General features: G+C 36.2%; 4 protein-coding genes and 1 long non-coding RNA gene across 5 annotated transcripts in view; 3 read left to right on the forward strand and 2 right to left on the reverse strand.

The window, feature by feature from the left end:
• Positions 1-3,321: 3,321 nt before the first annotated feature.
• LOC126825495 (ectonucleotide pyrophosphatase/phosphodiesterase family member 5-like) lies at positions 3,322-8,109 on the reverse strand. Its single transcript, XM_056101978.1, is given in 8 exon segments — positions 3,322-3,555; positions 4,245-4,493; positions 5,318-5,487; positions 5,490-5,544; positions 5,914-6,167; positions 6,757-6,870; positions 6,873-6,944; positions 8,085-8,109. Coding segments are annotated over 8 exon segments (1,173 nt in total).
• Positions 8,110-14,498: 6,389 nt separating this feature from the next.
• LOC126825496 (uncharacterized) lies at positions 14,499-26,121 on the forward strand. The gene is made up of 5 exons (XM_050555128.2): positions 14,499-14,559; positions 22,014-22,113; positions 23,427-23,711; positions 24,764-25,120; positions 25,363-26,121. Exons 2-5 carry the CDS (start codon positions 22,086-22,088, stop codon positions 25,689-25,691), a joined length of 999 nt encoding a protein of 332 aa, XP_050411085.1. The 5' UTR covers positions 14,499-14,559; positions 22,014-22,085; the 3' UTR covers positions 25,692-26,121.
• Positions 26,122-30,746: 4,625 nt separating this feature from the next.
• LOC126825521 (caspase-3) lies at positions 30,747-48,071 on the forward strand. Its single transcript, XM_050555169.2, has 12 exons — positions 30,747-30,805; positions 33,545-33,580; positions 33,796-34,074; positions 37,492-37,533; positions 39,935-39,999; positions 41,533-41,715; positions 42,565-42,781; positions 43,788-43,865; positions 44,427-44,536; positions 45,914-45,970; positions 46,867-46,896; positions 47,081-48,071. The coding sequence occupies exons 2-12, from the start codon at positions 33,559-33,561 to the stop codon at positions 47,165-47,167; spliced, it is 1,170 nt and encodes a 389-aa protein (XP_050411126.1). The 5' UTR covers positions 30,747-30,805; positions 33,545-33,558; the 3' UTR covers positions 47,168-48,071.
• Positions 48,072-62,977: 14,906 nt separating this feature from the next.
• Positions 62,978-64,952, reverse strand: LOC126825550 (uncharacterized). The gene is made up of 3 exons (XR_007682052.2): positions 64,803-64,952; positions 63,770-63,991; positions 62,978-63,179 (listed from the first exon to the last, which is right to left on the reverse strand). It is a non-coding gene; the product is annotated as an uncharacterized LOC126825550 (long non-coding RNA).
• Positions 64,953-70,583: 5,631 nt separating this feature from the next.
• The window catches only part of LOC126824539 (uncharacterized), a 3,935-nt gene continuing 2,429 nt past the window's right edge, over positions 70,584-72,089 (forward strand). The window contains exons 1-2 of the mRNA XM_050553771.1: positions 70,584-70,650; positions 71,769-71,851. The gene's annotated coding sequence lies outside the window, so the exon portion shown is untranslated. The remainder of the gene's footprint in view (positions 70,651-71,768; positions 71,852-72,089) is intronic.

A 72,089-nucleotide genomic window follows, 5' to 3' on the forward strand; every position in this document is an offset into this window, starting at 1 on the left:
CTTGTCACGTACAACCGGGAAATCGAAACCACGCCATTTGACTCAAGAAACAAGTATGGAAAGGAATGTCCTGTTCTCTTAAATATAGCAACGATAAAATAGCCGCATTACTCACGACATTTTTGTTTTTCAGATCTTTGCAAACGGGTACTACTCACGGTATATCTTTTTTCTTCAGGTGTTTGTAAAGCAGTAGAGCGTGGTCGGATGAGAGAGCCACATTATAGTGAGATATGGATCCCTAACTACGAAAATCTGGTGAGAGATTTTAAAAACCACCTGGGCGACGTCATGGGAAAACTCTTCCAAGGATTCATAATAAGCGATGACGACATAACTATAATTAACAGCATTAATATTAAAGTAGATGCGGCCAGAAAGTTAGTAGAAATTCTTGCCGACCGTGGCGAGAATGTCTTGCGAAGAATTATAAAAGCTTTGAAACCTGACTATGACATTGCAAAGAGTCTAGACCAACAGCTTAAAGAACTTACGGACAATGTCACGATGGAGTAATAAAATAAAGCAATAGGTGTGTTATACTTGTTATTCCCAGGACGATGCCAATCGATTAGGAACATTTTCTCTCAATACTTTAAAAGCCTCGTTCTGGATATAACAGACACAAAAACAGCCACAATCGTATCCAAGTTAGAATAACTATCAGTTACTGGTGATACGTAATGTAATAATACCGGACTTCCTTGTAGTGTTTCCTTCGTGGTCGTAAATTAAACTGCAGGTTAGTTCGTTTCTACAACTTTATTATCAGAACAGCTTGGCTTCGATGTTCCTCGTTCTCTATAAGGTATAAATGATGGGTGCTCGAACACTCTGGGCGAGCTCTGATCAGTGTCGTTCAACACCCTCTTTTATAACGCCATAATTCCTTTACGTCATAGACTGACCTTGGCGTTAATTTCCTTCCCAAATATGGAATAAACATTCCAATATTCCGAAGATTGGGAGGAGGATATTACCTTATTTGGTCTACCAACCACATGTCATAAACAGATAGGATTTGATGAATATTTGACAATGGAGGGGACAAAACCAGTGTTTTACCCAATTATCACTGTGTTTATATCCAAACACATCACTGAATTACTTGGGTACGTGGAATTTGACTCTAGAGAAAGTGTGAATCTAATAATTTAATTAAAGATAAAATATGGTCGCAAAGACCATAGTACTACAGTAACTTATCTCGGGAAGGACACCACAGTCTACAGGTTCTGTTTACGTTTAGATCAACTCCTTTGATATCAGCAACAGATCATTTTTAATTCCAGCACCAGTCAACGAAGAGTCCATGTCCGATAGCAGTGTTGAAGACCTCATGGAGTGTATTAATCCTGATGCCCAAACGACGTACCAAGTTCTAGACCAAGGCACCAACCGCGGCAAACATAAGCTCTTCCCCGGTAACGGTTTTTCCTTTACAATTAAACGATAGAAGGACGACAATTCCTGGTGATGGTGTAGCGTCAGAGGCAAAACAAACCGGTGTTTCAATTCAAATATTTGTGATGAATTTAGCCTCAAATCTAATCTGAACTAAAGGTTTGCAGCTATATAAGTAGAAATACTGTTATGGAAGAACTTATGTGCTCAGCCCCCGCCCATCCCGTATCACAGACAGGGGGGGGGGGGGGCACCGGAGTTGTCTTGTACATGTACATATTTAATCTGTGTAAGTGTAGTAAATGTGAAAATAAGACAAAAAGACTGTTCAAGAAACCGTATTTGATGTGTATACATGCAGGGATAGCGATGATGATGACGACTAACTTTGATGACATTTAAGGTGAAGAGTAACTGCATAATTTTGATTTTCGATGATTGTTTTACTTCAATAAATAACTATTTTTTGTCTTATATCTATATTTGTTAGCAAATCACACAATTATACATACCGATTCAGTTTAAATGTGTGTAATTTGGCCGTAAATATCTGAAGGTTTATAGCCACGTGTAGTAAAATACTAGGGTCTAATTGAAAGGGTATGTGGGTGTGGGTTTATATTTTAGTGGAAAAATCACGTGGTTTCAATGCCATTTACAAAAATACGGACAGATGCTGGTCTCAATTATTTCATAACAATATTGCTCAACCAATGTCAGACTAGGCGCTCCGACCATAATTTCTGGGTAAACACCCGCTCACTAACCCACGCAGGCCACAGGACCACATTTACGATATAAATATTGGGATTGTGTGCTCACATGGTCTTGTGCGTCACACAGCATCAGCAGGCAACACGCACCTGAAATACTGTTATCAATTGCAGACATTTGACAGAAAGTGAGACAACTCTCTATTACCGTTAATGGATTTTCAAAGTTCTGTATGTTCCCTTGTCCATTATGTTTTCTGCATTTTGGTTTAAATCAAATATCATAATTTTTGCCGAGGATGAAGGCAATGGTTGTTTTTGCCAATATTTAATTTTATGTCAACTTCACTATTATTAGTATAAATATAGCATTTACTTGATCACAGTTTTCATCTGGTCCTAAATCGAGTTATTACAAACATTTTGGTTCGAACTGTCTGGATTGTTGTTTCTGGTGTTACAAGCTTTCCCGAAATGTATAGTTTGTTTTGTAGGGAGGACATTGTAGCGGAATTGTGATTCTAAGCAAGCTGGAAATTTGACTGCAGGCCTATTTGTTTATAATTAATCTATTTTACAAGTTAGTTAATATCAATGACCACGTGGGTAACAACACAGTGAAAATGGTTCCTAGGGATGGCGCTGTGATCCAGATCTTACCGGAAGATGGACAGGAAGACGTGGGTTACCAGTCCATCAAATATAAGGAGGATGAGATGCACGTGACTGTTTATAAGGAGGAGGATATACCGGAACACTGCCACTATAAAAACAACCGTCGTGTGATGCCAATTGTGGCTGTAGCTGACGATGGTTGGCCGGTTATAGATGTAAGTATACAGTTTATAGCAATATCATAATATATTGACGACTCTACTGGGTGCAGAAAGGGGGGGGGGCAGAGCAGGTGTGGTGTGGTTTAACCTTCGCTTGACACTAATCAAGTTATTTCAGGACTCTAATGGGTAGATCGATTAGGGCCTACCCTCGTTCCAATCCTGGGAATCAAAGATAAACCACATTCATTCATAATTATAGCTCATGATGCATATTACTACAGACTGAATTTTGTGATATTGATTTTGTCACAAAGTTCACGTTGCTATAAGAAATTCGTTAAGTAAAACAAAGCTGTATTTATTTGAACATATTGTATGACATAATTACCAAAATACATGTTCTATAATTTTCTACAGTTTATTTATTAACATGTCTTCAGCATGTCTTCGGTGTTGCTAAGACTACCATTGTTAGGGGCAGCATCCACGCCTAGCAACTTACAAATTAAAGGGTATATGTCAACACTCTCAATAGACTCTTGACTGTAGTTCGCTTTAAAGTTGGGTCCATGTGCCAGAAAGATTGGCTTCATCGACATCAATCGATTGTCATAACCATGAGCACCACCCGGGTTTGATCGATGATACTTTTGTGGATTCTGTAATTATACAATGAATCAATTAATCAAGAGAATAGTATTCATATCTGGTATAAAGTAAAAATTATTAAACTAAAAAATTATGCTTGTTACGAATTAACTTGAAACAACCGCCTTGAAAATATAATTTGTCAATCCGAAGTGCTTCTGTACAGTTTGGACCTCGAGTTAGCTAAACAGACAATTAAATCCTCGGCAGTAGGAACCGAATTTCAAGTGTGAAGAAGGTTTATCTCAGATTCCCCAGGGAACGAGGGTCGGCCCGAATCGATCTACCCATTACAGTCCTGAAATAACTAGATTAGTGTGAAGCGAAGGTTAAACCACACCACGCCTGCTCTGACTCCCCTTTCCTACCCACAGCAGAGACGTCAATATATTTTATTAAAATACAGATGTGGCGTCATCCTTTGATGTTGGCGTACCATTATTTCAAATAATCGTAAGAACAACTTGCCAATCGTACATTATTTATACTAGTAAATTACTCGACTCACGTGACGCATTTCATTGCAAAAGCATGTGCAGAGTGTCTGTATTTTAAGTTGTTTAATGGTCTCGAGCTTAAGACATTGCGTAATATATTGTTAAAACACTCGGGCCTATGGCCCTCTTGTTGTTACAATATATTACTTAATGTTTCGCTCTCGACCATTAAACTATACATATTGCTTTAAACTGTATCTTACATCTACAATCAGCCAACCCTCGTCAGCTACAGCAATAATTGGCATCACACGACGGTTGTTTTTATAGTGGTAGTGTTCCGGTATATCCTCCTTCTTATAAACAGTCGCGTGCATCTCATACTCCATATATTTGATGGACTGGTAAACCACGTCTTCCTGTCCATCTTCCGGTAAGATCTGCATCACAGCGCCAGCTCTAGGGACCATTTTTACTGTGTTGTTAGGAACGTAGTCATTGATATTAACCAACTTGTAAAATAGATTAATTATAAACAAATAATCACACAAAATTGAATTAAAACAAAATCTTTCTGAGTAAATGTCGTGGGACAAACAAAATAATCTTCAATACACTGTCACGCCGGCGTGGAGGGTAATAACGGTATAAAAAAATTAACGTATTGTTGGGGTGTAGCTGAGGCCACCAATCACCAATGACACCACTATTATTCACAACTTTCTCAGAGGCGAAGGGGAGAACCCCGCCCCCTTTCACAAAACGTATTTTTTTCTGGCGAACCGACGAATCTGATATTTCTAAGCATTGAGAAAGGGGTGTTCTTATATTGTACACGCGGTAATAAAAGCACGATTCCTGAATTACGACTCATAGTTAAATATTAAGGGACTGATTTTACTGAGGAATTGGGAAATCGGATAAAAAATTAATGCTTCGCTCGACTGAGATTCATCATTGAATTATCAAAAACTCGAAACTGATTAGGATTAGATTTCACCTTATGCCGCATAGGCCAAGACCGTAGATTCTTGCTGGTTATAACAACATGTCAGTTAAAAATGAAATAAGATGAAATGGGGTTTAACGTTCAACATTTCTACACAGACTGGGCTAAAGTCTAATGCATGAGGGGAAAGTGACACAACAGCTTTCTCTTATATCGAACTCCAACTAGCAAGGATTCGTGTCAGCTAAATATTGTCAACTTGGCTAATTAACAAAAAAGGAGGAAAAGAAAGTATTACTATAAATAGACCAACTCCATTTATGTATGATAAAATCAGGTGAAATAATTACTAGTCTGAATCCTTATAACTTTATGGTATTTACCTACCTTGTTATCGACATCCACTGACGTCATTCCATGATCACTTGTAACGATGACGTTAAGGGAATCCCATAAATTATTGTCACGTAACTTCTGTATCATATATCCTAGGAGTTGGTCCATGTACTTGACTTTATCTTTTAATTCTTGAGAATCCGGCCCATGTTTATGGCCTGTTCGTGGAAATAAAGTGTGGCAAAATGAACCCCTTTATTAGCAAACCAATCGACGACCTAAATGTAATAAGCAAAATATAAAACATAATCCGTACACATACTCATGTAACTCACATTTTACATCATCTGGAAGATCTCATTTTGACCGGAAATGTGGGTTATTAGGCCTTAATACACCGATAAAGGCGTACAGTATCATATTTTTACGAGGCACCAATAAGGGAGTATAGTTTAATATTTTTATTAAGCACATATAAAGGAGTATAGAACATTATTTGTATTAAGCACCGTTAAGGGAGTATAGAATATTTTTATTAAGCACCGATAAAGGAGTACAGTATAACATTTTTATGAAGCACCAATAAGGGAGTATATAATAATATTTTTATTAAGCAACAATAAATGAGTAGAGTATTATGGTATTACCGTGTCGATTCGTGTTTTAAAAGGAATCGAGCCATTATATGGTAACCAGATTGCAGGCCTCACACCTTTAATCTCAACTTCACTTCCAGGCCAAAAATGCGTTGCTGACTTCTTATTGTGTTTCGTCGCGGTTATCCAGATGGGTTCCCCAGCTTCCCACCATTTTGAATCGTGAGTTCCCTTTCCGAACGACTCATTAAATACTGGATCATACATTTGGTTACCGACGATACCATGGCTTTCCTCGTACAGACCTGGAAAATTCAGATTAAACGATTTTATTTAAAAGAAAAAAAATACAAATGATTTGCTACTGCGAACTGCCCAAATTACAAGTGGTGTCTGTTGTTCTCTACAGCGTACACCTAACCACGTGTACGACACCCACCTGCTTATGCGAAGCGACAGTTTGTCGCCCAACTGGAACAACTATCAGCCCGTCCGGACAAATGATAACCGGAAACTGAACTTTTGACATTAAACCCCACCCCACTCCATTCTCTTCACAAACAAACCCGTTACTGTGATACATACAGTTTCACAATTTTGCTAGTTGCTACGCTGTTTATCACATAAGGACTCTCAAAACTACGGGGATCCACGATGGCTCAGTGAGTAAGAAGATGTTCACTCACAAGGCGTTGGCTCGTTAACCTGGCGGTTCCGTGTGTTCCATCCCTTGTCAGTCGTGAAGGACGGAGTGCCTGGCAAGGGACAGGTTATAGTCGTTCGGATAGGACGTAAAACCGACCTCCTGTGTACACATAAACGAACCCATAATATTAGGCCCGTCTTCACAAGCCCAGTCGCATCAGAACAGTAAACCCCATTTCACAAACCTACCAGTTGCCATGCTGTAATGGCTTGGAAATGTTTCAGTTACGAATACATTGTTCATATAACGCACTTTCACTCCTTTGTCAGCCAGAGAATCAAAATTGGGTGTATCTATTTCTCCAGGTAATCCCATCGAAATCCATCCATAGAGACTAGCAAAACTTTGTCTACATAGTTCTTTGGACACGCAGTCGCTGGAGAAAAGCGAACTAAGGACACTAACACAAGCAACCAATTCATTACAGAGCCCTGTAAATGAAATAAAATGGGATTTAAGTTCATACGTTTCTGCACCAAACGGCCTAATCAGGTATGCTATCAGGGAACCCTTTACTGGACTGCGGCATTTCTGTCTATATTCCATCGGGTGACCACGGTTTTCCTTCACATCAGTTCATTTAGATCTCCATATCTTACCCCAGTCCACGCCAGAAGACCAATATTATATAATGTTCAGCTGTGAGTTGAAGATACCAAAAACTATCTCTCTTATAAATCATGTCACCCACGCCATACTAAAAATAATATACCCTTTTCTTTAGCTAGACAAATATGCACCGTTGTGATAGATGAAGACCTCCGGATTGTCAAATAAGGTGCACTAAAAAGAAATTTATAGAAGTTGGATAAATAAGGCTTTAGCAATATTCAAACATTGAGGGCTACTAAAGCAAAAGACAGTTCGGGTAATATATGTACCTTTGTCGCTACCCATAACACCCCAACATCCCAACCCCTGACATCAAACGACAAACTCAGAACTAAATTTGACAATGTTCAATTCATTAAATCACCTAATCTGAATTCATCTATCACTGGGACTGTTTTATGTACATGCATCTAAATGCCCGGATCTTCGATGAAAATGTTACGACCATATTACGCCAAATAACAAATATAATTTCCATAACTTTAATTTTAGTGTCAATGACAATATGAATGGTGACGCAAAAAATCTTAAAATGTTTATATTGGAGACGGACACACATCAACCTTGATAGAGTATGCAACCATCGACGGGTTTGTAATATTGAAAATGAGTCCTTAGCATGCTAGTTCCTTAACACAACTTCACAGGCCTTGGCGGAATTCGATTTTCCAGTGTTGATGACGTGACAATTCAAACGAAAACTCTACCCAAACTAGGTCATATCGGAAATAACATATGGTTCATTTTATTTCAATAATTTGCTTGAGCGTAGAGGTCAGTACCATTGGAAAGAAACCGGGGGGGGGGGGGGGCACGAGGTTGGAGAGGCGACTATAGTCCTTGTAACATCCAAGCGGGAATTCAATGGCAGGCCTTATAATCTAAAGCCCCCACTCCCACCTACCGGTAAACAGATATTCAATAAACATATTAACCTGCTGCCCCGTGTTCATTAAAATAAACAAGATGTGTAAACCACAGAAGCCTTCGGGATCAACTTTCACTTTGATGTAAATGAAGCTGTTTCTCACAGCAGCTGGGGTGAAACTGCGATATACAGTTATTGCTGCTTATCAATCGACTGGTTCATTAGGTTTTGTCACAGACTCTTGTGTGGAAATATTGTTGTTTTTGTTTGGATTATTAGGGTGTCAAGCTGCGTAGTGAGTACATTGGTTCTGCTCAGCGATAAATGAGTATCTCCCCAGCGTTTTTGGCTTATAGACTAGCTAATAATTGTCCGAGTAAAACACCATTAACGACAATATATGATACACAGTGAATAAATTAAATAGGGGTTAACGTCCTAGATTTCTGTACCAACTAGGCTAATGAATACTGCCACAGTAACTTCTTCGAAAGCAAAATTTGATAAGGGTTACCTTCAACGGTGGTATAACTCTGGTACGGAATGTTGCGGAACGCTAAATATCACTCACAATGCTGGCCCCAAAATCCCCCCAAAAATCCGTTCAAAACTATAGCCTCCATCAAGTTCACAAGGGGGAGAATATCGATAGGGTTCATCCTCTCATGACTTTTAACAAAGTATAAGTGAATTCGGCAACAACTGTAGCCCCTGTAGCCCCTATAGGGTTCATCAACTCATGACCCAAATGTATCCCATCAGATTTGAAAAGAGTCCGTCCAAAACTTTAACCTCTAATTGCAATCAAAAGATTTACGGCTAAGGGGGGTGGGTGGGGGGTAAACCTGGAAGGGAAGGTAGCGGAACGCTAACTATTGATAGCGATCGTCCTCGCACGACTACAATGTTTCACACCAAATATAAAACAGATCATCAAAAAGTGTAGCCTCTATCGCGTTCACAAGCCAATAATGGATGACTACGTTTGGGACTGTGATCGTATAAAAATGGATATTTTCAAAAGACATAGAACTATTTCATTTTTTTAATATTATAATTTAATTTTGTTATCCGCTATAAATGTTCAGTATTGATATATAAGATCAAAAGTAACTCAATATTTCGTTTCTAAATTTTGCCATTTCCGAGAAATATCCAATTTCGATTTCTATCCAATGTGCACCATTAGATACCTTTGGCGAATTACCATTATACGAAGCCAATTGTAACTATTCGTTGACAAAAATGTTTTTTTTTTTTCAGATGAGCTAGTTTTGTTATTTGTTCCAGGGTTTAGCCCAAATGAATACAGGATTTTCAAAATATAAACGAAGTGATTTTTTTTAAACAAAACTACATTTTTAAGCTTCGGTACCGTTATTGCGACAACACAGATATATCAAAATAATGCCTTACCTTGTCCATTGCCGATAAAAAGCCAATCCCCCCCCCCCCGCGTCTGTTTAGTGTTGTCCCAAAATTTAGTAGGTCTTGATTGCAGGTTCAATGGTGTCAATTACTGGTATGAAAAGATACGCAAATTTAAGATCACTGGTGAAACCCTTAACACTGCATCGCAGTTCCAGTTGACATCATTATTACTAAGTGAACGCATTGTCAACCATATCAATGTGCAAGTATATTGACGTCGCACCTGTCTGAATGTATGTGTGTGTGCGTCGCTTACAGGGCGCAATTTTTAATGGATTGTCTTGAAATACTTATTCCTGCGTACTTACTCCTTCTACCTTACAGATGATGATCCCTATTGTTTTTGGTGCATGCTTGACACTCATGGCCAGAGCCACGCCCTTTTTTTATATCCGTCTGTTTGTCGTCTACAGGCCACAATTCTTAATGGGTTGTCTTGAAAGTTTGCATACCTATTCCTCATACCCTAAGAATGACCCCTATTCTTCTTGGTGACCCTGAGCCATACCCATTTTTTTGTGTGTGTGTCTGTGTGTTGCCTACAGGCCACAATTCTTAATGGATGGATCGCCTTAGAAATTGGCATATTGATTTTGGTGCATGTCCCTACACGCAGGGAACGAGTCATGCCCAGTTTGTGTGTTTAGCGCCTGAAAGCGGAGCCACACCCACTCTTTGTTAATATTTTGTCTGTAAATGATCTACAGGATGCAATTATTAACAGATTTGGATCCAATTCGGCATGATCCATCATAGGGTTGCACCTATTTATACTGGTTCATGTCCAACGCCCAATTTTTGTTCACAGACAGGAATTCCGAATGAATCATCTTGGAACTTGGCATATTCAATCCTTATACCGTAAGGATAGCAACTATTTATTTTTATGCATGCCCCGATCCCCTGCGGCAGTGTCACACACACTTTTTTGTTATCTTTGTGTCTGTAAATACTCTACAGGATGCAACAATAAAGAGATTTTGTTCAAATCGAGCATATCAGTCATTTCAATAACAGGATTGTACCTAAGTATATTGTTCCATCGTCGACCCGCACTAGTTCGCGGCTTTAAGAAATACTATAAATATGGGTATCAATAAACCTAACCCTAATAATAGATATCGGTGGACTAATGAACCCTAGCCCTAACCCAACCCTAACCCTAAGCATAGATATCGGTGGACCAATGAACCCGCGGACAAGTGAGCATTCCCCAGGGCCAGAGCCACGTCTAATTTTTGGTTTATCGTCTACAGACTGCATTTCGTAATGGATCGTCTTGGAATTTTGCATATTTATTCCTTATACTGTAAAGACATGAACTATTTATTTTTGTGCATGCCCCGACCCCCTAGCGGCAGTGCCACACCCATTTTTATTTTGTTAATATTTAGTCAGTTAGTTTGGAAAAACAACGCCTAGCCTTCTTTGCCTCTTGTCATATTTGAGGGGGGGGGGGAATGACATTGATGACAAAATTCTATTTTAAGTTAAGGTTCCCTTTATATCTCAAACTTATATTGAAACATTTATTGAATTTCTCTTTTTAATCAATGTGGTTTTTTTTTTTGGTTTTTTTTAAACAATATTTTTATTCATTAAATCTGAATTTGGATTGGGGAATGTGGTTGACATTAATTTGTTGTCCAAAGTAGTGGAAGACACGTTATCATATGTTCATTTCCTGTTTTAAATTGATGTTCATATCATCCGTTTGAAATTAATTTTATATTGAAAAATAGTGCTATCTTTATACATTTATTTTCACACCTTTGCATTTCGAATAAATATTGACAATGAATCGAATTCCCTAATGGATTTCTATAGCACTGCGTTTGCAATACGTAAACCATTTATTTTATGTTAAAACATTTTGTTCTGCTCATTTTCTCATCATTGCATTAAAGTCGTATAAAAAAGGTGTTCTTGTTGTGCAAGAGGACCGAACAACACATGAACAATCGCGTGGACAAGACACAATTCAAACAATTTTATTTCAACAATTCGCATGCGTATAAAGGTTTTTAGCAGTGGGAGGAAACCGGAGAAAATACACGAGGATGGACCCTACTCCTTGTCATGTACACGCGGGAGATCGAAACCACGCCACCTGAATCAACGACAGACCTTATGATACAACGCGCACGCGTTAACCATTCAAACAATAAACAACTAACAATAAACAACACACTTATATAGTAATCACGTGATTGGATCCAGGAGTCAGTGTCAATTAAGCTGTCATGGGTCTGTACTCATACAGGCTTCCTTCCAAATGAAAACAAACGAAGAATAAGTGAAACGTTCCATAAAAAAGGAATATTTCCTAAGTTAGATCCCCCAAAAAGTTAGAGATAAGTTATTTCAGGTTTAAGTAAAAGGCGGGTCGTTCTTGCTAAAATAGTTCAAAAACAGATAATGCAAAACAAATAATATTGAAAATTTCATTGAAATCACTTTTTCTGAGCCATGTTATCACTGTTAGTAGTAGCAGATGCTGAATGTTTGCTATTAATGTGTGATCTAGCTTTATCACCCAATAATACATTCTACAGTAGATATCGCTTGTGTGATATATTTCATAATCTCCTTAGGAGATATCGCTTTACATGAATTTGATTGGTCAGTTGAAAAGGAACTACTTTTTTATTTTCAAAGAACAGTTCATTTCTTATTAAAAGTAACTTTTTTTTTTATTAAAAATGAACTATTGTTATTCAATTGACCTTGATGGAAACACTGGGTCAATATAAAGGACTTTGCAATGGTTGAATTGCTGTCAAAAAATGATGTATCACTACGCCGTAATGTTCAGTAGAAGTGAAATCTACAGCAAAGAATTATATTTATCTATTTGTGCATGTAAGAAGGGATTGGGTGATAAATAAAATCTCCTACTCGTCTTTTTTGATATCAAAAAATATCAACTGGTGTTGATATTTTTTGATATCAAAAAAGACTGGTAGGAGATTCTCTATGTGTACTATGTATGGCAACGTGAAGTTGGCTCGTTATTGCAGTAAGTAGAAGTCATCATCCGTAGCTGAGCGTCTATGCTACTCAGTGTACATGTACAGTAACAGGAAATATTACAGAGTAGCGATCTAGATACTTGGAACATAATAACGGCACAGTCATGAAATTCAACAAATTAAATAAACTCTGTCTTTTTTAACAAACATTTATTAGACATGTCTTTATAAACACCTTGTTAGTTAATGACGGGACATGTAGAGCTAAACTGACAAGATGTTTAGAAATAAATTTCTAATAAATGTTTGTTTAAAAGACGGGAGTTTAATTTGTTGAATTTCATGACATAATAAGAAATCCAGAAAACTACAAGATGCCATCCAAATCAAGATATTTAAACCTGAACTGAATAGAGACGAGGAATTATATCTTCCAAGGAGTTAGATATCTTAATTAATCTTTGATGTCCATTTTGTAATGTTATTATTGCTCTGTTTATTAGATGGATTCATATCTTAATTAATCCTTAATCTATATCTTTGATGTTCATTTTGTAATGTTATTACTGCTCTGTTAGTCACCCCTTTGATGGTTTCATTTATTGTTTTTGTTACCCTGTTGTATATAATTTGATTTCTTGCTATTATACTGTCAATACTTACTTGAGAACGATAAGAGGATCACGTGGCTAAGTGGGTAAGACGCTGGCTCGCTAGCCTCGAGGTCGGGTGTTCGATCCCTGCATTGGCCGAGAAAGTTCATCCAGATTTTCAGTAATGCAGGACGGAGGGCCTGACAAGGACAGCTGTCTAGTCCTTCGGATGATACGAAAAACCGAGGTCCCGTGTATATATTAGAATGCACGTAAAAGATCCCCTGGCAATTGGAATTCGATATAAGAGTAGGCGATAGTGCCGCTGCCCTGGGAAAATTTCCCTCATAGCACACCATATGGCGTATGCCCGTCTTCATTAGCCCAGTATAGGAGCAGAACAGTAGGACGTTAAAACCCATTTCATTTCATTTCACCTTGTTGACACGTAGTGTGAAATAAACCCAGTGATTGTTTTCCATATAAATATGTGTTTTATATCATATGTCCGGTTACTAAATGCCGTATAAGGATTTGCTCAGCTCGTATGTTAGTAGCAGATCATAAATGTCTGCTACTAATAGGTGTTCTAACTGTTTATTTAATTGCTTGTAAACAGGATAAAGAATCAGAAAACATTATATTATGTTTAATTTTGGTGATAACTGAATGAACTCCAAACCCAGAAGGATGACCGAGAGCTCACCACGCGTTAAATTATTCGACCATCCAATCGCCTTATATCATCAAACAAAGAATACAACATACAAGCCACTACAAACAAATGTATTCTCAACATGACTATATAAGTTGTGTATACTACCCACATTGACCATTACACACTAATGTATTCTCAACATGACTATATAATTTGCGTATACTACCCATATTGACCGTTACACACTAACGTATTCTCAACATGACTATATAGTTGCGTATACTACCCCTAATGACCATTACACACTAATGTATTCTCAACATGACTATATATGTTGCGTATACTACCCATATTGACCATTACACACTAATGTATTCTCAACATGACTATATAAGTTGCGATTGGTCGAGTTGTGGAACAGCCTTCTTCTGTTAAACATGTTTTGTATTTCTTGATTGCATTAAATTACTTTTTGCCGAGTTGTGGCGGTAAGGAGGTGGGTCTGTATTGCACAAAACACCGAATACTTAGTTATTTACATCAATAACTGCCGTTTGTAGCATAGAACAATATGAGTTACATATATACAAATCAAATAAAACGTAGTATTGTTTATACCATTGAACAATGAGAGGTAAAGATATACACGTTTCAAGTTTTACACAGTTCATTTCTAAAATGTTTTATAACCCTTACGAATCAAAATGAAAGTAGGGCTAATTGCATATCTCTATAATATGAAACTAGATATTGATATTGACTATTAATAGAAACTATATTAAGACGGAAGTATTTAAATAGAAAGATACTCTCACACGACATGTTGTATATAGTCCACCATCATACCTGAGACAAAGGTAAGCATGTAACTACTCCATTGTTTTTATTCGTTCATTTCCCAAACATCAAGCAGCTGGGTACATCAATTAAACGGCTGGGTACACCGTAGTCTCCGTAAATATACAACAGGTCTAGTGTATGATTTTTATTCCGTGTCTTGGCCTGAACTTGAATGAGCTGTACACAAGGTAAGGAAATATTTCTACACTGCAGTTCAATATGGCGACACCTACATCAATGGCCATAGTTGATTACATTTTAATAACAACAAACGTCAACACAATTACAGGATAAGACCCCCCCCCCTCTCTCTCTCTCTCTCTCTCTCTCTCTCTCAGTAACTTGTGTTTTAGCTTGTTTATACATACATACACAACAATACTAAGCAAGTTTGGCTGTGACGAGGTACCCCCTGATGGTTTGTCTTTATTACCTCCCGGTTGTTTGTCCTTATTGAGATCGTTTCTCATGCGAACACATTACTGCAATATTGTTTAATCCAGGGGAGAAACAAACCTGGGGAATATCTCACAAACCGGAGACCTATTAAATACAACATATAAAATATTTGTAACACGGCCTCCCCATATATAACTCTTCATTGTGTGTACAGAGATAATATGAATACTCATTAACGATCAGGAATCAGAGAAAAATAAACTTTTATAGCATGCTTTATTGTTAAATTCCAATTACCAGTATTTTGAAAGTGATCTAAAACATAGTAAATTGTCTTCATAATTCTTAGCATAAATCTTGAGCCAGTGTAGTCACTTGGTAATGTTAAGGACCGAGAAGTTACCAGTCTCTCTCCCACGGGACTATAATTGGTAGAACAATAACTTTTAACATTTCAACAAACAAATCTGGATAACAGTTACATCCTGTATTTGAGTTTAAGGTTAGAAGAGTACTTAAATCGTCACCTTTGAAGTCATCCACATTAGATCTTCCACCTACTTCTATTCTCAAAGACGTTTTCATTAGCCCAGTTCGGAGCAGAACGGTAGGACGTTAAACCCCATTTCTTTTCATTTCTATTCTCAAAGAATGTGTAGATGAAATTATTTAAGTTATTGTTGATATTATCTTCATAGACTACGTTTTAGATTTGACATACAAAATTATACATTTGATCTTTTAGAAAGTTATTTAGTAGGTAAGAAACCATACATTTTAATAGATGACAAACTATCAAAAGAATCGTTTGCTATTTCGGTGTTCCACAAGGATCGATGTTTGATCCGATACTTTTTATACTATATTCATCATATTTTAGTTATACTGTTGGATAATAATAACCTAATATTGTACTTATACTCTGATTGTACTCAGCTATATAGTTCGTTTAACCTATCTAAAGAACTATTAGAAGTATGTACATGTATTAGTGAATTAAGACTATGTCTATCTAAGAATTGTCTTAAATTTAATGAAGATAAAACATAATTTCTTTTATTAGGGCCGTAATGTACATTCTTTAACACTCCCATTGTTATAAGTGATTGCAATATAGGCGCAATGTTTGGTAACTTTATGAATATGGGAACATATATAAAATGTGTTTTATAGAATTCACAATATTGGAAAATGCGAAACTATAATTTTCAAGAGATGCAACAAATGTATACCAAGTGTGTCCATAAGAACAATTTCTATAATAGGTTGATATGTGTGCAAAAGTTGCAGAAAGAAAGGTGTCTTGAATTGTTGATGAGATATTCTCCAGAAACAAACCCGGGAAGAGAGACGTTCGGAGCCCTTTTTAAAATAAAATCTCGATATCTTCAAAATAACTTTAAATCATTATACCATCAAATAAACCGCTGTTCCGCGAACTTCCTATACGATCATTGTATTGTTCGAAGTACAATTCTGAACAGATTAAAGTATTATTGCCAAAATCAGTCTCTATCAGTTGGAGGTGGCGGTAAGTATACTTAACTAACAATCAGAACCCCCCCCCCCCCGGTTTGATTCCGGAAATGGGTATAGAAAAAACATCCGATATTTTCAAGCCTGGTTTATAAAGAGTTGGCAGAGGCGTCGTGCGTCTAGAAGTTCGGAAAACGGAGATAACTGATCCGTTGGCAGTTCGAATTAAACGACTAGTAACCGAGAGGATGACACGACAAAGTTCTTGCATTACACATGTAACGCTATAAATTTAATTACAGTAGGGGAGTTGGATGGCCGAATGGTGAGCACGTGCGTGCTGTATCATAATGCCTGTCATTGAGTCAACTGCCGTGGTTTCGAATCCCCGGTGGTACGTGACAAGGAGTAGGGTCGCCTGTCCAGCCTCGTGGGTTTTCTCCGGGCCCTCCGGTTTCCTCCCTCTGCTAAAGACCCCTCCGCGCAAGCGAATTATTGAAATAAAAATTAAACCATACGTTAGTCCCGAAATGACCTAGTTTTTGTCGCGTGGGCGTCAACCCCATTTCTCTCTCTCTCTCTAATTACAGTATGTAAGCCTCAGTGGCCTATGTAAAGTGTCGACAGTGCGTTAAAGCTCATTGTATTGAAATATGCACTAGTCACTGTTAAAATAACGCTTAATGGCCCAATCGATCCTATACACCGAGCACATGGTGTTCTGCATGACTTCATGCAATGTATAAGCCGACTTGTATCGCCACAACAGACATGCTTCGCTATCGTGACACGACATAAAATGATATACTAAATCTACACCGATAACCAGACTGGGGGCTAATACGAAATGAACACTTTTAGGGGTTTATATACACATATATATATATTCACTGATAGGAGTTTGCAATATATGGGCGGGGTTATTTATACTGCTTTCTTATCTATGTATATTTTATTTACAATGCATACTATTTATATGTGGGGGGGGGGGTGGATGGCCGAATGGTTAGCACGTGTGCGCTGTATCATACGGCCTGTCATTGAATCAACTGGCGTGGTTCCGAATCCGCGGTTGTAGGTGACAAGGAGTAGGGTTGCCTGTCCAACCTCGTGGGTTTTCTCGGGTTTTCACCTACTGCTCGCAAGCGAATTATTGAAATAAAATTAAACCATATGTTAGTCCCGAAATTACCTAGTTTGTGTCGAGTGGACATTAAACCCCATTTCTCCCTCTCTCTCTCTCTTTTTATATGTGAATGTATTTTGGGGCTACAGCAAAGTTTCAGCTTCGTCTGTTTTTTAAGTTGTCGAGTGTATCATGTAATTAAGCTCACCTTGCGAATCGAGTTTTGTGAATTTAAGGGCCTTTTCTTTCAGTTGTATCGTAATATGAAACAGTTATAATAGTTTTTTAATATATATTCTTCTACAAGGAGGTATCTCAAATGATACGTTTTTTATAACACAACTTCTTACACAAAGGTGCGGGGATATAAATAGTCCTGCGTATGTTTGAGAGAGGTAAGCGCATAAATAGTCTTTTTTTTATTACCACACGGGAAGCTGAACTAAAACGCCTAGGTACATCTACGTCCGACATGTTAGTGTAAGCTTACTCTTCCGGACACCTGTTACCACTATTTGTCGTGTATTTTGTACATAATAATAATAATAAATATTAACAATAATAATAAGTCCATTTATATCGCGCTAATTCCACATAAAGTCGTGCTCATAGCGCTACAAAAAACACATAATCACTCTCGCAAATATTTTTCAAATAAGTATGTTTTCAAACTGGATTTAAAGGAGTCTAATGATGGACTGAATCGAAGATTTTCAGGTAGTGAGTTCCACATATTGGCAGCAACAACACTAAATGAGCGAGCTCCAAAGGAGCTCAGTTTACATGGTGAACAGTCCATTTGCTGTTTACACTATTTTGCCTAGACCGTTTTTTTTAGGACATCGAATTTTGTCTAATAATGGTTTGTATTGTTTAACTTGGTTTCATTTTAATTTTATATCTAGATCTAGGTTGTTTCTTTTTGCAATTTACACCAAGTAAGGTTGTCTGTACTGTTCGACATTTGTAGATACTAGGAATCTGTTTGCAGATGTTCCAGCTCTTCATTAGTATTTTCAATGGTGTTTTTTCAGGGAATCCGCTATATTGAAAATAACTAACCGATAAATACTTTCGTGGTCTGATTAATTTACATTGCATATAGTTAGGTCTAGTACACCAGGCTATACAATATGGGTCAAATTACAATATCAATACATACATCAAACGCACCCCTTCATTAAATATATATAAAATACAGATGTGACGTCGATCCTATGATGTTGGCATACCATTATTTCCAATAATGTACAGGTAACTTGCCAATCATACATTATCTATACTAGATGAAATATTGGACTCGCGTGACGTATATCATTGAAAAGCACGTGCGGGATAGTGTCTGTATTTTAAGTTGTTTAATGGTCTCGAGCTAAAGACATTGCTTAATATATTGAAACAAAATTAACACTCGGCTAACGCCTCGTGCAGTATCAATATATTACTTAATGTCTAGCTCTCGACCATTAAACCATACATATATACAATTCAACACAGAAGTAATACGCGAACATATCCATCGTACATTTACACAAGCACCTGAATGGATTAAAACAAAACTCCTTACATCTGCTTTACTATATATACTACCATAACAACAATGTTTATCACCAAATAATACATTCTACAGTAGATATCGCTTGTGTGATAAATTTCATAATCTACTGCGATATCTCCTTATATCGCTTTACATGAATTTGATTGGTCTGTTGAAAATGAACTACTTTTTTTATTTTCAAAGAACAGTTCATTTCTTATTAAAAGTAACTTTTTTTATTATTAAAAATGAACTATTGTTATTCAATTGACCTTGATGGAAACACTCGGTCAATATAAAGGACTTTGCAATGGTTGAATTGCTGTCAAAAAATGATGTATCACTACGCCGTAATGTGAAATCTACAGCAAAGAATTATATTTATCTATTTGTGCATGTAAGAAGGGATTGGGTGATAAATAAGATCTCCTACTCATCTTTTTTGATATCAAAAAATATCAACACTCGTTGATAAAGTAAAAAAAAAACTCGGCAGAGCCTCGATTTTTGTTACTTTATCAACTTGTGTTGATATTTTTTGATATCAAAAAAGACAGGAGATTCTCTATATATGAGCCGCCATATAGTTTTGACACATTTCGTCTATCATCTCAAAATACTCACTAGTTCTAACATTTCCAGTCGTTTCTATTGTCAATAAATCTTTATTTGATCATTATACAACTGTCAAGGTAATTAAATCGGCCATTATCACTCTACAATAGCGTCTACCGACAAATTATCGAGGAATATCACTCTTGAATGTAATGGGAAAAATTTTCACTAAAGTCCTGAATAACAGACTTGTATTATGGGCCGAATGTGAGAATAAATTGAAAGAACAACAGGCGGGTTATAGGCATGGGTATTCCACGGTAGATAATTGCTTCACACTCATACAGAAATATCTAAGCAAAACCAAGGGCAGAATATATTGCATATTTGTTGATTTCACAGCCGCGTTTGACTGTGTTCAACATCCTCTTTTGCTATATACTCTTGCTAAAAACAATATAAGCCCCCATTTTGTTCAAGTTATAAAGTCTATGTATGAAAAGATGAAATCGTGTGTCTTAGTAGAAAATACCCTTACAGATTATTTTGAGTGTTCTACTGGAACAAAACAAGGTTGTATGTTAAGCCCGATATTATTTGTAATGTTCTTGAATGAGTATATCAGCATGATGAATGCTGCAAAGTGTCAAGGTATATTTGTGATAGTCAGGTTCCAAATCTCATGCAGTTACTATTTGCAGATGACATTGGAAATGTAGCAGACACAGTAGGATGCTTACAGAAGCAGTTCGATGTGCTGGAACATTTTTGTCTCAAATATCACATGAAAGTCAATACAAATAAAACAAAAATAGTGGTCTTTAAGAGGGGCGGTAAGGTAAAAGCAAATCAAAATTGGACCTTCAAAGGTAAAGAACTACAAATTGTAAAAGAATACAAATATTTGGACCTCTACTTTACTAGCACCAATAACTGGCACCGAACTATCAAATCACTATGTCTTTCAGCAGAAAGAGCTCTGCATCCTATATATAAGTTTATTAACACTTACAATCTAAGTCATGAAAGGGCTCTGTTCCTGTTTGACCATATGATTGTCCCAATATTATGTTATGGTGCTGATATTTGGGGTTTTGAAGTATATAGTAAAATAGAATCAGTGCAAAACAAACTCTGCAAGAAAATCCTAGGTGTAAAACCAACCACAACAAACTGTGCCGCACCTGGGGAATTGGGGCGGTCACCATTATATGTCATATATAACACTAAGTGCGTTAAGTATTGGCTAAAAACATTAGAAATGGGTGATGAAAGATACCCAATTAAAGGTGTTATGAAATGTTACTAAAATTACATAATGCTGGTAGGATAACTTGGGCTACCACGATTAAGGAATTACTGAGTATCTATGGCTTCCAATATGTTTGATTCTGTCAACAAGTAGGAAATTCAAACAATTTTATGTATACATTCAAACAAAGAGTGAAAGATTGTAGTACCCAGAAATGGCATGAAAACATAGAAAGCTGTAGTAAACTTAAATTCTATTGTGAGATAAAATCTCTGTTAGAACCAGAGGAATACCTGTCATGTGTTGAAAATAAATTGTATAGAGTCACTTACAGTCGACTCAGATTGAGTAGTCATAATTTAGAGGTAGAGAAAGGACGAGCGAACAGTGTAAATAGCTATGAGAGATATTGTCAATTTTGCTGTATAACTAAATGCAAAACTGTGGTCGAGGACGAATTACACTTTCTGAGAATTTGTGAAAATTAAACCGATTTAAGAGTTTTGTATAAAGTGAACACATACTTTGATTATAGAGAATCAACGTTACACTATTTACAAAGCAAATGTGATGATGTAATGAATAATATATGCAAATTTGTATATCATGCATTCTTGAAAAGAGACAATTACATAAAATCTAAACATAAAGGTCAATCACAGAGTACAAAGTGAATAATTATAATCACTTATAACATTGTATATTGAAAGTATGTCTGATCAACTGAAAAATGAAACTGTACAAATGTATCTAATGGACTGTACATGTATACTGAAAATGAATTGTATTTATTTATAGATGTTAAAATTGTCAATTATCAATATGAATATTCATGAACTAACATATATTGAGTGTACTATGGGTCTTTGGCCTAACATGCATTGAAAATAAAATTATTATTATTATTATTATTATTATAGCGTCTATACCTGTGTACTACTTATTGGCGGCTACATTAAATGGGTAGATGGCAAAACCGCATACTGCTTTTGGTAACAAATATATTGTTCCCAGTTGTTTGAATATAAATTCTGAGTGATAATTACGTATGCATGCTGGAATTTAGGTGGGGTGGGGAGCATTGGGTTTATAGTCAACATATATTTTCCTTTATTTATATTTACAGTTGATCTGCCTCACTGTCTACAAACTGCACCAAAAACGCACGACTCTGTTTGTACACATCACATATAACCTGATGGGGATGGCTTGTGGCAGGGATCCTCGTGAGTAAAAAAATATTGTAGTTAATACTGTAATGTGGTAAATACTGAAATTTGCAGAATGGTTCTCACGGCTGTGATTTCATTCAGAAATGAACCAAATACAAGAATCGAAAGATACTGCAAATATACCGTTTGTTTTAAGGGGGAAAATAGTTTATAGGCCCACTTTTGCAACTCTGTATTTAGGCCTTAAATGTTACATAAGTTATTAATTAGACATTTATTAACTTGGCAAGACCATAATCAACTCTCGATTCTCTATATTTTGGGATTTAAATACGATATGTGGTTGATTAAAAAATTAATAATCGAGACTTTGTTTATTAACTTTTCTCAAAATGAAGGAATTTTCTTGACATTTTCAATATATGCCCCTTTTCGAGTTGTCTTCTCCTTATCTAAATCTTCAATAATACATGTTTAATATAGTCTGCCTGTCTGTCCTGCTATATGTAACCATGATGTAGTGATTGATAACCATTATGAACACACGGTGATGTAACGAATCATCATTTTCGCATTGTGTATATTTTAGATTTTATACGTCCGCGTTGAAATGTGGTCGTATATTGTTGTCGCCCCCGTCCGTCCGGCGTCCACACACTCTAGAGGCTAAAGTTAATATCCGATTGACTTCAAATTTATATACAGTGTTTAAGGTCATGAGACGAAGAAGCCTATTGAATTTCAGCGATAATTACAGCTAGCGTTATGGCCCTTGACCACTTCAAAAAATCTTGTGGGCGCCCTAGAGGCTAAAGTTAATATCCGATTGACTTTAACTTTCCACACAATGTTTAAGGTCATGAGACGAAGGAGCCTATTGATTTTCAGCGATTACTTCCAAAGTTAGGGTCCTTGATCACTTTGAAAAATCTTCTAGCGCTTGAGAGGCTTATGTTATCATCCGATTGACTTCAGATGGATACACAGAGTTAAGTTCTTGAGACGAACAAGTATATTGATTTTCAATGAATTTTGAAGAGCTAAATCCATGATATTATATGTTTCGTATACTAAACGTTAGCATAGGGCTGAACTTTATAAAAACAAACACATTCTAATGATTTTCTGATATTTACTTAATGAGTTGTTCCTCTTAATCAGATTTTAGTGAATTATTAATGTTTCATTACTGAAAAAAAAGTAAAAATATGCGACAACTCTTGTTGACTGCCCGGACGAATTAGCTGCTATGGGTGTATGTTTCGTTGTCTGGCAACCTATTTTTATATAAGGTAAAGCCGCGCGCGGAGAAATGTCAGAGTATGCATGTGTACTTCCCTGACAACCTATCTTGTCATTCTATTCAGGCTATGACCTTATTCACCACCAAAAACTCAATGGAAATAGACGGAAGCTTCAAACCCAACTAGCAGATTATTTCAATGAACTTATTGAGAGATTACGCGAAAAGGGGGGATTGCAAAAATATGAATTCACGCAAATTCAAAATACCAGACGGAATGAGGGTCCAGAAGCAGGAATATCGAAGCTAATAGACTGCCTTTGTGATCGCGATGTAGAGGTTTATAATATTTTTAAGGAGTGTTTGATAGAAATGGGATTAAAACAAATAGTAGTTGATCTACTAGAAGGTAAGTAGTATCATATCTACAGCGCGGTCTAGATGTTGTACCACGTAAAGTAATTATATTTTTTTCTGCATTTCATCATAATTAATATATTTGAGTGGGACACATTTTATCAGTTTTTGTCTGAGCCTCTCTGAAGAATGTTTTCATGGATTCTATTTCTTGTGCAAGTGATTTATGGCCATGTGGTCGGAATTATGCTGTCGGATACTGACAAAAGGCAAATCATTCCTAAGAAAAAATGTTTTTTCATCGGCTTAAAATTAATGACAGGCCCAGAAGTGTCGTAGGTGTCTATGTTTTTAAATTGCTCAAATAATAAATGGAAACCATATTATAAAAACATTTCTAGTATCTATTTTTGAATATTTATATTTTTTGATAATCTTTAATATAATCTGTCGTTTATTGTATTCTAGATATTTTACTGTATATCACGATAATAAAGTTATAACTTTGAAAATCTTTGACTCTTAATTTTAATTCGTGGGGTAAAGGCAACAAACGGTAATTGTAGATATATGATTTGCCAAGTTTAACGATAATTTAAACGTATTCTTTGTTCACTTTAATAGTATCCTGCTTTGAATTTATTCTCAATTCCCTCAAGTATCCGATACTGAAATAAACTCAATTCCTAAATCATAGATTCTAGATATTTTGAAAACTTTATCTATATTGAACCCATCCTTTAGTAAAAGGAAATCGGGACCTATTATTTCACCAGTTACAGTTCAGGAAAACGAAAAACATAAATCATGCTGAGTAAGTTACGTCATCAAAGTTTCATTCCTGTTGATTATAACCCTGCTTGCCGCAGATACAAAACAGAATATGCTGGTGTTCAAATTTCCTGGATCATCTGAAAGTGAAAGATCAGACATATTCTAGGTAAGGGGAGGTAAGCGATGGAATTATGCTGCTTAGTCGTGACTCAAAGTTATCCCATATATCCATGTGTTACTCCGATATATTTAATATTAATATTATTATATCTGAGGCTCAGACATACCTCAATGTGACTAAATTAACCTGAAACAATGAAATATTTTCAGATGGGGGATCAGGCAGTCAAACGGTGAATGATCCAATAACTGCAAGCCAAAGCGAGCTGAGCGGTAATGCTTCTGGTGCTCCAACTAGAAGCCATACTGAGCTGAGCGGCCATGCTACCGGATATACAGAATCGAGAAACGCTACCGAGCAGAGCAGCCTACATACTGTGGGCACAATAACTAGACACTATACAGAACAGAGCGTCTATGCTCCTGCTGGTCCAGTAAGTAGAAGTCATCATCCCGAGCTGAGCGGCCAAGATACTGGGAATATAATAACTAGAAGCCATACAGAGCACAACGTCCATGATGCAATAACTAGACAAAACACACATCTGGCAGATGTGGACAAAGCAGGTTTGTAAATTAGATGAGTATATATTAAAATCTAATTAAGCACTGAGACGTATTTCTAAATATTAACATTTCTGTCTTGGTCACATTTATTTGAAAATACAAAATTAAAATTGAATTAATGAGGCAGTGATATTACTACACTGTATATGACATTACAGTACCTTTCAAGCGGGTTCGATAGATGGTATATTAATGTAACAGCAACAAATGGTAGAGTTACTCGCGGCATATTTTCTTTTTAGATGTTCGTAAATGTGTACTATTTGGACGAATGAGAGAACCACATTATAGTGAGATATGGATACCTAACAACGAAAATCTGGTGAAAGATTTTAAAAACCACCTGGGCGACGTCATGGGAAAACTCTTCCAAGCATTCATAATAAACGATGACGACAAAACTACAATTAACGGCATTAATGATAACGTAGATGCTGCCAGAAAGTTAGTGGATATTCTTGCCGAGCGTGGCGAGAATGTCTTGGGGAGAATAATAAAAGCTTTGAAACCTAAATACGACATAGCAAAGAGACTCGACGTGCAGTTCACAAAAATAAATTTACATAAATAATTGAACCTATAGTCAATGACACAATGGTGTAATAATATACTAATATTGTAAAACAATAGGTATGGCATAATTGTCATACCCAGAACGATGCCAATCGATTAAGAACATATTCCCTTAATAGTTTAAACGCCTGTTTCTGGTTATAACTAACTCAAAAACAGCCAGAATCCTAAGCAAATACAAGTAACTATAATTTACCGGTGATTCGGCTATGACGTCACAGTCTATTAGTTCCGTCTACCTTCAATTAATTGTGATAATGTGATATGGCTGGCTCTTTGTGGTTCTAACGATTATGTTCAAAAAGCAGTGTAAGCTGAGACATTGCAAACCATCAACAAACAGGCTGTTTGGTGATTACCTGATCAGTGTGTTTACCTATAAATATTTCTTTTATACAGTTTTTATGTAATAAAACAAATAAAATTAACGTATAATAGTTTATCCCATGGGAATGGCGATACGACTGGCATTTATCGATAAATGCCGATAATTTTAAGCGGGGTTTAATTCATCCTCGGACATCATGCGGGATGATAAATTAAGCCAGAGGGTAGGAGAGGTTTCTTGCCATTACACAACTGAATATTGAATCGTTTTCACTAACCGGTCTCCTTTATTTTCTTTACTATGTTAGGGTATCATTGAAACGAGTTAGATATTACCTGAAATGAAATGAAATGGGGTTTAACGTCCTACTGTTCTGCTCCTATACTGGGCTAATGAAGACGGGCATACGCAATACAGTGTGCTATGAGGGAAATTTTGCCCGGGCAGCGGCACTATCGCCTACTCTTATATCGAATTCCAACTGCCAAGGGATCTTTTACGTGCATTCTAATGTATACACGGGACCTCGGTTTTTTGTCTCATCCGAAGGACTAGACAGCTGTCCTTGTCAGGCCCTCCGTTCTGCACCACTGACAAGGGGAAACCACGTCGGAAAATCCAGATGAACTTTCTCGGCCAATGCAGGGATCGAACACCCGACCTCCAAGCTAGCAAGCCAGCGTCTTAACCACCTAGCCACCGTGGCTCCCACCTCACCTACCTAAGGAAACTGAAGGATGTATAGGCATTGCGGGCTTCGTAATTAATCGATCTAGTGTGACGATTCTGGTCTATGGGCATCAGGTTTTGAGGATTGCCCACCACATACACACCGAATCCTGCTTGTGTGAGAATATTGTGTTGAGTGTTTAGAATGTGTTTCCTAGCTAAAGGGGGATAATTGTTACACAATGACAGATGTTATTGATAGTTCTCGTGCCACCTTGACACCTGAAAGCAGAATTGATTAAAATATCTTTATGTCGGCTATCAGCATCCGTGGTTGTCCAGATTGCACTCATTAGTCATTAACATAATATAAACGTATAGCTGGCACGAGTTACGTAATATCCTTTGTCTTGTAAAGCAATCTGCGCCGAACGCTAAATCTGTCAAAAGCCATGTTTGTAATCCTGTGAGATCTTTTGTCTAGAAGTTGGATATAAGCAAGAATGAAAACGAGATAGGGGAGAGAAGGCCATGGGCGCCCTGGGTTAAGGCTAGAACAAGGGCCATGTTAATTAATTACGGAGTCTTAAGTTTTGTACATGATATGTTTGAAGAACAATAAAAGTATCATATGAAGTTAAACCTGTGTTGTCATCCAGGACCGATTCAAGGAACAAACACGTGCCACACAATTCATGATTCTGAAAGTATTCAAGAAATCTCTCGATGTTTTAAAATGTTGGGAATGTTGATATGCTAATATTAATCTTCGGAAGACAGACCTGGGATTTAACGTCAAGTGAACTCTTATTGGGTCATTCCGGGAATACATATTGTATATCTTTACGTCAATAAATTCCGTGTGCGTATCTGAGGGAATCAGGCAACCAGGTTCAAACACACGAATTTAGGTAGCTAGGTGATCCTAGTCTTTGCCCCACAGAATATGTCCAGTAAAGATAAATAATAAGTCAACAGGTGATACAATTTTAATATATATCCATGACTAGTTTATGAATAGTTATAAAGTTATGGTTAGAAACGACTAAGCATGTTTGAATCAAGACCTTTCGCATAGCGCATGAGATATCCAGTTTCTTGGGTGTTTCTTATATCTTCGGAAAACCGCAAAACGTTTAGTAGTTACTTAGCACCTGGTGACAGGCGCTAGTAGCTGGCCAATCCAGAACAGACCGTCAACAGTCGACCACAAACATGGTTGCGTGTATTATGTTTTTATGAGTTAATTCCGAGATAATCTTAATCAGATTTTATTTGTTTATAATCTTATGGCAACTATGCTGATCCAATAAGTCTATCAATTCCTCTAATTGAACGCTGTCAAAATCTGTGAGAGCTTTCTTTAAAATATATCTTTCTAGTGGGTCCACAAATGCAAGGAATCTATCCATCAGGTCGCTGAATGATCTACCGTATATGACTTCCTCCATAGGTACTGTCACAATTGCTATCGGTATGTTATTAAATATGCGCCAGCCAACCAGATATGCTCGCGCGACAGCGTCCCGCTCTTCAGCACCAAAATCGTGACGTAAAAATGGCACTTTGAAGTCGGAGCTCAGAGGGGACTGTGAGTAAAATTCTCCCCAAAGCTGCGTTAGCCAATCTTTATACACACCGTCGTCAACACCTTCCTCCATGATAAAGCGATTTACATTAAAAACAAAATCTCAAACCGCTGTACAAACATGAGAATATAACTTTTAAACTTTATAATTTTACAATAAATTATTAGAAATTGTTAAAGCAACTATTAAACACATGCAACAAATTGAACTTTAAAAATATACTATTAAAATTTATGAGTGAAACGAATAACTAAAACTGCTGTATACGCATATAAATCCAACTCTAAAATTTACTTTTAAAACTATTTAAAAATTATAATTTGCAAAAGAAACTAAAAAGTAAAAATTCACAAATATTGGCGTCATATCAGTGCCACGTGGAAGTGGCCTTCATATCACTAATTCTGAGTGTGTTGAAGCTTTATAAATTGGTATCCATAACTGCCGCCGTAGAACAGGCTATAACAGTAATATAATCTAGATGATACAAATGCGTGAATGAGTTTCTTGGTATTGGCTTGATCAAAAACTTTCTGGTCTTCCCAATGCGTCACAAAGAGTTCGACGCTGCCTTACATAAGCTGGTGATATGGATGTCCATTGTTCCGGTCGAGTCCATCATTACACCCAGATTCCTGATAGAGTTAGCTGCAGTAACAAGCACATCACCAATCCAAACAGCACAATTAGCTGGAGGGATGCTGATATCCTTAAACCTTGATAAGAAACATACTATTTCTGTCTTGTCGTTGAGTGACAACTTATTAGAACCCATCCAATTGCGTATATCATCAACACACTGCTCGATCCAGTTTAGCACATAATAGTCTGTTTGAGAGTCACAGGCAATGGTCTAATATGTGCGATTTAGTACATGAGTCAATTGCCGTGTGTTCAATTCTCAGCTTGTCCTTGAAAAGGCGCAGTGTTGCCCGCCCAACCTCTTTGGTTTATCCAGTTCCTACGGGGTCCTCCCACTACTAAAGACCCCTACGCGCAAGTGAATCATTGAAATAAAATTGAACCATGTTATTCCCGAAATTACCTACTCCTTGTCAGGTCCAAGCGGGTACTCGAAACCACGCCACTTGACTTAATGGTAGTCGTTATGGTCTAACGCGCACGCTAACGTATACCACCCATGGGCTCAGATCCCGGTGGGGACACCGGGACGCGTCCCCACCAATATTTCTACTGGTGGGGACATGATATACTGTGTCCCCACCACTTATTTCCGATGTTTTTGCTTACTGTTTATTTTTTTAAATTGAAATCATTCCAGAGCTTTTATTGACATTTCAGAAAGTGTAGGCACTTTTTTTTTTAACAATATTTATTCGATCAATATTTACATATTATACAGAGACAATATTTAATTATAGGATCTGAAAACAAGCCGGAGCTTAATATATAAATCCATTTCCCGTAATAAATTATTTACAGACATATAAATACATTGTTTATAATTACAATCACAATTTACATAAGGTTATAATTACAAAAGCAAAACATATTTATTCTCACTTGATGAAAATGTATAAAATACTAAATATACATAGGTTAATGTGGTTAGCGACACGATTATGGTGTGGTGATAGTGTGGCACTTGAGGCCAGGGTCTTGAAGTTGTACAGCTGCACCCGGTGACCGATTTTTATTTAACAGGGAATAAGTGATAATTCATATTATAACAGTAAATAATTAAAATATTCCATAGGGATTATAATAATATGTATATCATGTAGGTGTGCATATCTGATACGCTGGGTATTAAAGGGTTAAGGAATAACTGAGATTTTGTTTTTATCTGGTATACGTGATGTAAAATGTTACATTTATTTCAATTGGGATTGAATATTGATGTTTAGCTGTGTGTGTGGCTTGGTTTAGTTTATATAAATTAAAAGATTTAAAGGCCTGTACATTTGTGTACCCAATTGAATACACATTTTGCTCAAATACTTTACGAACACTACTGGGAATGGAGGCGGAGCTGGAATCGCAGTAGTGTAAATATTTCTAGTTCTTGTAGTGTACATGAGAGAATAAATCGTGAACGGTGGCTTGAAGATTTGTCTTTAGATTAGATTTCGTACCATTTGCTGCCTCAGGGATTAGAATTGCTTGCCAGAAAATGATGCTGAAAATACCAACAGAGTGCGTTTTAGAGCGTCTAGATCAAAACATTTCGGTGGAAGAACCCCCCCTTTTTACCAATAGTCGCCCGCACATGGACTGTCCCCACCACTAAGTTTTGGCGATCTGCACCCCTGATACCACCCACATAAACAAGTACAAACTAATGTCATATCATAGACCAATAACAGTAAAAGATATACACGTTTCTGGTTTTGCACAGTCCATTTCTAAAATGTTTTTACAACTCTAATTAAAATGAAAGTAGGGATACGAAACCGGGTATTTTTATTGACTATTCATATTATGACGAATACAGGAAATATTTAAATAGAAACGACCATATACGCTATAAGCTGTACTTAGTCAAGCATCATTCCTGAGACACATGTAAGTTTGTAACTACTCTTGTTTTGTTTTTGTTGTTTTTTTTCGTTCATTTCCTAAAAAACATCAAGCAGGAATTAAACGGCTAGATACACCGTAGTCTTGGTAAAGATACAATAGGTCTAGTTCATGGTTTTTATTACGTGCCTCGGTCAGAACTAGAATGAGCTGTACACAAGTACTGGAGTATTTCTGCTCTGCAGTTCAATATGGCGACGCCATGCCCATTGCTGATTACATGTAAATAACAACAAACGTCAATTACAGTATGCATGCTTTGATTGTCGTCTAACACAATTACGGAATAAGAGTCTTGATCAATATAGTTACTAGGATTGACAGTTATCTTATCAGCAGTTAAATCAGTACTAAGAATTAGATGAAAGAGTATATAATGTCCCACATCCCAAATCGCAGTTCCGAAAGCAAAATGGAAAGGGCGGCGGGTGGCTGTATTCAAAATGTTTCAAGTTTTACACAGTTCATTTCTAACCGTTTCATAACACTTATTAATTAAAATGAATGTAGGAGTACTTGCAGTTTCTCAATAATATGAAACTAGATATTAACTATTCATAGATACTCTATGACGATTGAACGGAAGTATTTAAATAGCTACTGGGTCAATAAATAAACTATACTCCAAGAAAACATGATAATAGGGACAGCTAAATTACGTAGTGGGTATTTCTTACACGGGGTCAACTAAGCGTAATGTATATGATTGTGGTATTGTACTGAACGATATTTTGATTTCCTACATAATGCAATTTTGCCCGGGCAGCGGCAATACGGCCTACTTTTATATCGAATTCCAAATGCCAAGGGATCTTTTACGTACATGCCAATTTGTACATGGGACCTCGATTTTACATCCCATCCGAACGACTGGCCCTCCATTCTCTATTGCTGGAACTGCCCGCACTTATGCTATCTTGCCTGGAATATAAGGCCTTTTTTTCTTATCTCACGTTTCCTCTTTCTTTTCTCCTTTTTCGCCAAAAGAACCGGTAACCGCCTCTCTCGATGTCTCCGCGTCATTGTAAATTTAGGAAGTAGATTTTTCGTTTCGGGTTGAGCATCCATTATGGCACAATTACGTATATCGGGAAAACGAGGTTTTAGCCACTCGTCAGATTTATTCATTTTTTTGTTATAACATGGATGCGTCGATGCCAAAAGCATAAGATGGGACAATCCTCATTAATTTATCAAGCTGATTGGACATGTTTTCCGGCAAAACCCGAGATAGATCGACTGATGCTTCGTAATTTTCGGAAATTTATTAATAATGTCTAGTATAGGCCTATTTGTGATTTTACCATGATAGTTTCCGTGGTGCTCATGTCAGACAAGGGGTACTTGTTAAATCCAATGCTGGATAGCAATTCACTGGTGGACGCCATTTTGCTTGCTCAATCCCAGATCTACAAGACGAAAATAACTTATTCAACATAAAAAGTTTCAATCTCTCTTCAGAGAGTTACGGTCCAAATATGGTGATTATTCTCCTATTTACACAGACATTTATAAGTTGATCGGGTAGCCTCGGCTACCGTCACGCTATTAAATACCATTTCTTTGTGTCTTTCACCTGCTGCTGCCATCTTTACGGCTGAGGTCCAGGCCATTCTTCAGTTCACTCAATCATCTTTAACGCGGACGAATGGGTTTTGATGTTGTGCATGTATATTTTGCTTAGCTAACTTGTACACCCAGTCACCCACTATTGGTCTGAATCCATGTAGAGAAGTCACGACAGGGAGACGAGGGAGAAAGTTCTATGTTGCATTCTTCTTTGTCATTTACTTACATATTAAACGTCTACAATCTATAGTTTGAGTTGGCAATCCTTTCGACCATACTGCTCGGTTACATTAATATTGAAGCATGCCATCTTTACCGATTCGTTGACCCCACTTCAAGCAATATACAATGAACAGCTTAATCACCCATTAGCAGCTGACGTTGTTGGCGTTCTAAAGGTTGCACCGACCAGCAAACTCACCAATGCAATGTTATCACAATGTTCTAAAATGTCCAGCATACCATGCAGGATATTACAAATGATAAGTACAAATGATATACACAATGTTCCAAAATGTCCAGTATACCATTCAGGATATATACAAATGATTGTATTCTTTGATTTGTATAGATTAATGGTTTAGAAGAAATGCTCTATTTTATCGTAATTGTTTTACACAAATGTTACTTTCTTTAATAGTAACGCCACAATTGTCAATATGGCGTGCGATAAACACCGTACTGTTGCTCGGAAATATTGTACTTATAACTTTGACATAATTTCTTCAAAGATATTCTTCTAATATATACCATATTTAAATCACAACGTACCTATAATATTAAAGACAATGGGGTTTGGGGTCATACGTATCTGCAGAAATTGGGACAATATTATTTATTTTATGTAGATATCCCGAAATGTTTCGTGCTCGGTCACTCGGGGCAGAACAGGACATTAAACCCCATTTCGTATCGTTTCTTGATCAGGCTGTTCATTGTTATTGTGAATTTATACCCTAGAATACAACATACCTTTACCCTTTTAAATGAATATCTTATTAGATCTTACTAAGTATATTGCAGTATACAATGAAATGAAATGGGGTTTAATGTTCCACTGTTTTGCTCCGAACTCGGCTAATGAAGACGGGTTGCAGTATACATTATGCACTATTCCAAATATCAATAACCCTTTCCCTTTTATTTTTTCTACAGATAAGGGATTCACAATGTCTGCACACATCAACAAAGGTAAATTAAAAACAATATTTTATTTTTGTCACTGAAATTGAATCGTGAGTTTCATGAAAAATTATAATCATTACAAAATGTAAAGTTAAACGCGTCAAACTCTTTAGTCACTACATCGCAATTCAAAATTTTTGGATCTTAAAAAATAATTTGTATTTCTTCTTGTCATTACCATTTATTAAATCCCCGAATTTTGTTTTTAAATTTGAATTTAGATTTTCTGCCTTACTACAGACAAAAGTATACTGAGCACGAACCTATCCTTAGAACGCAGCTTGCTGGCCAGATAGGTGACATTGTACGAGATTTAAAATGTCGCAATGTCCTGCAAGATCACCAAGCGAGGAGAATTTTGACAGGAGTAGATACAAGACCAGAAGATTGTGTATCAGAATTAATTGACACACTCAAACAATACCGCGATTGCCATTTTAAAACTTTTATGGAATGTTTGACAGAGCTCGGTTATGGAAATTTAGTAAAGGAAATAACAGGTATGTATTATTAAAGATACATTATCGAAGATTAGATAAAGAGCTAACAGTTCGCACTATAACAGTTAAAAATTATATAATGTAAAGGGAAATTGTTGAAAATGTCCCGTCAAATTGATCCACTCTGAACCAAGAAATTAGCGATTGGATTTTGGATATAGCCTTGATCATTATTAAAGTCAACCATAAAAAAAACATAGTCTCGATTATCCATTTTTTTTATTTAATCATTAATGGGCGTTGAACAGCAGATCGGATTCTTATATCGCAGGCTTGCGATGACATCGAGAGTTGATTATGGTGTGGATAAGTTAATTAATGTCTAATAAATAACATTTAAGGCCTAAAGAAATACCCGCAATAGGCAGATTTAACTCTTGCATAATGTATCTGTAAATATACTCTTCAAAAAAGTAGGGGATATTCAGAAACAATACAAAACTGTGGAAATGCACTGATATTTTTATTAGAGGTAACCAGTGTATGTTGATGACAGGCCGATTGCCTACTCGTGAACATAAACAGTTCATATCTGCGGCTTATCTGACGGCCCAAGTTCACTCGCAAAGAGTTACACTGTCAAAAGTGAAATTGGACGTTTTTGATTTTTGTCTTAAAAAGTAATTGCTCCACCAATCCGCGGACATTCAGCAATTCTTCGTGGCATGCTCCTAATTAACCGTCCAATCACGATTAGGGGCAATCTGACCCACTTGTATTGCAATGCCACGGCCAATTCTTGCAGGGTTGACATTGAAGTCGACGAACACGTCTCCTGATCATGCCTCAGACATGCTCTATAGCGGAAAGGTCAGGACTCATGGCTGGCCAAGGCATATGGACAATATGGTTACGCTGGAGGTACACAACAGGGACCCTTCTTTGAACAATATGCAAGTCCGTTCTGCCAGTCATAGTGATTCCTCTCCGCACCATAACACCCATGCCCGAATCTATCACGCTGTTTGACGTTAACGTTAGCATGACGCTCATTTACACGCCTTCAAACGCAAGCACGCCTATCGGTGAAATCCAGAGTAAATCTTGACTCCTCTGAGAACATTACACGCGCCCATCGACGATTATCCCAATTTCTGCGCTGCCTACACCATTGACACTTGTTTGCGATGTGCTGGCGAGTTAATTGGGGCACAACACGCGGCCTTTGCGCATGCATATGGGCTGCATGTAGCCGATTTCTAATCGTTTGGGGCGTGACTCGAATTCCTGTAACTTGGTACAAGTTTACAGAAAGCTGATTGTCTGTTTATCCTCGATTTCGCAGGACCTGTGTACGAATGTATTGATCCTGGGCTTGTGTAGTGGCTGTAGGACGACCTGAAAGATGTCTATCATCAGCACTGTGTGTTTGTTGGTAACGGTTCCACAGTCTGCTGATCACAGACTGTGACACATTAAGCATGTTGGCTACTGCTCGCATGCCAATAGCACGTGACGTTCATCTCTTGAAGACGTCCCATTGAAAATTAAACGTAACACACTAAATCAAAGATACGCTAAACAGTAAATATTATTTAAGAACCGATAGGAAAGCAAACATGGATAGGATAAACCAGCACGCGGCATTTTTCATTAACCCGTCTTTGAAGTGTCAAATTTGACAATGAACCCACCCACGTGTATGGCGCTATTGCGTGTCGCGGGTGCAGCTGGAGCTTTTGTTTTATTCATCGCCAATAATCAGTTTAATGTAATAAGGGCAGTACAGTACAATTAAATTTTGTCAATTGTAGATCAGAAAGCTTTGTATCCATCCAAGGCTTTCCAAATAATATCTAAAATCGACAGATGTATATGCAATGGAAAACGTCTAGTGTCGCATCCTATTAGGTGAATGCCTTGATGGAGTTCGATGATAAACAATGTCTGCTTACGGTAAGCAGAGATAAGCAATCTGATTGGTTGATGCTTTGGGGCCAATAACTTTGGTTTTTTAAATTAAGTGAGAGTTCCGAGTATAGATTCATTATACCATTACATTGACTAAGTTTGATGATGAGAATTTTCTGCTTAGGCTAAGTAAGGTTCGATAAGCAATTTGATTGGTCAAGACTTTGGAACATAACTCTGTTTTTAATTGAGGTAGAATGTTTTAACATCTATGTAGATGTTCATTAGGTGAATGTCTTGACTGAGTTCAATGATTAACATTTCGAGCTAAAGCTAAACAGAGGTAAGCAATTTCATTGGTCGATGCTTTGGAACAAGATAACTTTGATCCTATCTGATAGAGAGTGATGAAACTAAGTGTATAATTGATAATCAGTTTATTGATTGCTTGATACTTTTAAAAAAAATAATAAATGTGCGATTAATTAATATGTGTCATCTATTTATTTATTTTTTAATTCGGCGGGGGACATCAGCCTCAGTGTTGGCATGTTTATTATGAAATGTGCAAATTTTAACTTTTCGTTTTGGTTGGTGTGAGTTTCGTGATGATATTGAATGTTATATTCTTGGTCCCGATATGAGCCACAAATCACCCCGAGCGTTCCAAATGTTCTGTGGGGAGGATCACCACTATGCCCGGCGAATACCATGCGACACCCAGTGGCGGCGCCAAGGGGGAGGGGGCATTTGCCCCCTCATAAATCTGTGATACGATTCGGTAATCAATACCTTGTACGGTAATTAAATCCCACACCCCCACTCAGTCATAGACTTGCATGTTATAGATTCTGCGTGATTTCTTACCAAGCCCAAAGTTTTTGGGTATAGGTTCAACGCGGTGAAAATATATATTCAACTGATACAATCACTCCGTTCCTTTGACACATCCCTTTTTTGGATAAGCTATCTGGTCAGCTCTATTTATCTCAAAGACCAGTGTCTCAAATGCTGCATTTCCGGCAGTCGATTTCAAAAAATATCGTGGCGAAAATATTCATTCACTTTGGGTCACTCACTCCGTCCGTTTGACGGAAGGGTGTCTGTATTCGATACAACCCATTCTTGTCTACGATATCGGCTTCGTTATTAATCCTTAGTCAATTTGAGTCCGTTTTCTTGAACTTTTTTATTCTTCATTTTGTCTAGCTCCTCTAGTATAATATTCTTGCATTTTTAGTCGGCAAACCAAACAACGTTTGCTTACAAAAAAATATCAACAGCGCATACTTAGCATTACTGAGATTATTATTGTCACCCCAACGCTCTAACTGTAAGATCGAATTTTCCAATCTGATGTTTGAATGTCCACCCGGAATCTTTCGATTAGAATTCATTTTGCAAACGTGTTGTACAAATATTAGGGATTTTCCTGAAATATGGAATTCCAATTTTATTGCTGTGATAATGATACAGACATCGCGTGTTGCTGACGTCAACTAAACTTAAATAATTACAAAGCACAAACATCGTTTTAACCAATTACATAACTCAAAATTGTTTTAGGTAGCGAAGAGATAAGGCAGTATGAGGAAATAGATCAAGGGCGTAAGTATTTTAATAAAATTATCTATCTTCTATCTATCTATCTATCAAAACTAATATTTGTGACTGTCGTTTGTCTGTCTGTCTTTCTGTTTGGGGTTGGCGGCTACACTAGGTCTGCCCCGAGTCTGAAATTTGGGGTATAGGGGTAGCTCGGACCGGGGAGTAACATAGAGCAGGTGACGTTGGTCTACCACTTCCGGTTTCGGAGTTATGACCCCCCGAGCGAAGCCGGGTATCCTGCTAGTAGAAAATAATTATAAAGCTTTCATCTAATTCTCCAGCAATGTCATTGGAAACTAATAGCTATCTATAAGAAATACTGAATGAATGCGAGATGTTCAAGTAGATTTACATGTACGGTAGATAAACCCCTTTTATTCCCGTTATTGTTTTATGCGAATCTTATAATGTCCGTCGGTCTGCCCATCCATCGATCAACAAAAGTTTTTTGAAAGCCATAGAGGCTACATATTTTAATGGATATCTTTGTACATTAGTTGTGCAGCATGCGTGTCAAGAGAGGACGAACCTTTTGTCGATATAGCCTTACACGACGTTCCGAATTCCAGGCTTCCCAGATATAAAAGGGAATGGCCAGTTAAATGTGGCTGCCAAGTCTGTTTTAGATCTACCGATATGCGAATTGTTAATTGCGTATCATATTTTTAAAACATGCATTAACCAGCTTAGATATGATCGCTGGGAACTGTCATGGGATCTTGCAGACCCAATAAACTTCGCCACACCAAGCCTCTCTTAGGGTGATTGGCCATGCAACACCCACAGACCTAACAGGGAATATGGAGTTAGTGTCCGTCTGGCATAAGTCATATATTTTTAACTGTTAACCCTATTTTCATCTTGAACAGAGGGCCTAAAACAGAAAGTGAACATGGTCACGCCCCTATTACAGGTACATTTTGATTAAGTGGAATCGTCTCAAGAATGTCAGATCAAAGCAATACCGTCGCCAGTCATTTACATGAATTATTTGTCCAACCGGGTATATACTAGACTTTCTAGAAGAGACATAGTTTTATTATACATTGAATATAATATAATATATCCGAAAATATTAGCACAACCGTAAAGCTGTACTACTTTGTTTCACTGTAAACGATGAAAAGATAAAAGGTATGCCGACATAAACTGATTTCAACTCTGGTATAGTAACATTTTGAGGTACATTTGCTCTGTCTTGAAATTTTACTTGTAGGTGTTGTGCCCTTCTAAAGAAATGCCTGTTTACAATAAGGGCCCAATTTCACTATTACAACCCCGTCTTACTGTATCCGTCTCTCCGATATAAAAATTTTGACAACCATTGTAAGTCAAGACATATCAGATTTTTCCTGTCACAATTCATATTGTCGTTGACAAGAAAAGTAAAGTTATGAACATTATAATTGATATTTAGCGTAATATGGTCGCCACATTTACATCGAAGATCCTGGCAATTTTAGATATTTATATGGGTGGTTCTACGTTTTTTTAATATTAAAACTCAGGTGACAGTTGTTTTATATGCAAATTTTGGGTTGGAATTGGTATGCCATAAAACTGAACGATATTTTTTTGTGAAACATTGTGCTCATGAGAGGTCAAACCCCATCGAAATTCAGAGTACATTGACTTTTCGTTTAAGAAATAACCCCCCTTGTCGAAAACGATATAAATGCGACATAGGCTACAGTTTTTATTATTTTAGCAAATTTGGTGTTAAGCAATAGGGTCATGCGAGGATGAACTCTATCGATATTAATTGCTCTGTGACTTACCATTCCTCTGTTATCACCAATTAAAAACACGATACAGGCTATAGTTGTTTAAGAGATGTTTTTAATATTTGGCTTAAAACATGGGTTCATGAGAGGATGAACCTGAGGGGTATCTAGCGTTCCGGAGTTATCCCCCCTTTTAAAACAAACCATTTAAAAGCGATAATGGTTATAGTCTTTAATGGATCTTTTTCATATTTGGTTTGAAGCATTGCAGTCATCGGTCCCGATCGATAACCACAATTCACAGTTAACCCTCTTTGTCGAAAACCGCGTAATTGTGCTAGAGGCTACGTTTTTTAACAGATGCTTTTTCAAATTTAGTTGGAGTAATGGGATGATAAGAGATTAGATTTCTTCTTAGAGACTTATCAAAGTTGTTCAACATCAACAATTTCCTTTCGGATAACCTGTAGTTAGAGACAAAATTGCTGGGTGTGCGTATTCCACGCATTGTGTGACTCTTTTTTCAAGCTTGTTGAATACGTTAGAGGTCACATTTCTTGAAGGCATCCTTGGTCAACATTCAAGTTTTCCTCTCATATTAGGTGCTGTCGAGACAAATAGCTGCTGTGTGGGCGTATGTTCACGCTTTGAGTGACTGTCCATGTTTTTTTTTCTAGATTTTATACAGTGTGACGTAGATCATGTGAAACCATGTAATCCTGAATTTGTTAGAGACAAATTGGTAAATAGAAATAACTCACTTTCATTTTCTGTTTAAGCTAAAATTATTTACGATATTATCAGTTCAAGTCGAAATTATTATCAACTTGGCTGGGAATTTATACATAATATATTTTTTAATCGGAATGACTTTGAAAGATTCCGTGGCCCCTATCGAGGCTCAAGTAAGCATGTATATATGCAGTGAAGGGTATAAACGTTTGCTTGGTTTTGTGTTCTATCACTGCCAATGCCAACCCATAATTCCTCATAATGTACGATAAGAACTCGACACAACAGACCACTATATTGACTAGTTCTTCACGTCCACCAGAACGCAGGTTAATTAACAACTCTTTCAGATCCTAGTGTAGTAAAGACAAGTACAACAGAATTTTGAACTATAAAAAACGAAACGAAATATTAGCTGTGTATCAATTCTGTCGGTCGATGTTGCGTTGGGTTCGTCCGTTCGTCTGTCTGTCCGTCACACCTTTTTGGACACAATAACCCTCTTTCTAATTGAGCTACAATGTTCAAACTTGGTGTAGGTGTTTATTAGGCGAATGCCTTGGTGGAGTTCGAAGATGAGCATTTTCGGCTTGGGGTAAGCAGAGATAAGCAATTTAATTGGTTGATGCTTTGGGATATCAACTTTGGGTTAACTTTAGTTCTAATTAAGTGAGCGTGGTGAAACTTGGTGTATAGTTTCATTACATCAATACCTTGACTAAGTTCGATAATGAGTATTTTCTACTAAGGTAAGCAGAGCGATAAGCAATTTGATTGGTCGAGACCTTGGAACACAATAACTCTCCTTCTAATTGAGGTAGAATCTTTAAACTTGATGTAGACGTTCAATAGGTGAATGCCTTGATGGAGTTCTATGATTAACATTGTCTCCTTATGGTAAGCAGATATAAGCAATCTGATTGGTTGATGCTTTGTTACACGATAACTTTGGTTATATGAAGTGAGAGCGATGGAACTCCGAATATAGATTCATTATATCATTACCTTGACTAATTTCGATGGTGTGGATTTTCTGCTTAGACTAATGAGCGATAAGCAATTTGATTGGTCAATACTTTGGAAAATAACAACTCTGCTTTTAATGTAGACTTGATGTATATGTTCATTAGGTGAATGTCTTGACTGAGTTCAATGATTAACATTTCGAGCTGAAGCTAAGCAAAGCTAATCAATATCATTGGTCATCTTGATTCTATCTGATAGAGAGTGATGAAACTTAGTGTATAGTTTTATTGCTTGATACTTTTGAAAAACAAATAAATGTGCGATTAACTAATGTGTGTCATCTATTTATTTTGGGATTTCGGCGGGGGACATCAGTCTCACTGTTGGCTTATTAAGATTGTGTTCAACAAATAAAATGATATATATGACAATTTGTCTAATCTTTGCTTTTGATTTATAAGCCTTTTTTTTTCTGACGTCATCGTGCTGGTCACGGCTATTAATCTGTCTATAATGGTATCGTGCACTTGCTACTAGGTAGACGTCCATCATTTTTAGTGCAAATTTATTGTTTCAGAAAACTGGTGTGTATACCATGAAAGAGAAAAAAAGGGGGATATGTCTGATAATAAACAACTACTTTTACCCCGAAGATTCATATGGATATCGTAAAGGAACGGATAAAGATGCAATGGAGTTGACTGCTCTGTTCGAGGACCTGGAGTTTGATGTCAGAGAAGAAAAGGAGTTGAAAGCTTCGGTAAGTTTCCACAGACAATAGTGTGTCTATGGTAAGGGCAGATGATAGATTAGCACACACAGCTTTATTTGAAATATATCAAGGGATTTTTCTTCACCTAGTTATTCCTAAAATTAGAGAGCTTTTCAGAACTATTTAAAGATGTATTTTACCACAGGCCTTTCTATTGGCCTCAAATGTCATATACATTATTTATTAGACATTTATTCACAAGACAAGCCCTGAAATAATTAGCTAAACCTTTGGGTGGTTACGATTGTGAATGGGTTGAGAAACTGTCGCCATTTAATAACTAGATTTAGAACCGGATAATCGTACTAATGGTAGCAATTCTTATCAAAACTACAAACATTTATCAGAATTATTTTTAAACTATTATAGCGGGAACATCAGCCCTTTATCTAAATCTTACATAATGCATCTGGCGAACTAAAAGTTATACGTAGGTTTGTAATCTGGTGTTGGTTTATATTTGGCACAAATGTAAGTTTTACGTGAAAATGACCTTAAAACGTTATTAAGCACCTTAGATGCGGTGTGTATTTGGACAATTGGACACCAATTACTACATGCGAAATGAGTATTGCACTTTGCAATTTAGCGAATCCGCAAAATGAGAATTATGATGAAGATTATATAAAGCTGAAAATACGTGCATACGTTAATTAAATGACTACGTGTTTATTTGCCCAGTCGGGGCAGCACAGCTGGTAGTTAAACCCCATTTCATGCCATTACGTTAATTAAAAGACAGGGTAAGTGAATGACACTTCCGGAAGCCATCAAATGGAAAACCAATTCTCTTTCTGAAAACATTGTGTTGTTTCATGTTTTATTGTTTTATTTCAGGAAATGGAGCAAAAGCTTAAATCATACAGTCAGGAAATTAAAGATTCAGACGATTGTTTTATGCTATTTATTCTAACTCATGGTAAAGAAGGGTATGTACAAGGAACGGATGGGGAGTTTGTGAAAATAGATGTTATCAAAGACTATTTTAGTTCTGACAAGTGCCCAAAGTTAAAAGACAAACCGAAATTGTTCTTCATACAAGCGTGCCAGGGAAGTAAGCTACTTCTTTTGTTTACAGTTTTTATATTTATAATAATAATTGTTGTCTCGTGATATGGGGCAAAACAGACGAGAAAGAAGAATAGGGTTGACTGCCTTAATTTATGTCTCTTTTAACCTTATGATTTTAGTAGGCTCAGCTCTACCGACCGTACACAAGTCTTCCATAGATACCGCGAATACTTTTCAGCAATGTAATACATATATGTACAATGTATAGTAAATCTCTTTCATGCCAAATAACATGATTCCAGTTATGAGTGGTCTGGAATTCTCCACCAGTAGGTTCACCAATATAATGAATGTTGGGGGGAGAGAGAGAGAGAGATTAACGTCCACTCGACACAAACTAGGTCATTTCGGGACTAACATATGGTTCAAATTTCAATAATGCGTTTGCGCTTAGGGGTCTTCAGCAGTCGGAGGAAACCAGATGACCTGGAGAAAGCTCACGAGGTTGAACAGGCGACCCTACTAATTGTCACGTACAGCCGAGGAATCGAAACCACGCCAGTTGACTCAATGACAGACCTTATGACACAATGCACAAGCATATTCAGCTTGAGCACTATCAAAATGTAGCGTTATATCCCTTGTCATCAAAATCACTAAGCGTTTTTGGAGATTTCTTTTTACAATTTGACCGGGTAATTTAACCGGTCAAATATTACTTGCAGAGTTATCTACCGTGACAGCAACATCTTTGATTTGAAAATGTCTTTTTTGTTTAAAATTGCCGTAATTGGCTTGTTTGATCAGGTAAAAAAAACCTATTGAAATATGCATTATTTGATGTATTCTGTCCCTGGCCTATTCAATTCGTTGCTGGCTAACCCGTGTTTCAAATTGGCATGTTATATAACTATGTTAACCTCTATTTGTAAAAGATCGTTTTTCAAACTCCAAAACATTAAACTAGTCATAACCATTATAAGCGGACGGACGACTTAACAGGCTCGGTGTAACACAAGTTTAATATTTTTGTATTTTCATACACGTAGCTCGTACAGAACATATGGAATTGACTGACACCGTGGAACCTATTGCTGACTACTATCTGGCTATAGCCACAACCCCAGGTATTTATGAATTGTCAAACACAATAATGTTTTTAAGCGCGTCGACCAAATGAGGTAAGTTAATAATAATAATAAAGTTTTTGTTACTATTATTATTATACATATGCAAGCTGGAGATGTAAAGCCATGTGCGCGGGGGCGGGGGGAGGGGTCACGGTTGCTAAGTGGGTAAGACGCTGGCACGCTATCCTTGAGGTCGGGTGTTTGATCCCTGCATTGGCCGAGAAAGTTCATCCAGATTTTCCGGCGTGGTTCCCCTCTTGTCAGTGATACAGGACGGAGGTCCTGACAAGAGACAGCTCTAGTCGTTCGGATGGGTCGAAAAACGGAGGTCCCGTGTACACATTGGCGTGCACGTAAAAGATCCCTTGACAACTGGAATTCGATATAAGAGTAGGCCGTTGTGCCGCTGTCGGGCAAAATTTCCCTCCTAGCACACTTATGCCCGTCACATTCGCCCAGTTCGGAGCAGGACAGTAGGACGTTAAACCCTATTTCATTTCATTTAATTTCATTTCTAATGTGCACTCGCTCAGCAAAGGCTTATTGAATCTTTTCCAGGTTTTGTCGCTTATCGACATCCGGTACTTGGTTCCTGGTTTATTCAAGCAATTGTAGCTACAATCAAAACATATGCATGTGAGGAATCGTTCAAGGAGATGATGAAGCGGGTAAAGTTTATTCATTCTCATTTGTAAGATAACAGTAAACTGCGAGACAGATTAATGGACAGCCACTTACACTGGGTAGTCCATGATAGCTACACGAACTTATTTTTGTTGAATCAGTGTGTGCCCGGCTTAATGATGAATACTATTGTAGTGGATTATAGACTTTACCCATAGCTCATTTGCTCAGGGTTTGTATACGCTCATATTTAATGTGGCATAAAAGGCATATATTATAGTAAAATTCCGTTTTCTTGGAATTATTCAAAAGTTGGCAGAATTTGATTAAATTTATCATGTTTTGTTACAGATGTTTGAACTCCATAAACTCTCATTTTCAGTCCAACAATTCAATATTTAGCGCCATTTTCCTCCAAAATCACCTTCAGTTGGAAATAAGCTCAAAATCTAACCATGTTAATTAATCAATTTAGATAGGTAAAAGCGGACAATACAATGATACGTCATGACCGGAAAACCAAAAATCCATACATAAAACTCTATTAGACATAATGCAACAGTATCTGTCCTTCTTGACGGGTGTGTTAAGCTGGAGGTTTGGGACGCCATTTTCAAATTATGCAAATTAGGTCAATTTAAAAGGGATTGAATATAGTCCAACTGAATAGACGGCAAAACAAACTTAATATCACACTTACATTCAATGTTGGGTCATTGAACCAATTTAGGTAGGGTTAACGTTTTTTGACATTTGACCCACACGAAAACTATACAAAACTCTTAATCATGAATATGATACATGGAATTATTAAAGTTGCTTTATCTACATAATTGGGTATATATGAGAGGTGGTTGGATATCTAGCTACTTCTAGACTGAAAGTAATTCTGGAAGAAAATGGGCTTAATATGTTTAACATATGTCAGCCATGTTTAAACATAATAATTAAATGTTTCATTTAAATTAAATGCTGCCAACTCTTAAATTATTCCAAGAAAACTAAATTTGCTATTTTGTCCGATTCGCGTCAATTTATTGCATCGATTAAAATGTACTTGGTCTGGGAGTGTTACCATGATTTTGTCCAAGAATCTCAACATACAGAACAGGAAAATCCAAAGTTTCGCTTCTATGATGAAAATTAGTGATAGGTGCGATGCCGATGATTTTCTGCCAAGGCATAGGTCCGTATTCCAGTCAGTCAAACATATTTTCTGGCCACTTGGTGGATTCTTGCTGTCAATACCATGACTAAGTGCGATTATGTGCATTTTATGTTTATATTAAGCTGAGTGAATTGCCTGTGCTTTATCAAATGGTTAATGTACCAGTGATTAATTAATATATTTATGTTGGGATTGGGTCCGGCACAAATGAATGATTCACTGTTAGTTTGTTTATCATTAAAATGTTTTTCAGATTGGACAGAAAATGAAAGATGTGGGGAGTCGTCTAAATCCCCATGAAATGACATCGGTAAGCATATTGTTTAAACGATATTCTGAGATAGACTACACGGAGATACGCAATTTCTTTGGTTGGTATTTTGAGACAAGATAACACTTCGTCTATTAGATAAACGGTTTTATTAGCCACGGCTTTGGAACCCAATCACTCTCCTTCTAAATAAGGGGGAATGGCGAAACGTTATACATAGAAAATGAAAGATATTGGCTGCAGCAGTATTTAAGCCAGTGATTCCCAAAATGTGTTGAGTTATCTCCCATTGGCTCGAAATGTAGTTGTCAAATTCCCTCATCCGCATGCATTATTAAGAACAAAGCTCGTCTTTGTAAAGATCGAGACAAAGTCCCCCCTGACATAAAATGTTATGATCTTTAAACTAATGAAGGCGATTATATGCTGTTAGTGTGTAAGAAGAGAAATTATGATTCTTTGTCGGAGGTTATTCCTCTGATTCGAGAATCTAGACTGGGAAGGTCCAACAAACCGCTTACTTGATTTGTAACTCTGCTATATGTACACAATTTCAATCGGATATATTCAGACGAATCTGACACAGAAAAATGACAAACCTATGGCACGTTTCGGTTATACTGCCACCGAGTGACACAGTATGTTTATTCCAATCCTTTATTCCAACCTCGTGGGTTTTCTCCGGGTCATCCGGTTTCCTCCCACTGCTAAAGACCCCTACGCGCAAGCGAATTATTGAAATAAAATTAAACCATATGTTAGTCCAGAAATGACCTAGTTTGTGTCGAGTGGACGTTAAACCCATTTCTCTCTTTCACTCTCACTCTCTCTCTCTCTCTTTCTCTCTCTCTCTCCAAAGCTATGCATCATCTCAAGATATTAATGTCAGCGACATAAGTATCCAATATCCCATAGTAATCATTTTTCCATTACAGGTAAACGATCCTGCTATAAGAAAACGAATTGTAAGATGATCTATATAACTAGTTTAATAAGAAATCCAGATTGGTTTGTTGCTATAATATTAATTAACAAATTTGGTATTTTCGTTAAGTACTAGTTTGTGCATGTTAATGAAGAAGAAAACTTTCTGATCGGAAACTTTTAATTACGGTACATACGACATGGTTAATCTGTTCTCAATTTCAGGTGAATGTAGCAACCCCATTTTACGATGATCAGTTGAAGAAGGAATTATACTTTTTTCCAAAAAGTGGAACTGATCTTGTTCGGTGAATTTCCGTGAAATTTAGAAACAAAGAACCTTTGTATGATTATCTTGTACTTTATACATTTTATATTCTTTGCTGTTTGCTTTCTTTTAAGTATTAGTTTATTCTAAATATTTTCGTAAAATTGAAACCTAATGGTCAATATATGTAGTAATCTATCTCTTGTGTTAGAAGGGAGGTTAAGACCACTAAATGTTTGCTTTGGAGCATGTTTGAAAATTGTTACCAATAATGGGCTTATTCTAATGTATTTTAAAAGAACCAACTTCATCTATATCAGCAAAATATGAAGTTGTTACTGTGTATCAAAAATTATTTTTATTGTTATTTTTGTATATTGCATTTTCCTGCCATTTATTGATAACACATTCCATTTCATATGGCCTACTGCATATTTTAATCATTGTATCATAAATCTCTTTTGTTTTTGGTTTTGAACTAAAGCAATATTATTATTTTTCATCTGTTTAATAGTTTTTTATTACACTATATTTTTTCGGGACAGATTTGAAAATTCGCTGAGTCATGGTCCCTTCAGTTTTGTCTAAAAGTGTTCCAAAATTATTCCCGAGTAATTAAAATTACCATGCATTGTCAATAATAGTCACTTAACATGCATCGTCAAAATCTAGTCGGAAGTCAAACATATACAAATGTTGATCTGGTATTATCTCCGTAACAAATGGTTTCATTGGCTAATCCCTCGTGCCATCCAGAACGCAGGTTATATAACAACTCTTCCAGATCCTAGTGTAGTACAGTCGAATAAACCGAAATTTTGAATTATAAAAAACGAAACGAAATAGGATGTGTGTTTTAATACGATTATATTGAGTAGTATTAAATACATTGTCTCCTCGAAAAATGTTGTTAGTGGTTTTAATGCGGTAAAATATCTTTTATGTCTAGTATGTATATTTCTAATGTTTCACTAACGCTTGATTTTTGTGTTTTAATTGATCGTTTATTCTTTGCGGGTGTGTGTGTGTGTGTGTGTGGGGGGGGGGGGGTAATCTACGGCGGGGCAAAGGAATGTTTTCCATTCTAAAATCTAGTGTGTGTGGGGTGGGGGATACAGGTTGTATTGTATCTGGGTTCCTATTGTTGCGTCACTTTCGGAATCAATCTACAAATTATTTCTACGCTAATATTGTCTGGCATTTGTTCAACCTATTACATGTGTAGAATCTGTGTATGCTGTGAAGGTAGAATGAAGTCTGCACATTCGGACGATAAAAAGCTCCGCGATACTTACATTTATCGAAGGGATGTTTTTCGCGAAGCTATGTGCCACCACAGAAATCCCTGTTGACTGTAACGTTCATTGTTTTCTGGTACCATCACAAATTTAAAAATAACATCCGGGATAATAGACCCAAGCGGGGCGTGGTTACCTCTTGTCACTTGTGCAGGGCTGAGGGTCGTTCGGATGGGGCGACAAACCGAGGTCCCGTGTACATATTGGCGTGCACGACAAAGATCCATTGGCAGTTGGAATTCGATGTAAGAGTAGACCGTACCGCCGCTGCCCGTCGTCATTAACCCAGTCGGGGCAGACCAACATAACGTTAAACACCATTTCATTTTAGACCCCACTGAACACTTTATTTTGGCTGAAATCATTCTACCGACATAGAACTATCTAGTTTGAGAACAAGATCCGTGCCTTGATCCAACCTCGTGGGTTTTCTCCGGGTCCTCCCCACTGCTAAAGACCCCTATGCGCAAACGAATTATTGAAATAAAATTGAACCATGTATTAGTCCCGAAATGACCTAGTTTGTGTCGAGTGGACATTAAATCCCATTTCTCTCTCTCTCTCTCTCTCTCTCTCTCTCTCTGTGACTTGAATGGCCGCCATTTTCAAAAATTAATATGGGTCTAATCCTTTTACATCTTTCACACACACAAAGACTAAATAACCATTGTAGACTGACAGCGTTAGTAGGTGTGTCGTATGAGCGCACTTGTGACAATAGTTGTCCTAAAAAGGGTTCGGTCATTTGATGATTCATGGTTTTTGTTGCTTTATGCGTGCTCCTATCTATTGATGCAATACAATTTAAACTAGACTTGCTTGCAAGACTGAAGGCTTTCGCCGTGCCAAGGCGTCACACGGTCTCCAGATGCATGACAAAAGACTATCCCCACCTCTCACCCCCTAAACAAACACACACTCCACCACCCCCCAAATAAAAACACACATTTGCATAACTCAGATATTGACATGTTCTTTGCATGCGCATTACGATAGAAGGGAATCGAAAAATAATGTTGATCTACGCGAAATGGAAAAAGAACAGTTGCGCGAAATGGACGAAAAGCAATGTCTCAATAGATATTAACATCAAAGTAAATGAAATTGTGTTTTAACACCATTCTGCTCGGAATGGACCATGAGGAATGTTTCGAACGTACAGCGGCGCTAGCCTACTCTTATATACAATTCCAACTGCCAAGGGATCTTTTATAGTCACACCAATGTGTATGCGGGACTTCGGAATCGAGTTCATGTCAGCTACTGAAATATGTAAATGGTTCAAAAATTAAATATCGCCAATTTTCTGCTTTCGTGCACGTTAAAGATTTGACGTCACTAAACATGTAAAAGTTTACTATTAATTACAGACAGAGTCCAGGATCAAACAACTGAAGCAGTCAAGAGCCAGGATGTTCGCGACTACTTTGGTTTTTTTTATATTTACTGATACTATCATATTTCATTATTTGTTAGCGTAGGACATTGTCATTTATATATATATTAAACATGTATTATATGTCTTATTATAGAAGTCTATAGCGTTATGTTCTTTCGTAACCATTTGTTTAAATACCTTAATTGTTCGTATTTTCTAACCAGGGTAATGATATAACTATTGGCCGAGAAAGTTCATCCAGATTTTCCGGCGTGGTTCTCCCTTGTCAGTGATGCAGGACGGAGAGGCTGACAAGGAAAGCTGTCTAGTCGTTCGGATGGGACGAAAAACCGAGGTCCCGTGTACACATTGGCGTGCACGTAAAAGATCCCTTGGCAGTTGGAATTCGATATAAGAGTAGGCCGTAGTGCCGCTTTCCGGGCAAAATTTCCCTCATAGCACACTGTATGGCGTATGCCCGTCTTCATTAGCCCAGGTTAGGAGCAGAACAGTAGGACGTTAAACTCCATTTCATTTCATTTCATTTCAATGATATAACTGTTAAATTAAACAACGGATAACTCCTACCTCTTAAAATGATTTATATAATTAGTAAATAATAATATGATACTGTGTATTAGTCGTGTTTATTTTCCTATGATTTGAATTTCTTCATGCAATATTTGTAAATCGCCAGTAGGAATAAATGTCTCTTATATAGATACATTATGCTGGCTGGAAGTTGCACGGTAGGCTAGCGTTTGGGACTGCGGGCGAAAGGTCAGCGATGAACTCTCTGATCTCGACATGCTACTTTCCGATGGCACAGAAGCTTCTTTCTGTTTCAGCGTGCGCTGTATTATACGGTCTGTCATTGAGTCAACTGGCGGGGTTTCGATTCCCCGGTTGTACGTGACAAGGAGTGGGGTCGCCTGTCCAACCTCATGGGTTTTCTCCGGGTCCTCCGGTTTCCTCCCACTGCTAAAGACCCCTACGCGCAAGCGATTTGTTGAAATAAAAGAATTAAACCATATATTAGTCCAGAAATGACCTAGTTTCTGTCTAGTGGACGTTAAACCCCACTAGTCTTCTTTTATATAGAATTCCAACCGCCAGGGATCTTTTACGGTCACACCAATGTGTACACGGGACTTCGAAATCGCGTTCATGTCAGCTACTCAAATATGTAACTGGTTCAAAAATTGATTGAATATTCAATGAAATATCGCCAATTTTCTGGTTTCGTGCACGTTAAAGATTTGACGTCACTAATAAAAACTTGATATTAATTACAGATAGAGACCAACAACGTCATGCCTTTTATCATAGGTGCAATATTCGATACTACTGTACGATAATACTGCAACCGATTAATAAATTGGATTTTCTTATAAACAGCCAGATGATTACCGGTATCAGATAATTTTTACAAAGAAGCAACAATATTAATTCAAAGACTAATTATTACACACAGCAATCAACTATTTCTGTTACAGAGTCACTAACCCCATATTTTGGATAGAAAAGAACACTCATGGTTGAAATAATTTCTGTTCAAATATCATCACTGATAAAAGCACTCTTGAATTGGCTCTATACGTTGACAAAACGTACAGATTGTATCCCCTCTTATGTTTCGCTTAACAATGAAAGGTGCGGTGTTCAATTTTCGATCCCTTTGTTCTGCTACTCCTGAAATTTGGAACTGTTGTACAATGGTTTTAAATATAACACTACTGATAGGCCTCTCTGTAGAAGAAGTTCCAAAAAAATATTTTGTTGACTTTTCGAGAAATAGACCTCTAAAAATGCCCCAAATCGTAAAAATACGACGTTTTCGATTTTCGATCTCTTTTTTCGGCTACCCCTGACATTTCAAAAAATGATACAATGGTTTCACACAACAGAGTACCCATTTATCTCTCGATTGAGAAAGTGTTAAAAAAATCGTTGGGGGCGTTTCCGAGAAACATGCGTCTAAAGTTGCTCGAAATCGCAAAATACCTTACTTTTCAAAGTCGCACAACTTTTTTAGTTTTTGATAGAAACTTGTCGCTGAAGTACCATCTGATAGACAATTCAATTGGCTATTAAACGATATAAAACTTTAACTAAACGACAAGAACACAATTGATACATCGCATTTTCCGCACAGGCACCCATTTTTCACAATTTTGTCAAATTTTGAATACCTTTCTTGACCACTTCCTGTGATTAGAGGATTTTCATTTATAGTTCATGGACTGGTTTGGTCCCTGGGCTTCAGAGTCCCGACGTTTCAGAAATGTCGTAGGTGTCGTAGGTGTTCGTACCTTTCTAACCAGGGTAATTATATAACTGTTAAATTAAACAACGTCTTGTCGTTTAAAGTGACCCAATATCCACCGCAAACTACATGTCAGATTATGTACAGAGTGCAGTGTCTCTTTTATTTATCTAATCAATTACAGACTATTATACCACTGTGATAGAGTAATGATTATTATTATATATTTAAGAATATTTACACTAGTATTTGGTATGACTTTATATTTTCAATTAATGTGCCAAAATAATCTTTGTTCATTGTATAAATATTTCTTAGTAGACTATTCCACTATTAAAATATATATTATGCTTTAAAGATGAAAATGTTATCCTCAAAACGCAAACTCAAACATGCCTAAAATAGCTTCTCTCAATGTAAATGGATTCCGCGATTTGCTCAAAATTAAAAACATTTATGCATATTTGAATAGCTTTAATTATGATATAGTCTGTATTCAAGAAACATTCTGGGATAATGAGTTTATAAGTTCTTTTGCCGATTTATGGGACGGCCCGTGCTTTTTTAATAATTTTCAAGACAATAAAAGACGGGGGGTTGCCATTCTGTTCAAAAACATGTATAAAAATTCCATTACGCAAGAATTTAAAGACAATCAGGGTAGAATAATACGAGTAGATTTTCAATGTGACAATAAAGACATATCAGTATTCTCTATATACGCCCCTAATAATTATAAAGATAGGGGGGAATTCTATAATGTTCTCTCTTCTTTTATTGATATAAATCGCATGAATGTTATATGTGGTGATTTTAATGATGTACTAGATCCTAATCTAGACAGAGGTAAAAAATATGTATACAAATGTTAGTTCTACTGTAATTTTTAAAACTTTTATACAAGAAAATAATCTGTGTGACATATTTCGTGTTAAATATCCAGAAAAGCGTCAATTTACAAGGATACAAACTGTGAACGGGTCATTACGAATGAGTAGGATCGATTATATATTGATTAGTCACCCACTAAAAACACACACCATGAATATATGGACAACTCATACAAAATTGTCTGATCACAGTTTGGTATCCTTACTCTTTGATTTAAATGAGGTAGACAGGGGTCCTGGTATGTGGATTTTTAACAACACGCTTTTAAACAACATTAACTATGTGGAAACTATTAAAAAAATAATTAATGATAAACTAAACTGTAGTCTGTACAAAGAATATCCTCTAATTTGGTGGGACAACCTTAAATATATTATTAAAAAAGAGTCAGTTTTATTTGCACGTAAAGTAAATCAAAAAGAGAAAAAAGAATTTTGGGATTTAAATAATAAATTAACAATATTGTATGAAAAGCAGTCCAAGGTTATATTAGTTGATCAAAATGTAATCCAAGATTTAGAAAGTAAACTATCAGAGTTTGAAACTAAAAAATGTCGAGGAGCCATCTTAAGATCGAAATCCAAAAACGCCTTAGAATCTGATAGATGTACGTCTTACTTTCTAAATCTTGAGAAGACAAACCAGGAGAATAATGTAATTAAATGTATTTATGATTCAGATAATATTTTAATTGATGATTCTAGTAATGTCTTGTATACATGTGCTGATTATTATAAAGTATTGTACACTGCCGACCCCGAAGCAGACGATACACACGAGCAGACGACGCTGTGTGATCTCGTTGACTGTACACTAAGCGAAGTCAACAGTAGGTCATGTGACCGACCTATCACACTCCACGAAGCGTATATAGCACTTAACGGTATGCAAAAAGGGAAATCACCCGGTAATGACGGTTTGACAGTAAGTTGGTATTTACACTTCTGGAGTGTAATAGGTCCTATTTACTTGTATCTCTTAAATCATATTATTTCTAGTAAATCGCTGTCTCGCTCTATGAGACATGGTGTTATAACTTTATTTTATAAAGGTAAGGGTGATAAAAGAAATCTGAAAAATTATAGACCTATAAATTTATTAAATGTTGATTATAATATTTACTCTAGAATTTTAGCCTTAAGACTTAGAAGTATTATTAATACTATTATCTCTCCAGATCAGTCATGTATTCCTGGTCGTGATATTTCAGATAATATTGCTTCGATAAGAGATGTTTTAAATTATGTTGATTTTGAAAATATACCATGCTACATTTTAAAACTTGATGCTCTTAAATGTGTTAAAGAAATACAATGATACTACTTTTCAAGCTGTATGGAAGCACCTTTTTACTTATTTCCTTAATTCATACCACAACATGAATATAGATATTGAAATTTTTGCATTAAAACCTGTTCCAAATGGTTTACTTAATATACCAGACTTCTATAGATCTATTTTAATTGCATGGAACAACATTAATAATAATACAAGGAGACCACCATTAAGTTATAATGACATTTTAAACCAACCATTGTTTGATAACCCCTTTATATTGTATAATAATAAGTCTGTTCATTATGATCTGTTTATTAGCAATAAGATTGTAAAAGATTCTGATATTTGTTATTGTGTTATACCAGGTCTGTTCCCTTTAATTCATATAATTGATTTATTTACCATTAATAATGATGATGTTGATATTGTTAAGATTGAAAAATATTATAAAACCATATGTTCATGCCTACCAAATGACTGGCTTGTCATGATTAATAAAGAGAGTCATGTGATTGATAAGCATATTATTCTTCATATACAAACTAATGATGATTATGTACCAATTACAAATTGTACATCTAAGCACTTTTATAATGTTTTAAGAAAGAAATTTTATAAAGAACCCACTAGTATAAATTTTTGGAATCAGCTTAATTACGATATTGATTGGAAAAATGTATGGAAATCCATAGGTTATTACTTAAAAAGCAATGAATGTATAGAAAATGATTTTAAAATAGCCCATAACATTATATATACAAATGAGAAACTCTTCAAGTATAAAACTATTGATAGTCCTCTGTGTTGTCTGTGTTTAAGTGATATAGAGAATATGCAGCATTTACTTCTTAATTGTCCAAAAATTTCAGAATTTATTAAGAATCTAAAATCTATATTAATTAATTTTTACCCTGAAGGATTTAGCTCTGTCTATTTTAATAAAATATTGTTGTTTGGTGTCCAATCTATCAAGGGTAATAAAAAGAATAATATTTTAATTCTACTACTATCCTTTGCCAGACTTGCTATAATTAAATGCAGAAATATGTTTCTAAAGACTGATAAAATTTTAAATGTTTTCAAACTTTTTATAACAATGTTACATCATTTTCAATACCTATATTTTTATTTAAAAGAACAGAAATTTAATGATTTAATATGTATGCCAAATCTTGTATATATAGAAAATAATGAAGTTAAATTATGTATAACCTGATGTGTTTACAATTGATTAATTCAGTCCACAAGCCACCTTTAGTAGCAGACGAATCTTCACCGTCTGCGCGGAGTATGACCTAGTTGCATACACACTCAACAGTCTCTATTATCCAGTTATTATGCTACCGCATAAATCTCTGTAGACTAGTACATCCAGAAGTCTTAAAACTACAACATGTAATAAAACTGTTTGAAGCATTTTTTCTGAAAATTTCTAATTATATATAACTTCTTATTTGTCTATTTTACCCAATTGTTTTAAAAATATACATGTTACTTGAATTATAAATATAATATCATGATACAAGTTTATTATTATTGTGACCCACTTTACAACCTGTCATCCAGACATAAAACACTCAATCTGTCAGCACACTGATCTCTATAAAAGTTATTTATAGAGATCAGTGTGTCAGCATCACAAGCCTTTACTATCCAGTTCAAAGTTACCTATATTCCCCCATATTAAACTTGTTCATCCAGTCCTCCCCCAAAAAATTTAACATGGGAATTTGCTATTGCAAACCTTTTTATCAGAATTTCTTAACAATTATTTAAGTATAAACATTTTTCTTGTCTATAATATCTTTATTATCAATTAAAGTCACCAAATATAGTAATTCCTATAACTTTAAAGACTATATTTTAATTTTAAAGCTTATTTTTCTGTTAGACACTGTGTATCTAACACACAAAAACCTTCATACTAGAAATCATATTGTTAACCTGTTATTAAGAAAATATTTCTAAATCCTTAACTAAATTCAACTCTTTTACTCACAATAGTTTTCATTTATATTTAAAGTCACCAAATAATGTAATAATTGTTAGCAGTTAGAATTATAATTAGTAATCGAAAACATATATTGTCATTGATACTAGCCGCACCTAAAACGTTGTAATTATCTATTTCTATAATTGTGTATATGACAGGCATAGATTTTAAGTGTACATAATATATTTTATTTATTCTTTTTACTCTTTTATACATACTTGTCTCTCATTCTATACATATTATAAATAACAAAAAATACTTGTCTCTCATTCTATACATATTATAAATAACAAAAAATATTTGTTCTTATATACTGTTACTGTATATTAGATTTGCCTGTATATACATAATTTAATATTTTTCACTGTGAATAGATGTAAAGTGAATGTTATAAAATGCTGTTGATATTATAATGTATATACTTTCTGTGAATAAACATTTCACAAGAAAAAAAAAAAAGACTCTGGCTCGCTAGCCTGGAGGTCGGGTGTTCGAACCCTGCATTGACTGAGAAAGTTCATCCATATTTTATTGGTGTGGTTTCCCCTTGTCAGTGATGCAGGACGGAGGGCCTGACAAGGACAGCTGTCTAGTCGTTCGGATGGGACGAAGAACCGAGGTCCCGTGTACACATTGGCGTGCACGTAAAAGATCCCTTGGCAGTTGGAATTCGATATAAGAGAAGGCCCTAGCGCCGCTGCCTGGGCAAAATCTCCCTCATAAAACACTGTATGGCATATGCCGTCTTCATTAGCCCAGTTTAGGAGCAGAACAGTAGGACGTTAAACCCCATTTCATTTCATAAACTTATCAATATGCTTAGCTTTAATATGCTTTATTTTAATAAGTTGTCAGCTACTGGTGTAATCTTAGTTGACAATGGCCTCTATTTAATTGTCCTTTTTTTAGATGCGTGTATCTTGAAATGATTTATATTATATTATCAAAATAGTCTACAAGAATTATAGCAATATTTTAATACAATGCCTAGATGTTATCTCAAAAGTTTGTCAATTATCCGAGTTAACAAAGGCTTCAATTACTTTTTAATAAATCTTGTCAATTATCATCAAGTTGGTAATTAATGACAATTCATTATCTGTCGTAATAAGAGATATTCCCGAATTTATTAAGTTCTTACCAATATTATTATTTATTTTATGATCAGTAGTGGAATACCGCGTTTTATCAGTGAAATAAAAGTGTTATTCCACTGGCTAAAGTAGTCCATGTTGTTTTTACGTAAAATGATTGTAAAATCATAAAATAAATAGAACATTTGTCGTTTTGTTGTGAATAACATATTTTATTTCATCTCTAAGCAAGAAAACGTTTATATTTTCACGAATGCTACGCATTCGTGAAAATATAAGTTTTCTTGCTTCTCAATGAAATAAAATATGTTATTCACGACAAAACGACAAATATCCTCTATTTATTGTTGGCAATGGGGCATTGATTGTTCTTGATAATGGGAAATCTGAGGTAATGAACACGGTCATACGTCATACAGTAAGCTGTATGGATTCCAATTGCCTATAGATCTTTTACCTTTACGGCAATGTGTTCACGGGAATGTCGGGTTTTCGTCCCATCCGAATGACTATACATTGTCGTATGCCAGTCCCTATGTTCTGAACCACTGACAAGGATGAACTACCTCGGCCCACGCAGGGATCTAACACCAGAGGACCATGGGGTTTGCATGGCCGAATGGTTAGCATGTGCATGCTGTATCATACATAAGGCCTGCCATTGAGTCAACTGGCGTGGTTTCGAATCCCCGATTATACGTCACAAGAAGTAGGGTCGCCTGTCCAATTTCGTGGGGTTTCTCCGGGTCCTCCAGTTTCCTTCCATTGCTAAAGTCTAAAGTCCCCTATGCGCAAGCAAATTATTGAAATAAAATTAAACCATATGTTAGTCCCAAGCATTAATTTTTCATTACTGACATTGAGAGACAACTTTCTTATAAATAGATGCTGCGGGCGCTTTATTTTCATTAGTATCGAGTGAATACGTCATAAAGACAAAAAAACCTGTTATTTACCAAAATGAATTATTGTCACTCAAGAAGCACCAATCCCATATTTTGGTCAACAATAAAACACCCCTATTTCAATATTTTACCACTTTTTAAAATAGTTCTCTATATATTCTTTATATATACGTATGCAAAACATTTCGATTATGACAATTTACAACGTTTGTCGATGTCCAGTGCTAATCTTTTGGCTAGTCCTGATACTTTTGACGTAGGTTTGATACACAAAAAATTTGATTAGGTTCTCCATAGAAGAAGTTCCCCCAAAAATATTAGATTGCCTTTTTGAGAAAAAGACATCTAAACATGCCAGTACAGCGGCGCTAGTCTACTCTTATATAGAATTCCAAATGCCAAGGTATCTTTTACGGTCACACCAATTTGTACACGGGACCTCAGAATCGCGTTCATGTCAGCTACTCAAATGTAATTGTTTGAAAAATTTATTGAATATTCAATGAGACATTGCCAATTTTCTGGTTTCGTGTATGTTAAAGATTTGTCGTCAATAACATGTACATTAATGATATTATTCGAGAAAAAGACCTCTAAACATGCTCCAAATTGTAAATATAAATCGTGTGTGGTGGGCGGGGGGCAAGGTGGCTAAGTGGCTAAGACACCGGAGGTCGGGTATTCGATCCTTGCATTGGCCGAGAAAGTTCATCCAGATTTTCCGGCATGGTACAGGCCGGAGGGCCTGACAAGGTGCAGTCGTTCAGATGGGGAGGGGGGAACCTAAGCATCGTGTATACATTGGCGTGTAGGTAAAAGATCCCTTAGCAGTTGTAAATTCGACATAAGAATAGGCCATAGTGCCGCTGCCAGTGCAAAATCATAGTTATCTTTAACGTTCACGCCAATGTGTACACGGACATCGGAGCAGAACAGTAGGATGTTTAACCCCATGTATTTATAGAGGACCAGTGAATGCCTCTGATTATATTTTCAGGTGAAATATTGAACCCAAGTGATTACTTTAAATACCAAATTTGGTGGATCACGGTGGCTAAGTGGACAAGACGCTGGCTCGCTAGTCTGGAGGTCGTGTGTAGGGATAGTTGCATTGGACGAGAAAGTTCATCCAGATTTTGTCAAAGTAATGCAGGACAGATGGCCTGACAAGGAAAGCTGTGTAGTAGTTTAACGTCCACTCGATACAAACTAGGTCATTTTGGGACTAACATATGGTTTTAATTTTATTTCATAAGTCGCTTGCGCGTAGGGGTCTTTAACAGTTGGAGGAAACCGGAGTATCTGGAGAAAACCCACGAGGTTGGACAGGCAACTCTACTCCTTGCCACGTTCAACCGGGGGTTCGAAACCACGCCAGTTGACTCCGTGGCAGGCCGTATGATACAGCCCGCGCGCGCGCTCCAACCACCTTTGCCCGAGGAGTGTCACTACGACCTACCCTTACATGGGATTCCAACTGCCAATGGTTCTTTTACGTGCAGGTTAATGATAACAGAGGATGTTAGAGTTTTGTCCCCCTGTGCACTACCAACAAGGCTAACTATGCCGGATTTATAGACGATGAGCGATTCGTTTATACTTAATACTTGGACAAATTGGAGACAATATTTTGATTTTTGGAATTTTACTATTAATTTTCATGGCGAGACGACTGTGGCAAAAGGTGTGTTGTAGGGGTTTGGGTGCGGGTGAAAGAAGCCTCAACTGTCTTGGTTTCGATTCTCCAGTTGTGCGTGACAAGGAGTATATGGTCGACTGTCCAACCTCGTGAGTTTTCTTCGGGACCTTCGGTTTTCCCCCTCTGATAAAGACCCCTACGCGTAACCGAATTATTGAAATAAAATTAAACCATACGTTAATCCCGAAATGAGCTAGTTGTGTCTAATCGACGTTAAAACTCCATTTCCATTCCTCCCTCTCTAAGTGCCTTAAAGTCCATCGGAGTGTCTCATTACCTTCGTTGGTCTGCGTTGCAAAATGAAAGGGGAATAGGATGCTATTTTTCGGCAGAGTGTGGGATAATAAAAACGGGCATACGTGATGCATTGTACTATTGGATACTTTATGCCTGGACAAAAGCGTGTCTACACGCCATCCTGCATAGGGGACCTTGGTTTTTCGTTCACATCCGAATGACAGAAGAAACCAGGTAGTTTCTCGGCCATCTGTCATTCTAGTTTCTCCATTGGCAATTCATATTTTAAGCCCTCGGGATCTCATACAAAGCTTCCTTAAATGGAACCAAATTGTAATGGAACCAAATTGTCCAGTCAATAACTCGCAGAAATTTGCGGTTTTACGGCCAATAGATGAAATGGGGTTTAGCGTTTTGCTCCTATACTAGGTTAATGAAGAATGGCATACGTTTTGCTATGAGGAAATTTTGCCAGGGCAGCCGAATCATAGCCTACTCTTGTCTTATAACGAATTCGAACAGCTAAGGGATATTTTACATGCACGTCAATATATGTACGGGGCCTCGGTTTTCCGTCCTTGCATCTTGCAATGTCGCCAAACCGCACGGTCCCACAGTGTGGCATAAATTTTTAGGAACACTCTTGTTAGCTTTGAAAAGTTTTTATTTCAAGTTTATTTACATTGTTTGGAGAGGTCCTGAAAAAGAAGGATAAATTATTAACCTCATTTATTATATTATTAATTCACTGGAAACTTCAATATTGTAAAAGTTGACTCTCAAAAAGACTGTCAGTCCAGTAAAAGCCGAATCTCCAAAATGTAGTCCAAAGAGCTGCAATTCCATTCAGAAGTTTCAAAAATGTGATAATTCGTCTATATAATACGTAGAGGCTTTTAACTGTCGACCCATGATCAAAACAAGGCAGCGTCACCTATAATCTTAGCTAACGATCTTTTGTCGATATTTACATAAATCAATTTACTTTACAGCACCGTGTCTTTACACTCTCGATCCCAAATAATAACGATTATAATAAGCGTATATTTAGTAATTTTAATTTACATGTATTCACTATATACCTGCTGTTTTTCTTGTGGGAGTGACTGTCTGCTTGCAACGGTAATGAATCTATCCACTTTTGTCACATAAATACAACTGGTAGCGTTTTCATAGACACGGTACTCTAGGACAGGATAAATTGTTCCGATTGGTCAATTGGTTTGGCACGTCTTCAAAGTTAAAAAGTTTGCGTCTCGACTCATTTCACTACGGCGAATCGTAATAGCCAAATTTCACGCTCAATATTCTGGTTGCAGACCACTTATATTGCACGTCACAATAAGTGGTTCCGATTGGTCAGTTGCTTGGCACGCCTTCAAAGTTAAAAATCGCATTTTTCTTATATGCACTCAGAATCATTTCGTGATTATCAAATGTGATAGTTTTAACGAACGGTCTAATCACGGGACATGTTTTTGCAGGTGTAGAAAATGATTAGGTTTTAGAATAAAGAAATCTTCAGTTGACTAAATAGTGAAAACGCGAATAGTCCACGTTACTTATATTGCTGGAATTGATTGAACGTTATCAATTTAAATGTGATTTTTTTAGGACATTTTTAAAACAATTTATCAAAAAATTTAACTTTAAAAAAAAATCGATTGAATGTTCTAGGAATCATAGCCGATTTTCCCCTACTTCAGGTATTGTTTGTTTATATTTCACTTTCGAATTCACGACAGACATTAAGAGCAAAACAAAAGCATCCGACAATTATTAAATGCAGGGACGAAGATGCGAAAAAAAATCTAAGGTTTTTGTCTTTTATCTCGTTTTCACAACCCTGTTTATTTAAACGTTTAAATAAGTTAATGTTTGCTTAAAAATTACTCGTTTGCTTGAATAATATAGCTAGTAGTTTTTTTTCACCTGTACGTGACAAGAAGTATAGGGTCGCCTGTCAAACCTCGTGGGTTTTCTCCGGGTGCTCCGGTTTCCTCTCACTGCTAAAGACCCCTACGCGCAAGCGAATTATTGAAATAAAATTGAACCACGTGTTAGTCCCGAAATGACCTAGTTTGTGTCGAGTGGACGTTAACCTCCATTTCTCTTTTTTCACCTGTGGCATTCAAGACAGGGCATGTGTCGTAGTACCGCCCCACTGCTGTGCAAAAGCATTTGCCAAATCCGATGATATTTGAGCGAGAATACTACATAACATTAACTTAGGTAGACACGTGGCACTTGGGACCCTGGGGACGGTGTTTATTATGAATTTAGTTCATGGGGCATAACACTTATAACGGATGGAAGTTTATATCCCCAACAACTTAAATACGAGTTCAAACCGGAATAATAAAGTAGTGTAGTGTAGAGATTTCGGAAACTGATTATTCCGAAGAGGAGTATCATAACATACTATATAAAGTGAAGGTTTAAAATTTTAATTTCAGTTTCCTTCTGAAAAAAAAAAATAAGATTGAATTAATGTCATTTTAAATTGTTGCAAAGTTTAATATTGAGAAGTTAATTTCCAATATCTGACTGAATTAATTCAAACCATGGGCTTATCTACTTTTGATATATACTTTTTCTAAATAAGTTAAATAATCATTTCTAACAGATTTTTTATTGGATTAAATCTTTAAAAAATTACACTGTCCCAAATACGTAAATGGCGATCAGTGGCCTTAAATCGTCTTGAAATTGCATTTGATATATATAATAAAAACTATTTATAGAATAATTACGCTTTATAAACATGCATTTGTTAGTACTATTGCAAAATATTTGGAGGTTAACATACCTTTTAACTCAAGAACTTTATTGTTTTTTATAATCAAGGTCACCGTTTTCTCTTTAATTATAAGCTGATTTATATCTTTTGAGGGAGTTTTACATGACATTGAATACTCTTTATATTTGCCGTCAAGCAATTTCACGGTGATAATCCCCTCCGCCTGATCATACGCCTCCAGCAGTCCGACCACCCGGACCGGTTGGCCCTCTACAATCTTAAATTTACAAAAAATAAAATAAAATAAAATGCATAGTATTATCAATTTGGGTTTTTAAGGGGTGTTCCAGAGAGACATATCAATATACTGTGTCTACCCGATTTTTCTATCAATATAGTACGCAAAGTCTTGTTCCGAGCACTTACATACACTACCAATAGAAAATACAGGATACAACATATGCACTATGAATTTGCCACCACGTAATTAAAAAAAAATAATGGACGATTAGCATTATGAAATAGCTACGCCATCAAAGCGTAACGTCACATTGGTATTTTATGTGTATTTGGATATCAGACTGTGATAACAAATGTTATATTATTTATTAAACTAATATATTAATCAATATGAAATGAAGTGGGGTTTAACGTCCTACTCTTCTGCATCTTACCTGGGATAATGGAAGACGGGCGCTACGGCCTAATCTTATATCGAATTCCAACTGCCAAGGAATCTTTTACGTACACGCCAATGTGTACACGGTACTCGTTTTTCGTCCCATCCGAACGACTAGACAGCTGTCCTCGTCAGGCCCTCCGGAACTTAAAAATGTTGACTTTGGGCGAAGGAATATACTAACTTACCTCGATGTTGGTATTAAATGTGGTGTTAAATTCCACGTTTCCTTTGAATACATTTAATTTTAAGTTGGTAATTTTAATAAAATGATCAACTTTCAGAAGTTGAGCCAATTCTGGTCTAGGTTCCCAAACGGTTATCATCGAGGAATCCGTGTCATCTCTTATTTTAATTTTTTTGATATTTATTTCTTTTCCTTTTTTAGAAACCTGCTCAGTTTGGTGTTCCTGAAAATCATACAGTTCACAGGTTATAGATTGTGTAAAAAGCAAATATCAAACTAACTAAAAGTTAGTCGATATTAGGGTAAGGAAGCCCAACGGGACAATGTTATTTTTATTTTGTGTTGTATTAACCTCTGCAAATTGAAATCTCAACCTGGAAATGGTAATTCGACAAGTAGGTGCTCTATCAACAAAATAAAAAACGAACTTGTGTCAGTAGGCTTTTCGGTTTTTAAGCTATTGTTCTAGCGATGTTATAATTTCATGTAATAATTGTATTATAAGTATAGGCTACGATAGAAAACAGGTTATTTGATTGCTTTACAGAAAAATGGTATAGACCTGGTATATTATTCAATATTGAGGTGTAAGTTTTTATCATTGAAGTATCAACACACAAAAACATAAAAAATTACCAAAATCCATTCTAATTACAAATGTATAATGGCATTATGAATATGAACGAGATCACGTGATATTACAATTGAATCACCTGTCAATCAAGTCTGTTCTTAATGAAATATAGTACAATGGTGTGTCAGAAGCTGTTGGGGTGTATGTTTATTTAACACGAGTCACGTGGTATTATTACAGCTTAACTGGTCATGTACAGCCAGCCACAAGACAATTTTCTTCTAGCGAATTATACCGTCACATATTAACCAGGGTGAACAAATTTGATTGAAACAATGGCTTTTGACAAAACAAAAAAAAAAAAGATTTTGGAAACTAAAATTATAATTGAATTGGCAAAATGTAGGAAATCTAGATCTGTTGAATAGTATTTAGACATCGAATGGAGATGATGACTTACTTCAATTACTGTGCCGATGACCGTAGAGTAGCTTGTGACCGATTTCGCTTCCATAATGGTTCTGGTTGGGGCCACGGGATGTATTAGCGCTCGGGCTCTTTCTCGTACCTCATTAGTTACCGTTATTTTTATTGGGGTTGGTCTGGCAATTGGATCCGTAATAAATTGAAATATTTTATTTCTGTAATAAATTGAAATATTTTATTCAAATTTAATCAATGTTTATTTTCATAAGCCCTCGGGGAGGGGCGCGGCTGTCTCCTTTGGGGTGGGATGCATTGATGGGATTGCGTGTTAGGTTTGTTAAGGGTGGAGATTTTTTACCCTAGTGAACTCGATTTTAAAACTTTAAAGCTTTGTGACAGTCCGGTTCAAGGCACCCCAAAACGTATTGAATGATAATTGATGGGACAGGCCAGGGTCGTCTCGAAATGAAATTAAAATGAAATGGGGTTTAATGTCCCACTTTTCTGCACCTAACCTGGGCTAATGGAAGACGGGCATACGCCATATAATGTGCTATGAGGGAAATTTTGCCCGGGCAACGGCGCTACGGCCTACTCTTATATCGAATTCCAAATGCCAAGGGATCTTTTACATGCACGCCAATGTGTACACGGGACCTCGGTTTTTCGTTCCATCCGAACGACTAGACAGCTGTCCTTGTCAGGTCCCGCGTTCTGCATCACTGACAAGGGTAAACCACTTAGCCACGTGGTTCCCAGGGCCGTCTCGAACGTGCACATTGATATATATTTTACGAAATTGTAAAGCTGGAATTAAAACACCAAATGTGGTTTCCTTTAGGGGTGGACAGAGGGGTTATATATTGGATATAGTTTTTGATAATGGGAGTGGTGGGCGGGTGGAGTGGTTACAATGGAAAATATTGCAGAAAGGGTGTCGCTTTTGTTCAAGACTTAAAACTATGCTCTTTGTTTATTCTAATTTAAGCAATTATTTTCAGTTAAAATTAATTTTGGCTACAACAGCAAATTGTGCTTCTTAATTTATAAATTATCATCGACAATGGGTGTATTTATTTCAAAGTATCCCAAATTGATAAATTTAAACATTAAATCACTTTCTTACCTGCAGTTATGTATTGTGTTCCATTACTGTTTGAATCATTAATTTTATAATTGAGTAAAAGGTAACAGCAGTATTTAGATCCTGGTTAGAATAGAGCTGTCGTATTTCTTTGCCATCGGAAATACAATATACTTTTTTTTTTTTTCAATTTCTTTTTTAATAACAACTAAAAAATTTTAGCGGTTTTTTATACGGGGCATTTTTGTCATTCAAAATTGAAATGAATGAATTCATTTTGAAAAATGAGACAAATGATATTCTTTTGGCTTATATAGGTGAATTTCCACGTGGTATTTCAATCCGAGGCAGAACTCGATCTTTACATGGGCTTTGACGTCTAAGAAAATACCTGTGTAGAATTTAGTATGGTGGCCTAATTGTGTCATGGGTTAAACTGTAGCTTTTTCTACTAATCTGTAGAATTTAGTATTCTGGCCGATTGGTGTCATTGGTTAATCTATAGCTTTTTTTTCTAGTAATCTGTTTCATACCAGAAGGATAAAATGGTGAAAAATTAAAAACAAAACAACGAAAACTCCTTTCTGAAATATAAATGTATATATAAAAAATATTATTATTCGAACCCCAGTGTTTTGAAATTATGTAATCTTATATGTACTAAAAATGTATCTGAACTTGTAAACTATGGAAGACCAAATGGGACAATATTCATGATTCTTGTTTCTACATTCCAGTTTGAACATTTTAGACACGAACGCAACATTCTAAACTAATGATTCTTGTTTCTACATTTTTATGTCAACATTTCATGCACAAAATCAACATTTTAAACAAAAAATTGACTTTATGTTTCATTTTCGGCGTTTTATCGGTAACTTTTATATATATTTAAATATTAAAATTAAAAAATAATTTCTTAATTTTACACGACAAAGAAATCAATTCATTGGTTTCTGAAAGTATCTAAAAAAAAAAAATCTGGACCTATTCGACTAGCGACCTATTCGACCGATCCAATAAAATCTAACGTTACGTCTATCAAATGAAAGTAGAATATATTATTTTTTTTATCCATTCCTTTAGCTCAGAATAGAGGTGTAATTACGCCATTATCTTTCAAAATTCTCGACATTCAACTAAATATATTCCGAAAGGGAATTAAATAAGCGTTCCAAATATTATTAGTTAAAGTTGGCACAGTCATATTAAAAGGGTGCACTCTCATCCTAAACATGAAAATTTTTTTAAAATTCGGACCATAGTACAAAATTCTGAGCATCCAGCTATATATATTCTGAAAGGTAATTGAATAAGCTTTCTAAATATTATTAGTAAAAGTTGGCAAAATCATATTAAAGGGGTGCGCTCGCATCCTAAACGTCGCCAATTTTTCAATATTTTAAAGTGAAAGAACCGTAATATTCCAAGTCAAAATTCGGACCATCGTACAAAATTCTGAACATCCAACTATATATATTCTGAAAGGTAATTGAATAAGCTTTCCAAATATTATTAGTAAAAGTTGGCACAATCATATTAAAGGGGCGCGCTCTCAACCTGTACATAGTCAATTTTTCAATATTCTAAACGTAAAGATAGACCGGTATTTTTTTCGATGTCCGAACTCAGATCATCGTACAAAATTCTGATCATCCACCTATATATATTCTGAAAGGTAATGAAATAAGCTTTCTAAATATTATTAGTAAAACTTGGCACAATAATATTAAAGGGGTGCGCTCTCATCCTAAACGTCGGTAATATTCCGAGTCCAAATTCGGACCATCGTACAAAATTCTGAGCATTCAGCTATATATATTCTGAAAGGTAATTGAATAAGCTTTCCAAATATTATTAGTAAAAGTTGGTACAATCATATTAAAGGGGCGCGCTCTCAACCTGTACATAGCCAATTTTTCAATATTCTAAATGTAAAGATAGACCGGTATTTTTTTCGAAGTCCGAATTCGAATCATCGTACAAAATTCTGATAATCCAGCTATATATATCCTGAAAGGTAATGGAATAAGCGTTCTAAATATTATTAGTAAAAGTTGGCACAGTTATTCTAAAATAAATTTTATAATGGGTAAAGCGGAGAATCTTCGATGTTTTAAAGGCGTGGACAAGAACAACCTGCCAATCAATGTGTCGGCCAATCGTAAGGCTTTAAAGGCGTGGACAAGAACAACCTGCCAATCAATGTGTCGGCCAATCGTAAGGCTTTGATGACAAGTGGTTTTATTCTGATTGGTCCGGAGAACTCAAACGTCAAATGAGGCGTCAACGTCTACTTCCTGACGACGACGAGGACAATATAAGCACTTGCTAGACTCACGTACGGCGTTATAATAATGATAATAATAATATCTTTATTTTCAAAGGTGAAAAATTAGGCTTAAAGCCTGTTTACAATTTTGCCCTTTATAACAAAGAAATGAAAAAGACAGTAACAGAACACGATACTTAACAAATACTCACACACAAAACATTCAAATATATACTGATAAGCTAAATAGTTTAACTTAAAAACTAAAAGTAATATGATAGATAATATGTAGTAAGTAGTTGATAGGGGCCTATATTAAATATAGGCTACAGTTAAGTAGTGATATTTTTCTTAAATAAATGAAGATTTTTAATATTTTTAAGTGAATATGGGAGAGAATTCCAAAGCACTTTGCCTCTATATTGTAAACTACATTTGAATATTTCATTATTAGGTCTACAGATAGAAAGTCTATTATTGAGAGATGAATATGGAGTGGTGTTATAGTGAAAAATATTATATAAATATGATGGACAAAGTTTATGGATAATTTTATAAACAAAAATATATTTGTTAATTAAAAGTCTTTGATAAATAGTTTGAAGATTTAAGGATGAAGATAAAAATTGATAATTAGATGAGAAGGAATGATCAGAGATCGGTCTATTGTAAATTAATTTAAAGGATAATTTTTGAAGTCTCTCAAGTTTAGATATAGATGTAATTGAACAAGAGTCCCAAATAGTGGAGCAATAATTGATGTGAGATTGAATATGAGCAAAATAGAATAATTTAAGTACTTCAGTAGGAAGCAACTGTTTTAATTTGCGTAATTGAAAATTTTTCTGTCGAAGAAGCTTAGATAAATGATCAACATGAGGAGACCAATTGAAATTTTCATCAAAAATGATGCCTAAAAGTTTAAATGTAGAGACATTTTCTAAAGGTGAATTATTTATCTGAATTTGAAATTTTGTTGAAAGTAATTTACGCCTTGAAGAAGGTGTAATACTCATTGTTTTAGTTTTGGTTTCATTAATTACCATGTCATTTGTGGAACACCAATTTTGAATAATAGAAGTTTCATTTTTCAGTGTGGTAATTAATGAAGTAACATCAGAAGATGAGGAATAGACAGTAGTATCATCAGCAAATAAATCACTATTAACATGTAATTGTAAAGGTAGATCATTAATAAATAAATACCGAAGATGCGAAAATGTACCCCTCCCCCTCGAAATATGTCATATAAAATTTATGAAACTATGTCATGATTTAAAGCAGAATCGGGAAAATCTTATAAAGGATAAAGCGGAGAATGTGCGATGTTTGAACTGTCAATCAATTGGTCGGCCAATCGTAAGGCTTGGGTGACAAATGGTTTTTATTCCGATTAGATCGAACAACTCAACCGTCAAATTGGGCGTCAACGTGTACCTCCTGACGTCGCGGGGGACAATTTAAGCACTTGCTCGTATACGATATCACCCCTTTTGTCTACGATATCACCCTAGGTGGAAGTGGACGTTAAATCCCAGGAACGAACGAACGAACGATATAACCCTTTCTGTGGAAGCGGACGTCAAAACACTAGGTAGTAGTAGATATCACCCTAGACGTGGAAGTGGACATTAAACCCCAGGAACGAACGAACGAACGATATAACCCTTTCTGTGGAAGCGGACGTCAAAACACCAGGTAGTAGTAGATATCACCCTAGACGTGGAAGTGGACATTAAACCCCAGGAACGAACGAACGAACAATATAACCCTTTCTGTGGAAGCGGACGTCAAAACACTAGGTAGTAGTAGATATCACCCTAGACGTGGAAGTGGACATTAAACCCCAGGAACGAACGAACGAACGATATAACCCTTTCTGTGGAAGCGGACGTCAAAACACTAGGTAGTAGTAGATATCACCCTAGACGTGGAAGTGGACATTAAATTCTTGCAATGAGAAATTATATAATAAAGATGATAAAGTCAAGAATGTAGCAACCAAGTGTATCACTAAAACATATTTACACGAATGTTCTATTGATTGTATAGATAACTGTGACTATCCCGAAGGTTATAAATCGTTATGGATTTGTTTTACTTGCGATTCTAAAATCAAATCTGGTAAAATACCCGCAGAAAGTGTTACAAACAATTTAGAACCTGGCCATATACCACAACAGCTCGAATGTTTAAATAGTCTCGAGGCACATTTAATAGCTCTAAATATACCTTTCATGAAAATGTTAAACTTGGCAAAGACACAACAATTTAAAGTTAGTGGAGAAACTGTCTGTATTCCTAACAATATTAATGAAGTGACCAAGGTTTTACCCAGATCTGAAGGTTCTGACCAGCTCATTAGACTGAAATTAAAAAAAAGAATTACACATAAAAGCTATTATCAATATGAATTTGTTAACAAATCGAAATTAAGAGATGCTTTACTTTTTTTGAAGGAAAATAACCAATATTATACAGAGGTTGAATTTGACAAAAACTGGAATTTTGAAACAGAAACACAAGGTAAGGGAGATAACTCCAATTTGGAACAGTTGAAACCTGACACTCTAAACAACTCTGAAACAATAGAAAATGAAACTGATAGTTTACCAGACATATATGTGCCACTTGATGAGTTACATGCACTGTTGACACCTGCTGCTTTAAGTAATTCTAAGACAAGAGAAGATGACACTGATAGCTTACCAGACATAGACATGCCACTTGATGAGTTACATGGACCATTGTTAAGTACGTGTTTGCAACCCGTTGATCTTGCACAAGAGATTTTAGACAACACTGATAGTATATTTTCTATTTCTCCGACAGAAAATAAAAATCCTGTAAAGATTTTAACAGACAAAACGAATGAAGCTATGTGTTTTCCGACCCTATTTCCAACTGGACAAAATACATTTGCTGATAATCGAGATGAACGAATCACTTTAGGTCGTTATTTACACTGTCGTCTAATGAACGTTGATAACCGATTTGCTAAAAATACAGATTACATCTTTTATGCTCAGTATTTATATGAACTCAGTCAAGTTGTCTCAAGTGTCTCTATCGCTTTACGCAAAACAAAATCAGGTGGTAATAGAATAACAGCTGACATGCTTACAAATGAAGAACCTTTGAAAAATATTTTAAAATGCGATGATGGCTATCGATTTTTGAAATCAGTACGAGGTTCACCCAGCTATTGGAAGACTACACAATCAGATCTGTTTGCTATGATTAGACAACTCGGATTCTGTACATTTTGTTGTTCTTATAGTTCCGCCGAGCTCAGATGGACGTCCTTTATTGAGGTAATTCTTAGACAACAAGGTGATAATAGAAAAGCAAGTGATTTGAATTGGGTCGAAAAACAGGAAATACTTAGAAGCAATCCGATAACTATAGCTAGAATGTTCGATCACAGGTTTCATTATTTCTTAAAGAATTTTATAATGTCAAAGCTGAGCCTATTGGTAAAGTAAAAGATTATTTCTATCGCATCGAATATCAAATGCGCGGAAGTTGTCACGTACACATGTTATTATGGATAGAAGATGCACCCGTACTTGGTAGAGACCCTGACAGTAAAGTTATTGAATTTGTAAATAAATACATAACATGTAAAGTGCCAAACATTTCAGATGATCCAGAACTACACGAAATTGTATCCAGTGTTCAAATGCACAGTAAAAAGCATTCAAAATCTTGTAAAAAGAAAAATATGGTATGTCGATTTAATTTCCCTAGACCACCCTCTGAAGAAACCTTTGTTTGTAGAACTGTAGACATGGACAAAAGTGATAATCAGGAATCCAGAAAGGACGTAATTAGCAATGATTAGGCTAAGACAATCCTAGAATGCATAATGAAGACCATCTCAGACCCTGATAAGAATTACGATTCTATTGACGATTTATATAGTGATCTTGATATCACTCAAGAGTTATTTGTAAAAGCATGCG

The sequence above is a fragment of the Patella vulgata genome, chromosome 6, assembly GCF_932274485.2.
Source record: "Patella vulgata chromosome 6, xgPatVulg1.2, whole genome shotgun sequence".
NCBI classification, from domain to species: Eukaryota; Metazoa; Mollusca; class Gastropoda; family Patellidae; genus Patella; species Patella vulgata.

What these genes read in the sequence shown, in the direction of transcription:
- LOC126825496 (XM_050555128.2), top strand. Translation starts at nt 22,086, where the DNA reads ATGGGGATGGCTTGTGGCAGGGATCCTC. An exon ending in AGTAGTTGATCTACTAGAAG is followed by an intron (nt 23,712 to 24,763) that starts GTAAGTAGTATC and finishes AAATATTTTCAG; the next exon opens with ATGGGGGATCAGGCAGTCAA. An exon ending in GGCAGATGTGGACAAAGCAG is followed by an intron (nt 25,121 to 25,362) that starts GTTTGTAAATTA and finishes TTTTCTTTTTAG; the next exon opens with ATGTTCGTAAATGTGTACTA.
- LOC126825521 (XM_050555169.2), top strand. Translation starts at nt 33,559, where the DNA reads ATGTCTGCACACATCAACAAAG. An exon ending in GTCTGCACACATCAACAAAG is followed by an intron (nt 33,581 to 33,795) that starts GTAAATTAAAAA and finishes ATTTGAATTTAG; the next exon opens with ATTTTCTGCCTTACTACAGA. An exon ending in GGCTATAGCCACAACCCCAG is followed by an intron (nt 43,866 to 44,426) that starts GTATTTATGAAT and finishes AATCTTTTCCAG; the next exon opens with GTTTTGTCGCTTATCGACAT.